This window comes from Coregonus clupeaformis, unplaced genomic scaffold (assembly GCF_020615455.1).
Source record: "Coregonus clupeaformis isolate EN_2021a unplaced genomic scaffold, ASM2061545v1 scaf0807, whole genome shotgun sequence".
Taxonomy (NCBI): domain Eukaryota; kingdom Metazoa; phylum Chordata; class Actinopteri; order Salmoniformes; family Salmonidae; genus Coregonus; species Coregonus clupeaformis.
The window spans coordinates 72,336-144,424 of NW_025534262.1; the positions used below are offsets into that span (position 1 = coordinate 72,336).

A 72,089-nucleotide genomic window follows, 5' to 3' on the forward strand; every position below is an offset into this window, starting at 1 on the left:
CAGAGCCTAAGAAGGGTGATGATCAGGACCAGGTGTGCAGATTGCTGATGGGATGCAGGTGCGGAAATCAAGAGAGCTCCCGCCTAGCAACGTTGCCCGGCAACCAGGCAGGAGCGTTCCAGAACCCTCGGGAAACTGGAGATCCCGAGCAGAAAAACTAATACCCAGACAGAAACCGACTCAGACTGCAGGGATCGTTACAGTACCCACCCTCCGACGAACGCCACCGGGCGGACTCCCGGAGCGCCAGGATGGAGGCGGTAGAAGTCACGAATGAGGTCAGCATCTAGGATCTGTCGCCGCGGAATCCAACTCCTCTCCTCAGGACCATACCCCTCCCAGTCCACGAGATACTGGAAACCCCGGCCCGCCGTCTGGAATCCATGATGCGTCGCACCGTGTAGGCAGGACCACCTCCGATCATCCGGGAGGAGGAGGAGGAGGCGGAGGAGGCAACAGAGGACTGAGGAGAACAGGCTTGAGGCAGGAGACATGAAAGGTGGGATGGACTCTGAGCGTCCTCGGTAGTTTGAGTCGAACTGCCACCGGATTGATCACCTTCTCCACCACAAACGGACCAATGAACTTCGGTAACAACTTCCTAGACTCAGTCCGTAAAGGAAGATCCCGTGTGGCCACCAGACCCTATCTCCGATGGTATAGGTGGGAGCGGGGATCCGGTTCGATTCGCCTGGAGCTGATACCGGTCCGAAACTCTAAGGAGTGCCTTTCTGGCCCGATGCCAGGTCGGTGGCAACGACGAATATGGGCCTGAACAGAGGGCACTGAGAGCTCCTTCTCCTGAGAAGGGAACAAGGGAGGTTGGTAGCCATACAGGCACTGGAAGGGAGACATCCCAGTGGCAGATGTAGGGAGAGTATTGTGGGCATACTCAACCCAAGGCAACTGAGAGACCCAGGAGGTGGGGTTGGAGGAGACAAGGCAGCGTAGCGTGGATTCCATCTTCTGGTTGGCTCTCTCCGCCTGACCATTAGATTGGGGGTGAAAACCAGATGTGAGGCTGACTGTAGCTCAATGGCCAAACAGAAGGACTTCCAGACAGCAGAGGTAAACTGAGGGCCACGGTCGGAAACGATATCACTGGGCAAACCGTGGACCCTGAAAACCTCCCCTAACCAGGATCTCGGACGTCTCCGAGGCAGAGGGAAGCTTGGCAATAGGCACAAAGTGGGCGAACTTGCTGAATCTGTCCACGATAGTCAGAACGACCGTGTTTCCCTCAGAAACGGGCAACCCAGTGACAAAGTCCAGGGCCAGATGCGACCATGGTCGCGGGAATAGGAAGGGGGTGAAGTAGTCCAGAGCTGGGCCGATTGGTACTCTTATTCTGCGCACACACTGGACAGGCAGCAACATAACCCCGAGTATCCTCGGCCATGGCAGGCCACCAAAACGTCTGCGAAGAAAACGCCATCGTCCGAGCCACGCCAGGGTGACAAGCCATCTTGCTGGCGTGGGACCATTTGAGGACAGCAGGACGAACCGACTCAGGCACAAACAACCGACCGGGTGGACCGTTACCGGGACCGGGCTGCGTCCGAAGGGGCCGCCATCACCTCCTCCTCAATCTTCCACCTAACAGCTCCCACGACGCAGTTCCGGGGGAGAATTGTCTCGGTCTTGGACCCACTCTCCTCCGTCTTGGAGAACATCCGGGACAAGGCGTCCGCCTTGCCGTTCTTAGATCCAGGTCGGAACGTCAGGGAAAAATTGAATCGTCCGAAAAACAACGCCCACCTGGCCTGACGGGAGTTGAGACGTCTAGCCGATTGCACGTAAGCAAGATTCTTGTGGTCAGTCCAGACAATAAACGGTTGCTCCGCCCCCCTCCAACCAGTGGCGCCACTCCTCCAAAGCGAAGTTTCACCGCGAAGCTCCCGGTTACCCACATCGTAATTCCTCTCCGCAGGCGAAAGGCGACAGAGTAGTAGGCGCAGGGATGGAGTTTACTGTCCGTGGAGCATCGCTGCGACAGGATGGCGCCAACTCCCACATCAGACGCGTCCACTTCAACGGCGAACTGCGACGGGCCGTGTCCGGCTGAGAGAGAATCGGTGCGTTGGTGAATCGCCTCTTCAAATCCAGAAACGCTCGATCCGCCTCCGGATTCCACTTGAAGGTCCTGATACTGGAAGTCAAGGCAGTTAACGGAGCGGCCACACGGCTGTAATCCCGGATGAATCTGCGGTAGAAATTCGCAAACCCCAAAAATCTCTGGAGCTGCAATCTCGTACCGGGCTGGGCCCATTCCAGAACCGCTCTAACCTTCTCCTGGTCCATCCTAATCTCTCCCCTGGAGATGATGTACCCGAGAAAGGATGTCGTGTGGGCGTGAAACTCGCACTTCTCGGCCTTCACGAACAGGCGATTCTCCAACAATCGCTGCAGAACCTGCCGGACATGCTGGACGTGGTCGGAAGGTTCCTTCGAGAAGATCAGAATGTCATCCAGGTAAACAAACACAAAGAGACCGATCATATCTCTCAGGACGTCGTTCACCATACTCTGGAATACCGCTGGAGCATTGGTCAGTCCAAACGGCATCACCTGATACTCGAAGTGACCCATCGGTGTGTGAAACCCGTCAACCACTGCGTCCCCCTCTCTGATCCGGACCATGTGATACGCATTGCGTAGGTCTAGCTTGGTGAACACCGTAGCACCCTGTAAGGAGTCGAAGGCAGAACTCATCAAGGGCAGGGGATACTTGTTCTTGACCGTGATGTCATTCAACCCCCGATAATCAATACACGGTCGAAGAGAGCCATCCTTCTTACCCACAAAGAAGAATCCTACCCCCAGGGGGGTGATGACGAGGGGACTGACGAGACCAGCAGCTAGGGACTCCTTGATGTAGGTCTCCAAAGCCTCACGTTCAGGTCGGGAGATACTGTATAACCTTCCCTTGGGGTAGACAGCTCCAGGGAACAGGTTGATGGCACAATCATATGGTCGGTGGGGGAGGGAGTGACAGAGCCTTCTGCTTACTGAACACTTCCCCCAAATCGTGATATGTCTCTCGGGAACCAGGGACAAATCTGGGGGTTTAGCCTCAATCACCTGACTGGGAACCGAATGGGGACAGGCAGTCTTGAGACAGTTAGCATGACAATCAAGGCTCCAACTCGTTACCTTGCCCGTCACCCAATCGAACTGGGATTGTGTTCCTTCAGCCAGGGGTATCCAAGGACCAGAGGAACATGGGAAGACGGCAGAATGAAGAATGAAATCATCTCGAATGATTCCCGACAACAGCATCTTAACCCGGTTCAGTCCTCATCGTGATACGTGCCAGACTACTGCCCGTTCAGGAGTGGTCGCTTAATGGCTTCCGGCAATTGCTCCTTGGAAAGCCCCAGCTGTTCCACCAACTGTGAAAACAGCGCCGGAGAAGATGGCTGCCGTTTTACAGCCCTCTAACCAATTGTACTATTATGTGTGTTTTTCCGCGTTATTTGTAATTTATTTTGTACATAATGTTTATGCCATCGTCTCTTATAACCAAAAAAGAGCTTCTGGATATCAGGACAGCGATTACTCACCTCGCATTGGACGAAGACTTTTTCTTCCAACGAGTCGGACGCGAGGATATTCTACAGACACCCGGCAAGGCCCAGATCCCCGTCATTCGCCTGAGGAAGAGACGGAGATATCGTGGGACGTAGGTCGGGGTGCCTTGTAAGGATCCGACGGCGAAGCGAGTAAACTGCCTCTCCCATCAATACTATTAGCCAACGTTCAATCTTTTGAGAATAAAATTGACGATTTAAGATTACGATTTATCCTACCAACGGGACATTAAAAACTGTAATATCTTATGTTTCACGGAGTCGTGGCTGAACGACAACAATGATACCATTCAGCTAGCAGGCTACACGCTACATCGGCAGGACAGAACGGCTGGCTCCGGTAAGACAAAGGGTGGCGGTCTCTGTATATTTGTAAACAACAGCTGGTGTACAAAATCAAATACTAAGGAAGTCTCGAGGTTTTGCTCGCCTGAGGTAGAGTATCTTATGATAAGCTGTAGACCACACTATTTACCAAGAGAGTTTTCAGCTATATTTTTCATAGCTGTCTATTTACCACCACAAACCAATGCTGGCATTAAGATTGCACTGAATGAGTTGTACAAGGCCATTAATCAACAGGAAAACGCTCATCCAGATGCAGCGCTCCTAGTGGCCGGGACTTTAATGCAGGAAACTTAAATCCGTTCTACCTAATTTCTACCAGCATGTCAAATGTGCAACCAGAGGGAAAAAAACTCCTAGACCACCTTTACTCCACACACAGAGACGCATACAAAGCTCTCCCTCGCCCTCCATTTGGCAAATCTGACCATAACTCTATCCTCCTGATTCTGCTTATAAGCAAAAACTGAAGCAGGAAGCACCAGTGATTCGGTTAATAAAAAGTGGTCAGATGACGCAGATGCCAAGCTACAGGACTGTTTTGCTAGCACAGACTGGAACATGTTCCGGGATTCTTCAGACAGCATTGAGGAGTACACCACATCAGTCACTGGCTTCATCAATAAGTGCATCGATGATGTCGTCCCCACAGTGACCGTACGTACATACCCCAACCAGAAGCCATGGATTACAGGCAACATCCGCACTGAGCTAAAGGGTAGAGCTGCCGCTTTCAAGGAACGGGACTCTAACCCGGAAGCTTATAAGAAATCCCGCTATGACCTCCGTCGAACCATCAAACAGGCAAAGAGTCAATACAGGTCTAAGATTGAATCATACTACACTGGCTCTGACGCTGCGGATGTGGCAGGGCTTGAAAACTATTACAGACTACAAAGAGAAGCACAGCCGCGAGCTGCCCAGTGACACAAGCCTACCAGACGAGCTAAACCACTTCTATGCTCGCTTCGAGGCAAGCAACACTGAAGCATGCATGAGAGCACCAGCTGTTCCGGGACGACTATGTGATCACGCTCTCCGTAGCCGATGTGAGTAAGACTTTAAGCAAGTCAACATTCACAAGGCCGCTGGGCCAGACGGATTACCAGGGCGTGTACTCCGAGCATGTGCTGACCAACTGGCAAGTGTCTTCACTGACATTTTCAACATGTCCCTGACCGAGTCTGTAATACCAACATGTTTCAAGCAGACCACCATAGTCCCCGTGCCCAAGAACTCTAAGATAACCTGCCTAAATGACTACCGACCCGTGGCACTGACGTCTGTAGCCATGAAGTGCTTTGAAAGACTGGTCATGGCTCACATCAACAGCATAATCCCAGAAACCCTAGACCCACTCCAATTTGCATACCGCCCAACAGATCCACAGGATGATGCAATCTCTATCGCACTCCACACTGCCCTTTCCCACCTGGACAAGAGGAACACCCACGTGAGAATGCTATTCATTGACTACAGCTCAGCATTCAACACCATAGTGCCCTCTAAGCTCATCACTAAGCTAAGGATCCTGGGACTAAACACCTCCCTCTGCAACTGGATCCTGGACTTCCTGACTGGGCCGCCCCAGGTGGTAAGGGTAGGTAACAACACATCTGCCACACTGATCCTCAACACGGGGGCCCCTCAGGGGTGCGTGCTCAGTCCCCCTCCTGTACTCTCTGTTCACCCACGACTGCATGGCCAGGCACGACTCCAACACCATCATTAAGTTTGCCGACGACTACAACAGTGGTAGGCCTGATCACCGACAACGATGAGACAGCCTATAGGAGGAGGTCAGAGATCTGGCCGTGTGGTGCCAGGACAACAACCTCTCCCTCAACGTGACCAAGACAAAGGAGATGATTGTGGACTACAGGAAAAAAAAGAGGACTGAGCACGCCCCCATTCTCATCGACGGGGCTGTAGTGGAACAGGTTGAGAGCTTCAAGTTCCTTGGTGTCCACATCACCAACGAACTATCATGGTCCAAGCACACCAAGACAGTCGTGAAGAGGGCACGACAAAGCCTATTCCCCTCAGGAGACTAAAAAGATTTGGCATGGGTCCTCAGATCCTCAAAAAATTCTACAGCTGCACCATCGAGAGCATCCTGACTGGTTGCATCACCGCCTGGTATGGCAACTGCTTGGCCTCTGACCGCAAGGCACTACAGAGGGTAGTGCGTACGGCCCAGTACATCACTGGGGCAAAGCTCCCTGCCATCCAAGACCTCTATACCAGGCGGTGTCAGAGGAAGGCCTCAAAATTGTCAAAGACTCCAGCCACCCTAGTCATAGACTGTTCTCTCTGCTACCGCACGGCAAGCGGTACCGGAGTGCCAAGTCTAGGTCCAAAAGACTTTTCAACAGCTTCTACCCACAAGCCATAAGACTCCTGAACAGCTAATCATGGCTACCCGGACTATTTGCACTGCCCCCACCCCATCCCTTTACGCTGCTGCTACTCTGTTAAGTATTTATGCATAGTCACTTTTAACTCTACCCACATGTACATATTACCTCAACTACCTCAACTAGCCGGTGCCCCGCACATTGACTCTGCACCGTTACCCCCCTGTATATATAGCCTCCCTACTGTCACTTTATTTTACTTCTGCTCTTTGTTTTTCTCAACACTTTTTTTTTGTTGTTGTTTTATTCTTACTTTTTTTGTTTAAAATAAACGCACTGTTGGTTAAGGGCTGTAAGTAAGCATTTCACTGTAATGTCTGCACTTGTTGTATTCGGCGCATGTGACCAATAAAATTTGATTTGATTTGATTTGAACTCGGCATCAAGAAAGCTTCCATCGGCACCTGAATCGATAAAAGCGTTAATCGCTAAGCTCTGATTCCTGTTCATAAGGGTAGCCGGGAAACGGGGTCTGACAGAGGTATTGAGAGGTCGAAACTGGCTCGCTAAAAGTCCTCCCAACTTTAGCGAGCCGCGCAGTTTGACGACCGCCGGGAACAGGTGGCGAGGTAATGTCCCGAACCACCACAGTAGAGGCAACAGTTAGTCCTACGTCTGAGTTGGCGTTCCTCCTTGGTTAACCCGTGCGCCCTACTTGCATTGGTTCAGAATCGGGAGACAGGACCTCTCCACTAATCCTTGTGGTGGACGATGATCGACGTATTCTGGTCAATCCCCGACCCGACTGGAACCTGAGAAGCTGATCGATTGGACGGAACCCATTGCTTCTCCCTCCTTCGCTCTCGGACTCGATTATCCACCCGAATAGACAAGGCTACCAAGCTGTCCAGGTCACTAGGCTCCGGATAGGAGATCAACTCATCCTTGAGCTGCTCCGACAGACCCTGGTAAAGGCCGCTTGCAGAGACTCCTCATTCCACCCACTCTCCACAGCCAATGTCTTGAACTCGATCACGAAGTCGGCCACGCTCGCGAGTTCCTTGGTGAAGCGAAAACAGGCGCCTAGCTGCGTCCCTCCCTCGGACGGAATGGTCGAAGAGCTTCCTCATCTCGGCCGTGAACCCCTGGTATGAAGCCATGCAGGGGTCTTGTCGTTCCCAAACGGCTGAAGCCCACTCCAGCGCTCGACCACGCAGCAACTCAATCACAAAGGCTATCCTAGCCTTGTCGTGGCATAAGAGTAGGGCTGTAGATCGAACACTAACCCACACTGCATAAGGAAAGACGGCATCTTCCCAGCTCCCCTCCTCATATTTATCCGGCGTCGGAACCTGGGCTCACGGAAGGACACAGCTCCAGAAGCGGCAGGCGAGATGGGTGAAACCGGTAGTGGATCCTCCACCGGAAACTTGCGCTGGTTCTGGACCTCCGTCAGACCGGTAGAAAGGTTCCGAACTGCCAACGCGATCTCCTGTAGCTCCGTGCTATGATGGCCCAACATCTTCTCCTGATGGGTAATGGCATGGCCGAACAGAGTCCAGGTCCGCTGGGTTCATTACTGGCCGGATCGTTCTGTCACGGTTTACTAAGCCAGAACCCAGAAGCAGACCAGGACAAGGTAAATTGAAACAAAGGTGAGTGTTTATTTAATAGATCCACGAGGAGGCTGAATAATCCAGGGAACAGAGCGGGTGGCGTGGATGGGTTGTTGAGGGTGCAGTGGTAGGTCCAGTAATGGCTCGGCAGCCGCGACCATCAGGCAGAGGTTGGGTGAAGGTTCGGGTGAGTGACTGCAGATAGAACAAAACGGAGGTAAGTATACAGCAAGTCAAAAAGGTGCAAAACAACAAAACTAACGCTAGAAGTTCCAAGGCTGATACACGGACAAACATACTGTTCATGGCTAGCGATCCGGCAGGGAATGGATGTTAGGACAGAGCCTAAGAAGGGTGATGATCAGGACCAGGTGTGCAGATTGCTGATGGGATGCAGGTGCGGGAATCAAGAGAGCTCCCGCCTAGCAACGTTGCCCGGCAACCAGGCAGGGAGCGTTCCAGAACCCTCGGGAAACTGGAGATCCCGAGCAGAAAAACTAATACCCAGACAGAAACCGACTCAGACTGCAGGGATCGTTACATACACAGCCGTCGGCAACACAGCCAAGGAGTACAAAACTAAACTTAATAATTGGAAACATGGTAATAGCTTACATAGAACAGATCTACCGCTTCTTAGACCTGCTTTCAATGAGAATGACAGCTCTATAACTCATATTTCTATGTGAATTTGGACGGGTCACCCAAAAAGTTACATATTGAAGCTTTAAATATTTTCTTCATTATTTATCATTACACACACATTTGTTTTAGTTAGTTATTCACACATTTATAAACAACTTTTGTAGTGTTCATACCCAGAATGTTGAGGTTGAAGTGTCAGCTGCGGTCTCCTGCGCTGTTGTGTTTTATCATTAATGCATATGGTAGTTATATATCAATGTGAAAATACCTAGCTTACTAACATTTAACAAATGTGGGAGTAATGATTAATAAATGGTGAGCAAACTGTAAATGCCTTACAAATGGTTTATTACTGAACACTATAAAGTGTTACCCATGATTGCATATTCTTGCATTTTACTTACACAATAGACCATTGAGATAGACTTGGACGTTATCTGATATCATGCATTATTGTACATTTCAACTTTACCACACTTGATGAAGGCATTGTGTCCCAATTGAGCCACTAGAGGGAGATGTTAAACAACATATAGAATGAATCTTGACGTCCTCGGAATGTACTATTAGAATACTTACTTTTTTATCATTAAATAACATGGAACAACCACAGACTTTGGTATTTGGAATTTACAACCCTAAATGACTACAATGTCTTTTATAAAACAAGCTTATGCCCTCTTATGCCTTCTCCAAGTCATTCCATTCCAATCCATCCAAATCATTCTGCATCAACACCACATGTATCTATGATGACAACACTGAGATGAATAATGTCAGTGTATTGTTACATGAAAGAAGCAATTACAACAAATTTATTACAAAACATATCAAACCTATGTGTGTCATATTTAGGAATAAAAGCATAGGAACTATGAACGTCTTAACTTCTGAGTTAAAATAAGTTTAGCTGTTACTTTGAACCATGGATAAAAGAAAGCATAAATTATTGGATTAATTAAGGAATTAGCAAGTGGCAGACAGCTGATGATAAATGATACAAATTGGTCAATTAAAAATAAAAGTGCATAAAAATAAAATGGAATCCAACAACTTAAATAGGTGAAAACAACAATAGCTAGAGTTTTTGCTGCTTTTCTCTCTGACTTATTTGCCTGTACAGTTTTAACACCAGACACACTGGCAGCCTCTTTTGAAAATACCTTTCTGGCCTGTGATCTGGCCACCACAAATATTTTCAAATAAAGTGTTATAATAATAGAGCACGGGAAAAACATTGTAATTACAAAGTCAATTCTATTACCCCAGACTGACCCTTCTACAGTAAAACATTCTTTCAAACACCTGCTGGGTACCTGTACATTTATAAAGATTTTTGCAATAGCAGCATTGTATATGATACAAAAACACCAGGTAATGGATATACAACACATCATTCTTGTTATTGTTATTTTAGAGTGGTACAATAAGGGATCACACACAGCAACATAACGGTCAATAGATATCAAGACCAAACTGCCCACAGATAAAGAAGAACACAAAAAACTGATATAGAAATAAAACCCACAGAAATATTCCCCAAAATCCCAGCATGGTTCCATTAATGCTACAGTCGTTACTGGTATCACAATCAGTCCCACCAGGAGATCTGCCACAGCCAGAGAGAGGATGAGCAGGTTGGTTGGAGTGTGGAGCTGCTTGAAGTGAGAGATGGAGATGATCACCAGTATGTTCAAAAATACTGTGACTACTGAAATCAATGCCAAGAAGATGTACAGTGTTATGTAGATAGATGTCGATAGCGAAGACTTTCTGCAAGAAGAGTTTCTGTCTTGAAAACAGTATTGAACATCTTCCTGTGTCTCCATTTGTAATAAAGGGTCCAAATGCTGAGGTCCTGCTCCTGCTTGGTCCTGTGTGTGACCCTGTCAGGTCAGCCTTCTGACAAACTCTGAGCTCTGCCTCTCTATTTATCTCCTGAATGACTGACACACACTCCCTCCCCAGCGTCTCTCTGCACACACACACACACACACACACACACACACACACACACACACACACACACACACACACACACACACACACACACACACACACACACACACACACACAAGTGAGCACAGAAATGAACAAATAATTTGTGAAAGCATGATGTAATGTAAAACAAGATTGTATGTTGCTATGGCCACCTAGCCTGTCATTCATTCTTACTGATACAGTGGGGAAAAAAGTATTTAGTCAGCCAACAATTGCTGCAAGTTCTCCCACTTAAAAAAGATGGAGAGGCCTGTAATTTTGATTTGTATAACAGTTTTCTGGTTACACATGATTCCAAATGTTTTCTTCCATAGTTTAGATGTCTTCACTATTATACTACAATGTAGAAATTAGTAAAAATAAAGAAAACCCTTGAATGAGTAGGTGTTCTAAAACATTTGACTGGTAGTATTTATGGGGCGGCAGGTAGCTTAGTGGTTAAGAGAATTGTGCCAGTAACCGAAAGGTCACTGGTTCTAATCCCCCGCCGACCAGGTGAAAAATCTGTCGATGTGCCCTTGCACTTAACCCTAATTGCTCCTTTAAGTCGCTCTGGATAAGAGTGTCTACTAAGTGACTAAAATGTCAACAAAAAAAAAAATCTATATATACAGTGGGGAAAAAAGTATTTAGTCAGCTGCCAATTGTGCAAGTTCTCCCACTTGAAAAAGATGGAGAGGCCTGTAATTTCCATCATAGGTACACGTCAACTATGACAGACAAAATGAGAAGAAAAAAATCAGAAAATCACATTGTATGATTTTATTTGCAAATTATGGTGGAAAATAAGTATTTGGTCAATAACAAAAGTTTCTCAATACTTTGTTATATACCCTTTGTTGGCAATGACACAGGTCAAACGTTTTTGTAAGTCTTCACAAGGTTTTCAAGCACATGTTGCTGGTATTTTTGGCCCATTCCTCCATGCAGATCTCCTCTAAAGCAGATGTTTTGGGGCTGTCGCTGGGCAACACGGACTTTCAACTCCCTCCAAAGATTGTCTATGGGGTTGAGATCTGGAGACTGGCTAGGCCACTCCAGGACCTTGAAATGCTTCTACGGCCACTCCTTTGTTGCCCGGGCGGTGTGTTTGGGATCATTGTCATGCTGAAAGACCCAGCCACATTTCATCTTCAATGCCCTTGCTGATGGAAGGAGGTTTTCACTCAAAATCTCACGATACATGGCCCCATTCATTCTTTCCTTTACACGGATCAGTCTTCCTGGTCCCTTTGCAGAAAAACAGCCCCAAAGCATGATGTTTCCACCCCCATGCTTCAAAAAGTTCTATTTTGGTTTCATCTGACCATATGACATTCTCCCAATCCTCTTCTGGATCATCCAAATGCACTCTAGCAAACTTCAGACGGGCCTGGACATGTACTGGCTTAAGCAGGGGGACACGTCTGGCACTGCAGGATTTGAGTCCCTAAGCGGCGTAGTGTGTTACTGATGGTAGGCTTTGTTACTTTGGTCCCAGCTCTCTGCAGGTCATTCACTAGGTCCCCCCGTGTGGTTCTGGGATTTTTGCTCACCGTTCTTGTGATCATTTTGACCCCACAGGGTGAGATCTTGCGTGGAGCCCCAGATCGAGGGAGATTATCAGTGGTCTTGTATGTCTTCCATTTCCTAATAATTGCTCCCACAGTTGATTTCTTCAAACCAAGCTGCTTACCTATTGCAGATTCAGTCTTCCCAGCCTGGTGCAGGTCTACACTTTTTGTTTCTGGTGTCCTTTGACAGCTCTTTGATCTTGGCCTAGTGAGTTTGACTGTTTGAGGTTGTGGACAGGTGTCTTTTATACTGATAACAAGTTCAAACAGGTGCCATTAATACAGGTAACGCGAGTGGAGGACAGAGGAGCCTCTTAAAGAAGAAGTTACAGGTCTGTGAGAGCCAGAAATCTTGCTTGTTTGTAGGTGACCAAATACTTATTTTCCACCATAATTTGAAATAAATTCATAAAAAATCCTACAATGTGATTTTCTGGATTTTTTCCCCTCAATTTGTCTGTCATAGTTGACGTGTACCTAGGATGAAAAATTACAGGCCTCTCTCATCTTTTTAAGTGGGAGAACTTGCACAATTGGTGGCTGACTAAATACTTTTTTCCCCCACTGTAGTTAGACATCAGAGAAAAGGTACATTTTCTCAACTGAGCATTTAAATGGAGAAAATATAGTATGGTTTATGTTTTGGTCACTCAAAGGCTATTTTACATGGGAAACAGGATAACTGTTCAAGACTAACTGTTTTGGGTGATGTCAGTGCTCAGATTGGACCATAATCCACAACCTCAGGAGACATAGCCTCGGAAGCCGAGACTCCAAACAGAGGTTGTGTTTCTGATAAATGTTCTGACTTGCAACAAGCTAGTTATCATAAGACACAAAACTAACGGTGAGTGTAAGCAGCCAGCCAGCACCTCCCCTTCAAACCCCATCCTTAAACTCCTCCATCCTTCCAGTCGAGAGAACGAAACAAGATTTGGAAGGAAGGCCTTGAGAAACTACAGGACAGATCACAACATATGTCATTTGGACAGTGCATAAGAAAATTGAAAGTCAGGCAGTTGATGAGATAAGTATTTAGGGACAATTCAAAATATTCTGGGAATATTTTCACATGACCCTCCCCTTGTACTGTAAAAAAGAAAGTACACACCCTTCCCCCTCATAGAATTAACTCTAAATAATGCTTATGACTATAAATAATAACTGTGTTTAAAAACGTGGGTATCGACTTTGCCACTGGCATGCTTTGTGGCACAGTCGATCCACGCAGGGCTACTGGGCCAGAAGGTTGAGGGCTCGCCGACCACCACGGATGAGCTCAATCTCCCTGCATGTTTCATTAGACCTACAATACGATCAGAGCCGGCTGCAGACAATGATCAGCTAGGGGATATCAGATTTCCAACATTTACATTTACATTTACATCATTTAGCAGATGCTCTTATCCAGAGCGACTTACAAATTGGTGCATTCAACTTATGATAGCCAGTGGGACGATGACCTTATTTTCTTTTTTTTTAATTTTTTATGGGGGTGGGGGAAGAAGGATTACTAAGAGCCTTCTAATGCTTGAAGTCTTGAGTTTTGAAAGGATCATACAGCACTAATCATTTTGTGTTTTCTTACGGATTGTTCCACTGTTTGGCATAAGTCTTGTTTCTCCAAAACAACGGATATACAAAGGGTGGATTCAAGTGTAAGTTTCCATCCAGAAATGTTGGGCCACTTGTAAAATACCAACTAATGCAACATTGTGGCTATACAATTCCATTGGTTCTATGTTTCTGCTAATATATGGCTTCAATTGTCTTGCCACTAATACCAGGAATCCAGTGGAGAAGAAACCTCGTACATCTGATGAGGAGTACGTGCTAGACTACACTAATGATATTGAAGACTCAGAAAATGTGATTTTTAAAGATCTGAATTTCGAATTTCTGATGAAGTTCAGGAATCAGATGAAGGTCAAGAAGACACAATACAAACAAAATAGTCTACAATTCAAGTAGACTGTGAACGTCGTAATCCCAGGCCTACCTAAATACAGAATCTTCACTGTCGAAAGAAAACAAGCACAACTTCTGTTTTGTTTGCGACAAGCCACAGCAAAAAATCACAAGGCATTTCAAAAAGCATGAAAAAAGACAACTCAGAAATAGAAATAGACCCCTCCAGGGTTCGAAGACAGCTTGAACAACTTCGGAATGAAGGAACGCTTTTCTTCACAACAATAAAGTTCTCAACGGTGGAACATGGGCCCTAAAGGTGAAAAGACTATTAAAGAAAGGGGAAACAGGAAAATATTAATATTTCCCTCATTGCAAAAGCATGGTTGTCTGCTTGGAGCTATGGAGGCATATGAAAGATGTATCACCAAATCAGATGGTCCATTAGGTGAGGAGCCATTTTGGAGGCAAAGAGCTTTGTCCATGGCTGATTTGGCTCATCTCCCAAAAAGAGACACCTGAAGGACTTGTCAAGATGTTCATCAAGCAATGAGACCTTGGAGTATGCAAAGTTCTCATTCAAGAGGCTTGGATACGATAAGACACAGCACCAATATATTTCACAAAAAATCTGGGAACTTTGGGGTGGTTGTTGGTCACCTTGAGAAAGTCAATGTCACTCATCACTGTATTAGAATCCATCAAGCCAGACAATTTTTATGAAGTTATTGAAGCTGTCAAAGAAACTGGTAAGTTCAACGAAAGTGAAAATACCTATGGATTTCCTACACTTGTTGTGAAGTTAGGCAGTTCCCTAAAAGACGAGGCAGAAATGTTGGAATGTCTGGCAATAATGGCTGATGATAATGAGTTGATAAAAGAATGCCAAGGGCTTTGTGAAGCTCTATACTAAGGCATGGTCTGGAAGTGTCTCACATGCTGCACGTTGCACAATCAGTGACCAAGCACAATAAACCAACAGCATTAGCCAAAAGAGAAGATGTGAACCTCCATGGGATCGGTATCCCGTCTACAGGACGGTTGAGCTAACGTGGCGCTAATGTGATTATTATGACTGTTGTGGGTAACAGCAAACTTTCCAGGACATAGACATGTTTTATATGTGCAGAAAGCTTAAAGTCTTGTTAATCTAACAAAACTCTCCAATTTACAGTAGCTATTACAGTGAAAGAGTACCATGCTATTGTTTGAGGAGAGTGCACAACAACAACAAAAACTTATCATGGCAAATGCTTTGATACATTCACCTCTGAAGGTAAATATTGTACATACATTCAGTAATCTTGCTCTGATTTGTAATCCTAAGGGTCCCAGAGATAAAATGTAGTATATTTTTGTTTGATAAAATCAGTTTGAACCCCTGCTGTCTCTGGCTCCACACCCACCCCACCCGGCCATCTAGATGAGTGAAAGTTAGTGTATAAGCTAATGATCCATCATGTATGACATTCTTGGGAGTGTGTAAACTTACATTTTGAATTACCATATCATTTTTGTATGTTCTCTATAGTTATGTACTTGAAAATGTAAAGTGCCTTGCAAAAGTATTCATCCCCCTTCGTGTTTTTCCTATTTTGTTGAATTACAATCTGTAATTTAAATTGATTTTTTATTTGGATTTCATGTAATGGACATACACAAAACAGTCCAAATTGGTGAATTCCCAAAAAAAAAATTGGTAATTTTTTTTCTCCAAAAAATCAATAAAGAAAAAGTGGTGTGTGCATATGTATTCACCCCCTTTTCTATGAAGCCCCTAAATAAGATCTGGTGCAACCAATTACCTTCAGAAGTCAAATAATTAGTTAAATAAAGTCCACCTGTGTGCAATCTAAGTGTCACATGATCTGTCACATGATCTCAGTATATACACACCTTTTCTGAAAGGCCCCAGAGTCTGCAACACCACTAAGCAAGGGGCACCACCAAGCAAGCGGCACCATGAAGACCAAGGAGCTCTGCAAACAGGTCAGGGACAAAGTTGTTGAGAAGTACAGATCAGGGTTGGGTTATAAAAAAATATCCGAAACTTTGAACATCCCACGGAGCATTATTTAAAAATTGAAAGAATATGGCAGCACAACAAACCTGCCAAGAGAGGGCCCCACCAAAACTCACGGACCAGGCAAGGAGGGCATTAATCAGAGAGGCAACAAAGGGACCAAAGATAACCCTGAAGGAGCTGCAAAAGCTCCACAGCGGAGAGATGGGAGTATCTGTCCATAAGACCACTTTAAGCTGTACACTCCACAGAGCTGGGCTTTACGGAAGAATGGCCATAAAAAAAGCCATTGCTTTCATTTTAAAAAAAGCAAACATGTTTGGTGTTTGCCAAAGGGCATGTGGGAGACTCCCCAAACATATGGAAGATGGTACTCTGGTCAGATGAGACTAAAATTGGGCTTTTGGCCATCAAGGAAAACGCTATGTCTGGCGCAAACCCAACACCTCTCATCACCCTGAGAACACCATCCCCCACAGTGAAGCATGGTGGTGTCCGCATCATGCTGTGGGGATGTTTTTCATCGGCAGGGACGGGAAACTGGTCAGAATTGAAGGAATGATGGATGGTGCTAAATACAGGGACATTCTTGAGGGAAACCTATTTCAGCCTTCCAAAGATTTGAGACTGGGAAAAAGGTTCACCTTCGAGCAGGATTGTTTTGATCACGCGGACTGGGATATGTTCCGGTATGTCAGCTAGTCATTCAATCAATCAATCAATCAATTTTATTTTATAGTAGCCCTTCATACATCAGCTGATATCTCGAAGTGCTGTACAGAAACCCAGCCTAAAACCCCAAACAGCTAGTAATGCAGGTGTAGAAGCACGGTGGCTAGGAAAAACTCCTAGAAAGGCCAAAACCTAGGGGAAGAAACCTAGAGAGGAACCAGGCTATGAGGGGTGGCCAGTCCTCTTCTGGCTGTGCCGGGTGGAGATTATAACAGAACCATGCCAAGATGTTCAAAAATGTTCATAAGTGACAAGCATGGTCAAATAATAATCAGGAATAAATCTCAGTTGGCTTTTCTAGCCGATCATTGAAGAGTTGAAAACAGCAGGTCTGGGACAGGTAGGGGTTCCATAACCACAGGCAGAACAGTTGAAACTGGAATAGCAGCAAGGCCAGGCGGACTGGGGACAGCAAGGAGTCACCACGGCCGGTAGTCCCGACGTATGGTCCTAGGGCTCAGGTCTCTCAGTTGGCAATTCATATCCGATCATTAAGAGTTGAAAACAGCAGGTCTGGGACAGGTAGGGGTTTCGTAACCGCAGGCAGAACAGTTGAAACTGGAATAGCAGCAAGGCCAGGCGGACTGGGGACAGCAAGGTGTCAGCATGCCCGGTAGTCCTGACGTATGGTCCTAGGGCTCAGGTTCTCAGAGAGAAAGAGAGAACGAGAGAATTAGAGAGAGCATACTTAAATTCACACAGGACACTGGATAAGACAGGAGAAGTACTCCAGGTATAACCAACTGACCCCAGCCCCCGACACATAAACTACTGCAGCATAAATACTGGGAGGCTGAGACAGGAGCGGTCCGGAGACACTGTGGCCCCATCCGAAGAAACCCCGGACAGGGCCAAACAGGAAGGATATAACCCCACCCACTTTGCCAAAGCACAGCCCCCGCACCACTAGAGGGATATCCTCAACCACCAACTTACAATCCTGAGACAAGGCCGAGTATAGCCCACAAAGGTCTCCACCACAGCACAAACCAAGGGGGGGCGCCAACCCAGACAGGAAGATCACGTCAGTAACTCAACCCACTCAAGTGACGCACCCCCTCCCAGGGACGGCATGAAAGAGCACCAGCAAGCCAGTGACTCGGCCCCTGTAACAGGGTTAGAGGCAGAGAATCCCAGTGGAGAGAGGGAACCGGCCTGGCAGAGACAGCAAGGGCGGTTCGTTGCTCCAGAGCCTTTCCGTTCACCTTCACACTCCTGGGCCAGACTACACTCCAATCATATGACCTACTGAAGAGATAAGTCTTCAGTAAAGACTTAAAGGTCGAGACCGAGTCTGCGTCTCTCACATGGGTAGGCAGACTGTTCCATAAAAATGGAGATCTATAGGAGAAAGCCCTGCCTCCCGCTGTTTGCTTAGGAAATTCTAGGGACAATTAGGAGGCCTGCGTCTTGTGACCGTAGCGTACGTATTGGTATGTACGGCAGGACCAACTTCGGAAAGATAGGTAGGAGCAAGCCCATGTAACGCTTTATAGGTTAACAGTAAAACCTTGAAATCAGCCCTTGCCTTAACAGGAAGCCAGTGTAGGGAAGCTAGCACTGGAGTAATATGATCAAATTTCTTGGTTCTAGTCAGGATTCTAGCAGCCGTATTTAGCACTAACTGAAGTTTATTTAGTGCTTTATCCGGGTAGCGCGGAAAAGTAGAGCATTGCAGTAGTCTAACCTAGAAGTAACAAATGCATGGATTAATTTTTCTGCATCATTTTTGGACAGAAAATTTCTGATTTTTGCAATGTTACGTAGATGGAAAAAAGCTGTCCTTGAAACAGTCTTGATATGTTCGTCAAAAGAGAGATCAGGGTCAAGAGTAACGCCGAGGTCCTTCACAGTTTTATTTGAGACGACTTTACAACCATCAAGATGAATTGTCAGATTGTGGAGGAAAGCTGACAGTAAGGAAGTTGATGAGAGGGTATAACTTCATGGTGTACCCGCTTATAGCACATGCAATCAAAATGAATTGTGCCATTCCATAGGAACATCCCGTAGACTTGTAAAAATGTCCATCTGAACTGAATTATGAACCATACTTCTTCAAATTGAGGGAGACTTTGTCTCAGTTACATCATGGGGACAAATACTATTTGTCAGACATCAGAACAACCACACTGTATTCTGACCCAATCACCCCTGATGTATTTATTCAATTTCTGGTGTTCTCTTGTTTTCTCTGATAAAAAAAAAAGGTGACTACGAAATGTGATTTCCAGTTCAGTTGAGTTGTATCGATCAATGATCTCAAAAGCACTTTAAGTAATTAGGGACAATTCAAAATATTCTGGGAATATTTTCACATGACCCTCCCCTTGTACTGTAAAAAAGAAAGTACACACCCTTCCCCCTCATAGAATTAACTCTAAATAATGCTTATGACCATAAATAGTAACTGTGTTTAAAAACGTGGATATCGACTTTGCCACGTCGGCATGCTTTTGTGGCACAGTCGATGCCCACGCAGGGCTCACGGGCCAGAAGGTTGAGGGCTCGCCGACCACCACGGATGACCTCAATCTCCCTGCATGTTTCATTAGACCTACAATACGATCAGAGCCGGCTGCAGACAATGATCAGCTAGGGGATATCAGATTTCCAACATTTACATTTACATTTACGTCATTTAGCAGATGCTCTTATCCAGAGCGACTTACAAATTGGTGCATTCAACTTATGATAGCCAGTGGGACAATGACCTTATTTTCTTTTTTTAAACATTTTTTTATGGGGGGTGGGGGAAGAAGGATTACTAAGAGCCTTCTAATGCTTCGAAGTCTTGAGTTTTGAAAGGATCATACAGCACTAATCATTTTGTGTTTTCTTACGGATTGTTCCACTGTTTGGCATAAGTCTTGTTTCTCCAAAACAACTGATATACAAAGGGTGGATTCAAGTGTAAGTTTCCATCTAGAAATGTTGGGCCACTTGTAAAATACCAACTAATGCAACATTGTGGCTATACAATTCCATTGGTTCTATGTTTCTGCTAATATATGGCTTCAATTGTCTTGCCACTAATACCAGGAATCCAGTGGAGAAGAAACCTGTACATCTGATGAGGAGTACGTGCTAGACTACACTAATGATATTGAAGACTCAGAAAATGTGATTTTTTAAAGATCTGAATTTTGAATTTCTGATGAAGTTCAGGAATCAGATGAAGGTCAAGAAGACACAATACAAACAAAATAGTCTACAATTCAAGTAGACTGTGAACCGTCGCAATCCCAGGCCTACCTAAATACAGAATCTTCACTGTCGAAAGAAAACAAGCACAACTTCTGTTTTGTTTGCGACAAGCCACAGCAAAAAATCACAAGGCATTTCAAAAAGCATGAAAAAGACAACTCAGAAATAGAAATAGACCCCTCCAGGTTCGAAGACAGCTTGAACAACTTCGGAATAAAGGAAAGTTTCTTCACAACAATAAAGTTCTCAACGGTGGAACATGGGCCCTAAAGGTGAAAAGACTATTAAAGAAAGGGGAAACAGGAAAATATTAATATTTCCCTCATTGCAAAAGCATGGTTGTCTGCTTGGAGCTATGGAGGCATATGAAAAGATGTATCACCAAATCAGATGGTCCATTAGGTGAGGAGCCATTTTGGAGGCAAAGAGCTTTGTCCATGGCTGATTTGGCTCATCTCCCAAAAGAGACACCTGAAGGACTTGTCAAGATGTTCATCACAATGAGACCTTGGAGTATGCAAAGTTCTCATTCAAGAGGCTTGGATACGATAAGACACAGCACCAATATATTTCACAAAAAATCTGGGAACTTGGGGTGGTTGTTGGTCACCTTGAGAAAGTCAATGTCACTCATCACTGTATTAGAATCCATCAAGCCAGACAATTTTTATGAAGTTATTGAAGCTGTCAAAGAAACTGGTAAGTTCAACGAAAGTGAAAATACCTATGGATTTCCTACACTTGTTGTGAAGTTAGGCAGTTCCCTAAAAGACAAGGCAGAAATGTTGGAATGTCTGGCAATAATGGCTGATGATAATGAGTTGATAAAGAATGCCAAGGGCTTTGTGAAGCTCTATACTAAGGCATGGTCTGGAAGTGTCTCACATGCTGCACGTTGCACAATCAGTGATGCCAAGCACAATAAACCAACAGCATTAGCCAAAAGAGAAGATGTGAACCTCCATGGGATCGGTATCCCGCGTCTACAGGACGGTTGAGCTAACGTGCGCTAATGTGATTATTATGACTGTTGTAAGTAACAGCAAACTTTCCAGGACATAGACATGTTTTATATGTGCAGAAAGCTTAAAGTCTTGTTAATCTAACAAAACTCTCCAATTTACAGTAGCTATTACAGTGAAAGAGTACCATGCTATTGTTTGAGGAGAGTGCACAACAACAACAAAAACTTATCATGGCAAATGCTTTGATACATTCACCTCTGAAGGTAAATATTGTACATACATTCAGTAATCTTGCTCTGATTTGTAATCCTAAGGGTCCCAGAGATAAAATGTAGTATATTTTTGTTTGATAAAATCAGTTTGAACCCCTGCTGTCTCTGGCTCCACACCCACCCCACCCGGCCATCTAGATGAGTGAAAGTTAGTGTATAAGCTAATGATCCATCATGTATGACATTCTTGGGAGTGTGTAAACTTACATTTTGAATTACCATATCATTTTTGTATGTTCTCTATAGTTATGTACTTGAAAATGTAAAGTGCCTTGCAAAAGTATTCATCCCCCTTCGTGTTTTTCCTATTTTGTTGAATTACAATCTGTAATTTAAATTGATTTTTTATTTGGATTTCATGTAATGGACATACACAAAACAGTCCAAATTGGTGAAGTCCCAAAAAAAAATTGTTAATTTTTTTTCTCCAAAAAAATCAATAAAGAAAAAGTGGTGTGTGCATATGTATTCACCCCCTTTTCTATGAAGCCCCTAAATAAGATCTGGTGCAACCAATTACCTTCAGAAGTCAAATAATTAGTTAAATAAAGTCCACCTGTGTGCAATCTAAGTGTCACATGATCTGTCACATGATCTCAGTATATACACACCTTTTCTGAAAGGCCCCAGAGTCTGCAACACCACTAAGCAAGGGGCACCACCAAGCAAGCGGCACCATGAAGACCAAGGAGCTCTGCAAACAGGTCAGGGACAAAGTTGTTGAGAAGTACAGATCAGGGTTGGGTTATAAAAAAATATCCGAAACTTTGAACATCCCACGGAGCATTATTTAAAAATTGAAAGAATATGGCAGCACAACAAACCTGCCAAGAGAGGGCCGCCCACCAAAACTCACGGACCAGGCAAGGAGGGCATTAATCAGAGAGGCAACAAAGGGACCAAAGATAACCCTGAAGGAGCTGCAAAGCTCCACAGCGGAGATGGGAGTATCTGTCCATAAGACCACTTTAAGCTGTACACTCCACAGAGCTGGGCTTTACGGAAGAATGGCCATAAAAAAAGCCATTGCTTTCATTTTAAAAAAGCAAACATGTTTGGTGTTTGCCAAAGGGCATGTGGGAGACTCCCCAAACATATGGAAGATGGTACTCTGGTCAGATGAGACTAAAATTGGGCTTTTTGGCCATCAAGGAAAACGCTATGTCTGGCGCAAACCCAACACCTCTCATCACCCTGAGAACACCATCCCCACAGTGAAGCATGGTGGTGTCCGCATCATGCTGTGGGGATGTTTTTCATCGGCAGGGACGGGGAAACTGGTCAGAATTGAAGGAATGATGGATGGTGCTAAATACAGGGACATTCTTGAGGGAAACCTATTTCAGCCTTCCAAAGATTTGAGACTGGGAAAAAGGTTCACCTTCGAGCAGGATTGTTTTGATCACGCGGACTGGGATATGTTCCGGGTATGTCAGCTAGTCATTCAATCAATCAATCAATCAATTTTATTTTATATAGCCCTTCATACATCAGCTGATATCTCGAAGTGCTGTACAGAAACCCAGCCTAAAACCCCAAACAGCTAGTAATGCAGGTGTAGAAGCACGGTGGCTAGGAAAAACTCCCTAGAAAGGCCAAAACCTAGGAAGAAACCTAGAGAGGAACCAGGCTATGAGGGGTGGCCAGTCCTCTTTTGGGTGTGCCGGGTGGAGATTATAACAGAACCATGCCAAGATGTTCAAAAATGTTCATAAGTGACAAGCATGGTCAAATAATAATCAGGAATAAATCTCAGTTGGCTTTTCATAGCCGATCATTAAGAGTTGAAAACAGCAGGTCTGGGACAGGTAGGGGTTCCATAACCGCAGGCAGAACAGTTGAAACTGGAATAGCAGCAAGGCCAGGCGGACTGGGGACAGCAAGGAGTCACCACGGCCGGTAGTCCCGACGTATGGTCCTAGGGCTCAGGTCTCTCAGTTGGCAATTCATATCCGATCATTAAGAGTTGAAAACAGCAGGTCTGGGACAGGTAGGGGTTTCGTAACCGCAGGCAGAACAGTTGAAACTGGAATAGCAGCAAGGCCAGGCGGACTGGGGACAGCAAGGTGTCAGCATGCCCGGTAGTCCTGACGTATGGTCCTAGGGCTCAGGTTCTCAGAGAGAAAGAGAGAACGAGAGAATTAGAGAGAGCATACTTAAATTCACACAGGACACTGGATAAGACAGGAGAAGTACTCCAGGTATAACCAACTGACCCCAGCCCCCCGACACATAAACTACTGCAGCATAAATACTGGAGGCTGAGACAGGAGCGGTCCGGAGACACTGTGGCCCCATCCGAAGAAACCCCCGGACAGGGCCAAACAGGAAGGATATAACCCCACCCACTTTGCCAAAGCACAGCCCCCGCACCACTAGAGGGATATCCTCAACCACCAACTTACAATCCTGAGACAAGGCCGAGTATAGCCCACAAAGGTCTCCACCACAGCACAAACCAAGGGGGGCGCCAACCCAGACAGGAAGATCACGTCAGTAACTCAACCCACTCAAGTGACGCACCCCCTCCCAGGGACGGCATGAAAGAGCACCAGCAAGCCAGTGACTCAGCCCCTGTAACAGGGTTAGAGGCAGAGAATCCCAGTGGAGAGAGGGGAACCGGCCTGGCAGAGACAGCAAGGGCGGTTCGTTGCTCCAGAGCCTTTCCGTTCACCTTCACACTCCTGGGCCAGACTACACTCAATCATATGACCTACTGAAGAGATAAGTCTTCAGTAAAGACTTAAAGGTCGAGACCGAGTCTGCGTCTCTCACATGGGTAGGCAGACTGTTCCATAAAAATGGAGATCTATAGGAGAAAGCCCTGCCTCCCGCTGTTTGCTTAGAAATTCTAGGGACAATTAGGAGGCCTGCGTCTTGTGACCGTAGCGTACGTATTGGTATGTACGGCAGGACCAACTCGGAAAGATAGGTAGGAGCAAGCCCATGTAACGCTTTATAGGTTAACAGTAAAACCTTGAAATCAGCCCTTGCCTTAACAGGAAGCCAGTGTAGGGAAGCTAGCACTGGAGTAATATGATCAAATTTCTTGGTTCTAGTCAGGATTCTAGCAGCCGTATTTAGCACTAACTGAAGTTTATTTAGTGCTTTATCCGGGTAGCCGGAAAGTAGAGCATTGCAGTAGTCTAACCTAGAAGTAACAAATGCATGGATTAATTTTTCTGCATCATTTTTGGACAGAACATTTCTGATTTTTGCAATGTTACGTAGATGGAAAAAAGCTGTCCTTGAAACAGTCTTGATATGTTCGTCAAAAGAGAGATCAGGGTCAAGAGTAACGCCGAGGTCCTTCACAGTTTTATTTGAGACGACTTTACAACCATCAAGATGAATTGTCAGATTGTGGAGGAAAGCTGACAGTAAGGAAGTTGATGAGAGGGTATAACTTCATGGTGTACCCGCTTATAGCACATGCAATCAAAATGAATTGTGCCATTCCATAGGAACATCCCGTAGACTTGTAAAAATGTCCATCTGAACTGAATTATGAAACATACTTCTTCAAATTGAGGGAGACTTTGTCTCAGTTACATCATGGGGACAAATACTATTTGTCAGACATCAGAACAACCACACTGTATTCTGACCCAATCACCCCTAATTAATTCAATTTCTGGTGTTCTCTTGTTTTCTCTGATAAAAAAAAAGGTGACTAAGAAATGTGATTTCCAGTTCAGTTGAGTTGTATCGATCAATGATCTCAAAAGCACTTTAAGTAATTAGGGACAATTCAGAATATTCTGGGAATATTTTCACATGACCCTCCCCTTGTACTGTAAAAAGAAAGTACACACCCTTCCCCCTCATAGAATTAACTCTAAATAATGCTTATGACCATAAATAGTAACTGTGTTTAAAAACGTGGATATCGACTTTGCCACGTCGGCATGCTTTTGTGGCACAGTCGATGCCACGCAGGGCTACGGGCCAGAAGGTTGAGGGCTCGCCGACCACCACGGATGACCTCAATCTCCCTGCATGTTTCATTAGACCTACAATACGATCAGAGCCGGCTGCAGACAATGATCAGCTAGGGGATATCAGATTTCCAACATTTACATTTACATTTACATCATTTAGCAGATGCTCTTATCCAGAGCGACTTACAAATTGGTGCATTCAACTTATGATAGCCAGTGGGACAATGACCTTATTTTCTTTTTTTAAACATTTTTTTATGGGGGGTGGGGGAAGAAGGATTACTAAGAGCCTTCTAATGCTTCGAAGTCTTGAGTTTTGAAAGGATCATACAGCACTAATCATTTTGTGTTTTCTTACGGATTGTTCCACTGTTTGGCATAAGTCTTGTTTCTCCAAAACAACTGATATACAAAGGGTGGATTCAAGTGTAAGTTTCCATCTAGAAATGTTGGGCCACTTGTAAAATACCAACTAATGCAACATTGTGGCTATACAATTCCATTGGTTCTATGTTTCTGCTAATATATGGCTTCAATTGTCTTGCCACTAATACCAGGAATCCAGTGGAGAAGAAACCTGTACATCTGATGAGGAGTACGTGCTAGACTACACTAATGATATTGAAGACTCAGAAAATGTGATTTTTTAAAGATCTGAATTTTGAATTTCTGATGAAGTTCAGGAATCAGATGAAGGTCAAGAAGACACAATACAAACAAAATAGTCAAGTAGACTGTGAACCGTCGCAATCCCAGGCCTACCTAAATACAGAATCTTCACTGTCGAAAGAAAACAAGCACAACTTCTGTTTTGTTTGCGACAAGCCACAGCAAAAAATCACAAGGCATTTCAAAAAGCATGAAAAAGACAACTCAGAAATAGAAATAGACCCCTCCAGGTTCGAAGACAGCTTGAACAACTTCGGAATGAAGGAACGTTTCTTCACAACAATAAAGTTCTCAACGGTGGAACATGGGCCCTAAAGGTGAAAAGACTATTAAAGAAAGGGGAAACAGGAAAATATTAATATTTCCCTCATTGCAAAAGCATGGTTGTCTGCTTGGAGCTATGGAGGCATATGAAAAGATGTATCACCAAATCAGATGGTCCATTAGGTGAGGAGCCATTTTGGAGGCAAAGAGCTTTGTCCATGGCTGATTTGGCTCATCTCCCAAAAGAGACACCTGAAGGACTTGTCAAGATGTTCATCACAATGAGACCTTGGAGTATGCAAAGTTCTCATTCAAGAGGCTTGGATACGATAAGACACAGCACCAATATATTTCACAAAAAAATCTGGGAACTTGGGGTGGTTGTTGGTCACCTTGAGAAAGTCAATGTCACTCATCACTGTATTAGAATCCATCAAGCCAGACAATTTTTATGAAGTTATTGAAGCTGTCAAAGAAACTGGTAAGTTCAACGAAAGTGAAAATACCTATGGATTTCCTACACTTGTTGTGAAGTTAGGCAGTTCCCTAAAAGACGAGGCAGAAATGTTGGAATGTCTGGCAATAATGGCTGATGATAATGAGTTGATAAAGAATGCCAAGGGCTTTGTGAAGCTCTATACTAAGGCATGGTCTGGAAGTGTCTCACATGCTGCACGTTGCACAATCAGTGATGCCAAGCACAATAAACCAACAGCATTAGCCAAAAGAGAAGATGTGAACCTCCATGGGATCGGTATCCCGTCTACAGGACGGTTGAGCTAACGTGCGCTAATGTGATTATTATGACTGTTGTAAGTAACAGCAAACTTTCCAGGACATAGACATGTTTTATATGTGCAGAAAGCTTAAAGTCTTGTTAATCTAACAAAACTCTCCAATTTACAGTAGCTATTACAGTGAAAGAGTACCATGCTATTGTTTGAGGAGAGTGCACAACAACAACAAAAACTTATCATGGCAAATGCTTTGATACATTCACCTCTGAAGGTAAATATTGTACATACATTCAGTAATCTTGCTCTGATTTGTAATCCTAAGGGTCCCAGAGATAAAATGTAGTATATTTTTGTTTGATAAAATCAGTTTGAACCCCTGCTGTCTCTGGCTCCACACACACCCCACCCGGCCATCTAGATGTGTGAAAGTTAGTGTATAAGCTAATGATCCATCATGTATGACATTCTTGGGAGTGTGTAAACTTACATTTTGAATTACCATATCATTTTTGTATGTTCTCTATAGTTATGTACTTGAAAATGTAAAGTGCCTTGCAAAAGTATTCATCCCCCTTCGTGTTTTTCCAATTTTGTTGAATTACAATCTGTAATTTAAATTGATTTTTTATTTGGATTTCATGTAATGGACATACACAAAACAGTTCAAATTGGTGAAGTCAAATGAAAAAAATCAATAAAGAAAAAGTGGTGTGTATTCACCCCCTTTTCTCTGAAGCCCCTAAATAAGTTCTGGTGCAACCAATTACCTTCAGAAGTCAAATAATTAGTTAAATAAAGTCCACCTGTGTGCAATCTAAGTGTCACATGATCTGTCACATGATCTCAGTATATATACACCTGTTCTGAATGGCCCCAGAGTCTGCAACACCACTAAGCAAGGGGCACCACCAAGCAAGCGGCACCATGAAGACCAAGGAGCTCTCCAAACAGGTCAGGGACAAGTTGTTGAGAAGTACAGATCAGGGTTGGGTTATAAAAAAATATCCGAAACTTTGAACATCCCACGGAGCATTATTTAAAAAATTGAAAAGAATATGGCAGCACAACAAACCTGCCAAGAGAGGGCCGCCCACCAAAACTCACGGACCAGGCAAGGAGGGCATTAATCAGAGAGGCAACAAAGGGACCAAAGATAACCCTGAAGGAGCTGCAAAGCTCCACAGCGGAGATGGGAGTATCTGTCCATAAGACCACTTTAAGCTGTACACTCCACAGAGCTGGGCTTTACGGAAGAATGGCCATAAAAAAAGCCATTGCTTTCATTTTAAAAAAGCAAACATGTTTGGTGTTTGCCAAAGGGCATGTGGGAGACTCCCCAAACATATGGAAGATGGTACTCTGGTCAGATGAGACTAAAATTGGGCTTTTTGGCCATCAAGGAAAACGCTATGTCTGGCGCAAACCCAACACCTCTCATCACCCTGAGAACACCATCCCCACAATGAAGCATGGTGGTGTCCGCATCATGCTGTGGGGATGTTTTTCATCGGCAGGGACGGGGAAACTGGTCAGAATTGAAGGAATGATGGATGGTGCTAAATACAGGGACATTCTTGAGGGAAACCTATTTCAGCCTTCCAAAGATTTGAGACTGGGAAAAAGGTTCACCTTCGAGCAGGATTGTTTTGATCACGCGGACTGGGATATGTTCCGGGTATGTCAGCTAGTCATTCAATCAATCAATCAATCAATTTTATTTTATATAGCCCTTCATACATCAGCTGATATCTCGAAGTGCTGTACAGAAACCCAGCCTAAAACCCCAAACAGCTAGTAATGCAGGTGTAGAAGCACGGTGGCTAGGAAAAACTCCCTAGAAAGGCCAAAACCTAGGAAGAAACCTAGAGAGGAACCAGGCTATGAGGGGTGGCCAGTCCTCTTTTGGGTGTGCCGGGTGGAGATTATAACAGAACCATGCCAAGATGTTCAAAAATGTTCATAAGTGACAAGCATGGTCAAATAATAATCAGGAATAAATCTCAGTTGGCTTTTCATAGCCGATCATTAAGAGTTGAAAACAGCAGGTCTGGGACAGGTAGGGGTTCCATAACCGCAGGCAGAACAGTTGAAACTGGAATAGCAGCAAGGCCAGGCGGACTGGGGACAGCAAGGAGTCACCACGGCCGGTAGTCCCGACGTATGGTCCTAGGGCTCAGGTCTCTCAGTTGGCAATTCATATCCGATCATTAAGAGTTGAAAACAGCAGGTCTGGGACAGGTAGGAAGTTGAGAAACATCCCCACAGCATGATGCGGCCACCACCATGCTTCACTGTGGGGATGTTTCTCATCGGCAGGGACGGGAAACTGGTCAGAATTGAAGGAATGATGGATGGTGCTAAATACATGGAAATTCTTGAAGGAAACCTATTTCAGCCTTCCAGAGATTTGAGACTGGGACGGAGGTTCACCTTCGAGCAGGATTGTTTTGATCACGCGGACTGGGATATGTTCCGGGTAGCTTCTGAAAATAATTGAGACGAATACACTGAAACAGTGACTGAGTTTAGCAGGAAGTGAATAGGTGATGTTGTGCCCACTGTGACTATTAAAACCTACCGTAACCAGAAACCGTGGATAGACGGCAGCATTCGCGCAAATCTAAAAGCGCGAACCACCGCATTCAACCATGGCAAGATGACTGGGAATATGGCAGAATACAAACAGTGTAGCTACTCACTCCGCAAGGCAATTAAACTGGCAAAACATCAGTATAGAGACAAAGTGGAGTGGCAATTCAACGGCTCAGACACGAGACATATGTGGCAGGGTCTACAGACAATCACGGACTACAAAAAGAAAACCAGCCAACACCGACGTCTCGCTTCCAGACAAGCGAAACACCTTCTTGCCCACTTTGAGGATAACACAGTGCCACTGACGGGGCCCACTACCAAGGACTGTGGCCTCTCCTTCTCCATGACCGACGTGATTAAGACATTGAAGCATGTTAACCCCCGCAAGGCTGCCGGCCCAGACGGCATCCCTAGCCGCGTCCTCAGAGCATGCATATTCAATCTCTCCCTTTCCCAGTGTGCTGTTCCCACATTCTTCAAGATGGCCACCATTGTTCCTGTACCCAAGAAAGCAAAGGTAACTGAACTAAATGACTCGCCCTGTAGCACTCACCTCTGTCATCATGAAGTGCTTTGAGAGACTAGTCAAGTATCATATCACCTCTACCTTACCTGTCACCCTAGACCCACTTCAATTTGCTTACCGCCCAAATAGATCCACAGACGATGCAATCGCCATCACACTGCACACTGCCCTATCCCATCTGGACAAGAGGAATACCTATGTAAGAATATTGTTCATTGATTATAGCTCAGCATGCAACAACATAGTATCCTCCAAGCTCATCATTAAGCTCGAGGCCCTGGGTCTGAACCCCGACCTGTGCAACTGATTCCTGGACTTCCTGACGGGCCGCCCCAGGTGGTGAAGGTAGGAAACAACATCTCCACTTCGGCTGATCCTCAACACTGGGGGCCCCCACAAGGGTGCGTGCTCCAGCCCTCCTGTACTCCCTGTTCACCCATGACTGCGTGGCCAAGCACGCCTCCAACTCAATCATCAAGTTTGCTTACGACACAACAGTAGTAGGCTTGATTACCAACAATGACGAGACCGCCTACAGGGAGGAGGTGAGGGCTCTGGGAGTGTAGTTCCAGGAAAATAACCTCTCACTCAACGTCAACAAAACAAAGGAGATGATCGTGGACTTCAGGAAACAGCAGAGGGTGCACCCACCCTATCCACATTAAAGGGACCGTAGTGGAGAAGGTGGAAAGCTTCAAGTTCCTTGGCGTACACATCACAGACAAACTGAAATGGTGCACCCACGCAGACAGTGTGGTGAAGAATGCGCAACAGAGCCTCTTCAACCTCAGGAGGCTGAAGAAATTCGGCGTAACACCTAAAACGCTCACAAACTTTTACAGATGCAAAATTGAGAGCATTTCGCTACACCCGCTAAAACATCTGCTAAACACATGTATGTGACAGATAACATTTGATTTGATTTGACAATGACCCTAAGCATACTGCTAAAGCAACACTTGAGTGGTTTAAGGGGAAACATTTAAATGTCTTGGAATGGCCTAGTCAAAGCCCAGACCTCAATCCAATTGAGAATGTGTGGTATGACTTTAAGATTGCTGTGCACCAGCGGAACCCAACCAACTTGAAGGAGCTGGAGCAGTTTTGCCTTGAAGAATGGGCAACAATCCCAGTGGCTAGATGTGCCAATCTTATAGAGATATGCCCCAAGATATTTACATTTTAGTCATTTAGCAGACGCTCTTATCCAGAGCGACTTACAGTTAATGAGTGCATACATCATTTTTAAAAATTGTCATACCCCCTGTGGGAATCGAACCCACAACCCTGGCATTGCAAACGCCATGCTCTACATCCCTTGCAGCTGTAATTGCTGCAAAACATGGCTCTACAAAGTATTGACTTTGGGGGGGTGAATAGTTATGCTACCTCAAGTTTTCTGTTTTTTTGTCTTATTTCTTGTTTGTTTCACAAGACAAAATATTTTGCATCTTCAAAGTGGTAGGCATGTTGTGTAAATCAAATGATACAAACCCCCCCAAAATCCATTTTTATTCCATGTTGTAAGGCAACGAAATGGGAAAAATGCCAAGGGGGGTGAATTCTTACGCAAGCCACTGTAAGTGGATGGGTCATGTTCATGAAATACAATAGATGACCATAATCACCCCCAGACACACCTGGCTACCTTAAAGGGTCATGTAATCATCTGGCGAAGTGGAATCTTTTGTTTAGACATGTAACTAGTTAGCTAGCTAAACAATGAACCTAATGGTGCTTTCAAGACAACTGAGAACTTGGAAAATACTGAGGTCAAATCATGACGTCAGTGATCTTCAGGTCGGAAAGTTGGGGCTCTAGAAATAGGCCCGAGTTCCCGAGTTGAAATTACAAGTTGGATGACCGTTCAAATCGATTTTTCCCTGTTGGAACTCGTTGTTTTATGAGTTCCCAGTTTTCTTGAACACACTGAAGTCGGCGATTTCATAGTTCCCAGTTCCCAGTTGTTTTGAATGCAGCAATAATCCCAACCCATACTACTAGCAATACAAACTGATTGTCATAGCTAGCCACCATGCATGACTCTGCAGGAAGCTAAAGCTAACCAAATCATATTATTATTATATTATTATTACTATGAAGGTTGTAACATCTCAAAAAGCTAATTAATGGCTACTTTGAGTTCACAGCTTGGGAAGGCCTTATCAGATGCCTGATTCAAGTCGTGAAATCAGTGCTTCATTTGTGAAAGAAGCATTTAGCATGTAAGATGTGTCTATATTGATCCTGGATCATATTATATCTGTGCTTATCCTTGATCATTATTTAGTTGTGTTAACACTGGATCATATTATATCTGTGCTGATCCTTGATCGTTATTTAGTTGTGTTAACAGGGTTTAATGCCTGTGCCATTAAACCCCTACAACTTATCCAGAACGCTGCAGCCCGTCTGGTGTTCAACCTTCCCAAGTTCTCTCATGTCACCCCGCTCCTCCGCACACTCCACTGGCTTCCAGTTGAGGCTTGAATCTACTACAAGACCATGGTGCTTGCCTACAGAGCTGTGAGGGGAACTGCACATCCTTACCTTCAGGCTCTGATCAGACCCTACACCCAAACGAGGGCACTACGTTCATCCAACTATGGCCTGCTAGCTCCCTTACCTCTACGGAAGCACAGTTCCCGCTCAGCCCAGTCAAAGCTATTCGCTGCTCTGGCACCCCAATGGTGGAACAAGCTCCCCCACGACGCCAGGACAGCGGAGTCACTGACCACCTTCCGGAGACACTTGAAACCCTACCTCTTTAAGGAATACCTGGAATAGTATAAAGTAATCCCTCTTCCCCACCCCCCATAAACAAAAAAAGATAAAAAAAGGTGGTTGTCCCACTGGCTATCATGAATTGAATGTACCAATTTGTAAGTCGCTCTGGATAAGAGCATCTGCTAAATGATGTAAATGTAAATGTTAACACTGGATCGTCATATACAGTATCTGTGTTCATCCTTGATAATATTACAACAGTGTTGATCCTGGATTGTTGTTTAGATGTATTAATCCTGGATCATGCCCCATGAAATCAGGATGTTCCACTGAGTCCATATAAAAAATTGTATTTGTAGAATTGTTTGTTATTTGTCTAAAACACTATAGAGAGGGGTGTAGCATTGAGACTTGAGTGAGGTTAGGGGGAGGTGTAGTCTGAAAACCTACTTCTTCTTGAGTGTCTTGATTAATTATTCCAGAGCCTTGCATATAGGTGATAACAGGACCCTCTGATGTGAGAAACTTTAAAAAAGTCAAACTAACATCATTCAAGAGTTGTTCACTTACCCAGTAGAGACACTATAGTCCCAGTGACATCAGTCACAAAGCACAGGTTGAGTTTTGCTGATGTAATATGCTTTTTGAGAATCGTGTGTGTGTGTGTGTGTGTGTGTGTGTGTGTGTGTGTGTGTGTGTGTGTGTGTGTTTGTGTGACTGACTGTGTGTGTGTGTGTTGTTTGACTGACTGACTGTGTGTGTGTGTGTGTGTGTGTGTGTGTTTGTGTGAATGACTGACTGTGTGTGTGTGTGTGTATTGTGTGTGTGTGTGTGTGTGTGTGTGTGTGTGTGTGTGTGTGTGTGTGTGTGTGTGTGTGTGTGTGTTGTTTGACACCTTTAATTGGTAGAGTGATGTATGTGTTGTTATTCCAGAGCCTTGCATGTTAGTGCTAACAGGTCCCTCTGGAATCTGAGAGCACAACAAACCAGACAAAAAATATCATTGGGTCAGAATACTGCAGGGTCATGTCTGGCAAATATGTTTCCCAATGATGTAACTGTCTCCCTCAACTTGAATAATTATTTCATAATTCAGTTCAGATGGAAATTTTTACAAGTCTATGTAATGTTCCTATGGAATGCCATTAGTGCATCCACCATAAAGATATGCCATCTCATCAACTACCTGACTTTCAATTTTCTTATGCACTGGCCAAATGACACATGCTGTGATCTGTCCTGTAGTTTCTCAAGGCCTTCCTTCCAAATCCAATTTAATTGTCTTGAGTATTGGAAGTCTAAAGAACTTCAGTATGAGATTTTGCATTTGAATCGCAGGGCTGGCATCTAACGCTCACCGGTAGTTTTGGATCTTATGATAACTAGCTTATTGCTGAATATTTTCAGAAACACAACCTCTGTTTGGAGCTCCATCTATGCAAAATATTTGATGGGTTTGATAAGTGGCAACCTGTCACTAGTTCCCAGGACCTTTATAGAAACTTAGGAAAGGGTTCTTTAAAGCACCATAAAGGTTTCAATTAGAACCTTACGATCATGGTTCTTTATCTCTTTAACTGTCTCTTCTAGAAAAACATGTAGAAACAATGACTTCATCTTAAATTCCTGTTACTAACAACTCAAACAGGAATTTCCAATAGTGTTTTTCTTTAACTTGCTGTTTACTCTACCAGGCAGTTGAGAAGTCAAGAGGGTCGTACCAGCGATACCATATTAGAATGGCAATTTGCATAGCATTTTTACTCATCTCAACAATATTGCAAAAATTACTTTAGGTCTGCTTCAATGGCTTTTATACTGTATGCAGGTAGGTATTTAATAAATGACGTTGATTGCATATATATGTATTAAATGAATGCGTTTTCAGGTGGTGTTGGTTTTCTTAAATTTCAATTAATCCAGGTCCTTCCACAATGTTTCCCACATGTTCAGACTACATGTTGAGATAATATATGACAAAGTGCAGTTTTTATTACTATTATAGGTATTATTTTATAGGCGACCTTAAGTCTGAATATTGATTAATTAACCCCATGGGTCATGAAATGTTGTTGAACCAATGTATGTTGCCTAATGTAGTGTCTTGTCAACAATGAAATCATAGTTTTCACCAAAATAAGTATTATTTTATAAAAAATAGATGCACACTATTCTTATTCCACCGTACTTTATACTGAGTGCATTCTGAAAATATTCAGACCCCTTGACTTTTTCCACATTTTGTTACGTTACAAATGGTTTAAATTAAACAATTTCCTCATCAATCGACACACAATACCCCATAATGACAAAGCAAAAACAAGCTTGGCACACCTGTATTTGGGAAGTTTCTCCCATTCTTCTCCGCAGATCCTCTCAAGCGCTGTCAGGATGGATGGGGAGCGTCGCTGCACAGCTATTTTCAGGTCTCTCCAGAGATGTTCGATCATGTTCAAGTCAGGGCTCTGGCTGGGCTACTCAGAGACTTGTCCCGAAGCCACTCCTGCGTTGTTTTTGGCTGTGGGCTTAGGTTCGTTGTCCTGTTGGAAGGTGAACCTTCACCCCACTTTGAGGTCGTGAGAGCTCTGGAGCAGGTTTTCATCCTTCTGTACTTTGCTCCGTTCATCTTTCCCTCGATCCTGAATAGTCTCCTAGTGGCTGCCGCTTAAAAACATCCCCACAGCATGATGCTGCCACCACCATGTTTCACCTTAGGGATGGTGCCAGGTTTCCTCCAGACGTGACGCTTCGCATTCAGGCCAAAGAGTTCAATCTTGGTTTCATCAGACCAGAGAATTTTGTTTCTCATGGTCTGAGAGTCCTTTTGGTGCCATTTGGCAAACTCCATGCGGGCTGTCATGTGCCTTTTACTGAGGAGTGGCTTCCGTCTGGCCACTCTACCATAAAAGCCTGATTGGTGGAGTGCTGCAGAGATGGTTGTCCTTCTGGAAGTTCTCCCATCTCCACAACGGAACTCTAGAGCTCTGTCAGAGTGACCATCGGGTTCTTGGTCACCTCCCTGACAAGGCCCTTCTCCCCCGATTGCTCAGTTGGCCTCGGCGGCAAGCTTTAGGAAGAGTGTTGGTGGTTCCAAACTTCTTCCATTTAAGAATGATGGAGGCCACTGTGTTCTTGGGGACCTTCAATGCAGCAGACATTTTCTGGTACCCTTCCCCAGATCTGTGCCTCGACGCAATAATGCCTCGGAGCTCTACGGACAATTCCTTGCAAAAAACTGTTTTCGCTTTGTCATTATGGGATATTGTGTGTAGACTGACGAGGAAAAACATGTATTTAATCCATTTGAGAATAAGGCTGTAACGTAACAAAATGTGGAAAAAGTCAACGGGTCTGAATAATTTCCCAATGCACTGTATCAACCACCTGGTTAAGCACATTTTTACGGAATTCTTGCTTTTGAACCTTTTTATATTGAAACTTTTTTATTTACATATTCCTACTACATACTACATACTACGGGTCTCTACTGACAGGAATGGTGCTATATTAATCCCTCACTAATTGAATTCCTGACTTTTGTACAACAACTTTGGTGACTGATGTTGAGTTTTCTTCCAGCCCTCTGAATGGGCAAAGTTAGAGTGCCACAACACTGATCTGCAGCAACCCAAAATCATACATATTATGTTAATTGAGCAGGAGGGCTGGGGGAGTTGACCAATCAGGTTCAAGTGCTGTTTTTTTTCATATCCACTTCTAAATCTATTGTCAAAACATGCCCTACAAGCTGGTTGAGAACAGGGTTCACTACATATTCGTCGCCAAACCCACTGGCTCCAGGTCAAAAAAAATTTCCATATTCAAAAATGGTTCCATATAGCACCAAAAAGGGATCCGCTATGGTTACAAGACAAAGAACCCTTAACTGGCACCATGTAGAACCATTTGTTTTTAGTGTGCATATACACACTTCAGCTGATCACATACTACAGTATCTCTTCTACATCTGAAGAGACAGCTGGAAATGCAGGTATGGGCAACTTCAGAATAGCTGCCCTGTCTGTTTTCTGGAACTCAGCTGTCTGAGCTGATCATCGAGGGGATAGAGGGCCCTCTTTGCCCAAAGCCTGTTTTAGCATGGGCAGCACCATTGAGGGCTTTCACCATTTTTTATAAGTCTGTCGCCAATTAGATGGAAAACCTAGCTATAGACACCCTAAAGACTCTGGCAAGTGCTCTAGCCTAGTGTCCCTTTGATTATGCCTGCACATAATAGCTCAGCAGCCCCAAACATCTAAAGAATTAGCTACAGACCAGCCAAAAATCTTGTAAGAATATAACTTAAACCCCCCCATCATACTCATCTGGTTTGCGCTTAGTGGGACTATCATTTGTTTTTCAACAGGACAATTACCCAAAACACACCTCCAGTCTGTGTAAGGGCTATTTGACCAAGAAGGAGAGTGATGGAGTGCTGCATCAAATGACCTGGCCTCCACAATCAACCGACCTCAACCCAAATGAGATGGTTTGGGATGAGTTGGACTGCAGAGTAAAGGAAAAGCAGCCAACAAGTGCTCAGCATCTGTGTGAACTTCTTCAAGACTGTTGGAAAAGCATTCCCCATGAAGCTGGTTGAGAGAATGCAAAGCTGTCATCAAGGCAACTGGTGGCTACTTTGAAGAATCTAAAATCTAAAATATATTTTGATTTGTAGAACAGTTTTCTGGTTACTACATGATTCCAAATGTTTTCTTCCATAGTTTAGATGTCTTCACTATTATACTACAATGTAGAAAATAGTAAAAATAAAGAAAACCCTTGAATGAGTAGGTGTTGACTGGTGGTATTGTCGTATATGATGAATGGTGGCAATTATTGCTGTCAACAAAGAGTCCGTTATGCTGCATCATGTTAGAAGTTTTATTCATACCACGAGGTTACAGCATAAATTACAGACACGCGTTGTCCGGAGAACGGCTCGTCAGATTGCTATGGCCGTTCTAACGTCTCATCGTTTAACCCCTATTTATAAACACTGATGCCCCCTCTTCTGGCCAATCACCAGTCTCCCCTGTCTACAACCCACCTCCTGTCTGTGATATGTGGTATTACACCTAAAACATTCCCTCTTGATACCACAACTCAACATTCCTTCAGTTCCATTTAAAAACATTTAACACCATCGTATTGTCAATACACTACATTCCCCCCTTCGAGACAACCTAAACGTCTCAAAACCAAACAGAATAGGATTATGACTAGTAACAACTTATCTTATTGAGTATCTTTAACCTTAAACCAAAACATTCTCCTCTAGAGTGTAAATACCTTTCTTATGAAATATGAATAACTGTTGATGAAGTGTGAACACATTACTATGAATTATGAATAAATCTTTATGGAGTGTGAGAGCGAAAAACCTGTCCGGCAACCTTTGTTCCAAATCCATCCATCCATCAATCAAGACAGTAAAATTCTCTCACGGTCCCTCTGCCCCAGGCAACTACCGCGGTACTCCAGATAAACTCATAAATCATGTAAAGACATTTGAAACTATGATGCCATTAAATACACATGTTTCCCCTGCAAACAAAATCCTATCCAGAAACATCCACTCTCAAGCTGGTCAACCCATAGGACTTGAAAAGGAATCTCTCCCTGCCTAAACGTCCTTTCCCTAACCCCATCGAAATAAACAAAAGCATCTAAGATCCTCATCTGCATTCACTAACATCAAACATCATTCTACTAAAATCAATACCTAAGAATATGACACAATTATGTATTACACATCAAATATGTCTATATTTCATTGCAGACACTGGAATGTAGTCCACTACACTTCATCTCCTCCGTAGTCTCCTCCTCCAATGGACTTGTTGATGATGGAATCAGCCACACCCTCCTTGTTTCATCTCCTCCAGTCATATTGTCCCTTCATATTGTCTTTGTTTCACATGTTCCCCCAAATGCTTCTGGAATGAAAAGAAACGACCAAACAGTATCCTTTGCAAAACAACATTTTCAAATTAAACCTCCACATCAATTTAAAAGAATATAAAAATGACATATCAATGATGTATGAATCACATTATCCATTCCCCCCTTTATTCATAAAATCATTCTAAAATCATATTAAAATCAGCCTACAAAATGTTTTCCTTGAAACAATAAAAATAAAATGATCAAATAATCAAAAAGGATATTTATCCATCAGTTCCACTTGTCAATCTTTATCCAGATCAGGAACAGTCAACACCGGCCTCTGAGTGTTGTCTCCAGGCACCACTTCTCCAACCTATCTCAATCTCATAACTTTCTCAAAAGTCAGTACAAACATCACACAGTGTTATCAAAGCTGAAACTAAAATCTGACCCATCACTGCCCCTACTGGCCTAACTGATCTTGCAACCAAATCCTATCAAATCTCCATAGTTACATTGTCAGTCAAAAGCTAATCGTTTAACCATCAAAGTCCTGCTTTTCTACTACCTGGTACATAAAAAATAACCTATTATTTGTCATTACTACCCTTAAAGTCATACTTATCTAAAGTTATACTATACTCATCACCCTCTGATATTCCCATAAACATACCCCTTACCTCATATGTTTTATTATAACAACAATAACTTTTAGCCCTCAATGTTTCACCTGAATACTTCAGGTTTCCACTGTTACCTGACCTTACTTTCCATCTAACAATTCCCATAGGGTAATCCCTTTACCCCAGAACACTTAAACCCTACTGTTCTGACAACTACATTATTTTATCTGTCAATGACTGTTGCCGATACCACAGTCATGACAAAGCATAACCCTGACCCAGACCCACTAGAGGCTGCGCAACCGTCCAACAGGTCTTGGGCTGGCATCCCCAACAGACATCAACCCTCAAGATTCCTCACTGATTCTTACAGAATGAGTTAATCTATCTCTAATTTTCACAACAGAGGAACGAGCAGCACTGATCAGATGCCCCCCCACTGTCATCAAAAACAAAAGACCTCATCCTGCAGCTTCCATGATGAATCTCTCTTCTCCATTTCAGATTAATCTATATTGCTCTCTACTACTATCTGCTCTACTTTTTTAACCCTATTCGTAGTAACCTAAACCCCTGAGTCTCTCTTGCTGCCTCCTTTAATTTCAGAAAAGTTGTTGTCATCCTTCCTACATTTGCTATTACCATCGTATCATTAATCCCTTCCCCAAAGTTACCATTAACGCGTTGTTGATTTAGTTGATGAATTAAAACCCTTAATTCCCTCTAGTGGGAAACTACCAACATCCTATTCGATTATTCCCTGTTGGAGTGACTACTGTAATAAACTTATCCTTAACTCCCTCTGTGACTGTGAAAAGTTTTACAGACTTCAAATCTTCCCTTATAAGCATCACCTTACAAATTGCATAGCCCTTTAACCAATAATTCTTAACCGGAACAAATTTCTATGCTTTCACTAGATAAGTACACATATTCTCCCTGATCTTTATCTGTAACCTTACGCAAAATAATCCCTTATTTGACTAAGTGCAACAGCTTCTACTTCTGATCCTGCTAACAATACTTATTCTCCTAATTACTCTCTCTCTCTCTGTGAAAGAAACGTTATCATCCTAAATGGCATATTATTATTACTATTATCCTAACTCTAATAACAGTATTTTCCCCCTATAATTGGTGCTGAACCCTTATAATCAAATGCGCTATATTTATGGCTTTAGTAACTATCAATGTTGAAAGAGTTAAATTACTTCTCACTGTTGTTTTAATAGACTCACGTGGTGATGTCGTTATTGTTACTACCTCATCCCAAAGCTCTGAACTCTTTACTTGTACTTCCATCCATCACCACTAGTGTCACTTTTTCCCCCTTTCAGTTCTACCTCTAAACTTTAAACCTTTTGATTATAACAAAAAGTACCCACAATTACCTTGATCTTCCTATTCTAAAGTGTCATTCATTACTGTTCTCTCTCTCTCTACTACTAACTTTGAACTTAGCTCACTGTCTCAGAGTTCCTTCACCCCTAGTTCTCCTAACTTATTTTAATCTAATCTTCTCCTAACCTTTAAACAAACCTTTTCCACTGATTTATTGACAAAATTCCTTCCCACCAATTTTTAGAATACGTGATTGGGAATTCCACCTGCTCCTGACTCCTTTACACAGACTTGGCAAAACCGACTAAACACCTTTTAGCCTAACCTCAAATCTCTTAGTGTAAGAATGTAACCCAAAATAACAGTCACTCTATTAAGTTTATTTTCCCAGACAGATTGTCTAACAGGCAATCTAATACATTATCATCCTTCCTATGATATTATCTTCTAAGCAAATGATTCCCAAAAACCCTACTTCTTAAAATATTCTACCAGACAGTCAGTCGTCTATTGTGCCTCTGATTGAACCCTTCAATTTACACCATGCATCTCTTCCCACAATATCATTGATATATTGTCCTAATATTAGTATGTCTATTTTAATTCCTATTTGACTTCTATAACAGAGCTCAATTGATTCCCGAAGAGTAAACTGTTTTACTACTTCCAATCCCTATCCTAACCTAATTAGTTTATTTTACAGAGTGATATGTTTAACCTCTTTAGGCTGAACCCAGATAAGTTTTTCCCCTATTCACTATCACTTCTAATGGTCGGTTGTTTCAACTGTTAGCTATTTTCTCTTCTTCTCTAATCGATGCTATCAGCTGATACCCCCCTTCCGGATATTCTAGGCACTAACAGGTGATCTTCCTTGCTCTTCCTCGTTTCTTCTTACTGTTGTTTCTTCCTCCTCCTTCTTCCAAGCCTTCTCTTCCTCTTCCTCTCCAATTCTGTGTCTTTCCAGACCTTGACTGTGGATATAACACCTGGTACCCCCTTGACTGGTACAAGTGCACTTGACATTCTTCAGCTGAAGCTGCAACAGCGATTGCCGACCCGGTCCACTCTGACTCCCCATAACCAAAACTTATTTTCTCCTTCTCCAACTCTTGGGATTATTTTCTCAGCAGGTTTTCTTGGTCCTGTTCCTTCTCGTCGTTGACATATCAGTATTCTTCAACCTTAGTTCTAAGTTCTGTCCTTGAAATATCATCTTCCATCATCTTCTTACTTTTCTTCTGTGCCAGTCCTTGTAGGACAAACTCCTCTTGAAAATAAAGCACCTTTAATCTCCAAATCTTCATCGCTTTCTTCATCTTCAACTTCCATCAGAGATCAAATCTCTAGTATCCATTTCTTCTTTCCTCTCTTGCCACTTCCCTCTGATCACAGAGTCACCTCCACCCATGACCTCTCATCAATCACTCTCATCTCCATTATCCTCTTCTCCTTCATATTTCTGAACCTCCTTCTCTTCGTTTCCTGAATTCATCTTCATCGTTGTTTCTGCGGGTACCCTATTATTACTCTATATCTCTGATGCAACAATCACTCCTGGATGATTATTGTAAGCTGAGAATAAACCTCCCTAAGCTCTACTTTTTAAACCTATCTTATCGCTGACATATTTTATCAATTTCTGTTTGAGAATGAAGGGCAACTTTTGTTTCACTTGCCAGATACCCTAACAACACTTTAATTAAAGGATTACCACTATTCACTATATCAACCGGTGTACTGACTTTCATAGTCCTGATATTTTTTACCCCATTGTAACAAGCCTTTCTATTCCTTTATTGTGAACTATCCTATTTTAAACTATATAGGTTATGTAGCCTTCTTCCCTGTAATTCTTAATATAACCTAACAACTCCAAATAAATCCCAATAAGTCAATTAAAAATCATGAATAATTAAAACCAATTTTTATTCCTATATCCTATGTCCCCAATTTATCCATTAGTGTTGACTATATTACCACAACCCATCAAATGCAAGTAAATTAGTCAACTTCAAAGCAATCCCAACACAAAGCTTCTAACCCTTCAATAAATGATACCATTCCCATCAAATGCCAGTGATACACAGAGCATCCAAAATGCAATTTTTAATGAAATAGTATTTGCCAAGCCTATGCAAAATCGTCATAAGCTCACATATCTTGTAACAGTAACCTGTTTGATGACTTGATCCCTCCACCGCGTCACGTGATCACTTCCTGTATCTCCTCTCGCCTCTCGCTTAACGTTCCTCTCATATGACAGAAGAACATACACAGAAAAAGACTTTAGTAGTTAATGCAATCACTGATTATTTCCAACCATTCAATATTCGTTTGTTCTACATTATTCACTCTAAGACTAAACTCAAAACTAAATAGCTCGCCCAAAAACCTTGATTTTAATCCATCATTTAATTATTTAACTCACTCTATTATAACTGCTACATATATTTAATTTATAAATTCAATAGGTACCCAAACAAGTTTCATCTTAACCCACCGGTGTAAACTTCGTGTTAAACTCTCCTTGTGCCTATTTGTTCCGTGTGTCTGTGTTCCTCTGTCTCCCCCTGCAGTTTAACCCATGTGTTGTTTTGCAGAATCCACGCATGCGCAAATATCATTTATTACATAGATCGCTCCAAAACATTTCATTTAATTTTAATCGTCTTTTAATTTAATTAATTATACTCCGTCAACATATATTTGATTTATAACTTTACTACATATCGCCAAATAGTTTCCCGTTCTAACAACAGCCGTTTAACATCTAAGAGATTTTTTCCCCAAAACCCCCACATGGGACCTATGACCCTTACCCATAATGCCGTGCTTTGTAGGCTTAGCACATAACCACATGTTGTAGTTTTTAGCCCCGTGAAATCACGCATGCGCAAATATCATTTTAACCTCACTTGAGTCTCAGCATCCCCCTCATGGTGCCGTAAAACAAAACGTTCCCTAATCTCGTGCCATAAACTCCAACTCCCACGTTTGGTACTGTAGTGTCGCAAAATTAAACGCATGCGCAAATATCATTCCTCACTACACTTTCACCGTGAAAGGAAGATTCTCTACTCTCTCTTCAAACAGAATACCAGTCCAGCTGTAATTCCCCATTTCCCCCTTATAGTCAAACAACATTTAACAGCGCTCACAAAACATATAACCTGACTTACAAACACATAAACAAGTTTAAGAGACTTTCACCCGTCGCAACGGAATCTCTAAGGATACGTTAGCATGTAGCACGCAACACAATTAGCATGTAGCATTAGCATTTAGCTTAGCCTAAGGTACACTATAGCATGATTCACACTCTAGCCTTACAAAAATTAGCCTGAGCAACGATGTACCACGTGGCCCAAAACAATCCAGCCTTAGCTTCAGCCTCTAGCCAACTGCAGCCTACTACACAAATCAATATCCTGCACCGTTTGGCCCAATCATCATCACAATTATCAATATCTCCACCTAACTTTTTGTTGCCTTGAAAGATGAATCTCATATCAAGAGGTTACCCCCAACCAATTTCCCGTCGACCAGAGGCGGAGTATAACATAGCTACAACCATTCACTTCATAATTCCCGCTTAAGGAATCAACCTGACTCAGTCTAACTAAGACCTGGATTTCTGGCCCACTCCTGTGAGTCGCCCCATTTTGAGGTCTTTCCAGATTAACGGTGCCCTAAAAATGCATACGTATTCCAACATTAATCACCAATCCATTGTCACCCGTTACCAATGAAATATAAAGTTCTACCGTTCATCATTGTCCATAGTTACCAATGATCATTGTCCATAGTTACCAATGAAATATAAAGTTCTACCGTTCCTTTTGCTCTAAATTTGTCATTGTCACCCGTTACCAATGAGATAAATTTTAGCAGACTCTAGTCGACCAGCAACAACGCCACCTGAGGCCAGGTTATAATGGAACATCTCCTCAATGTACACAAGTCATATCCAATCCAACAAACTCCGAAGCGGTAAGACCACTCACCCTTTTTCCCATGCCTCAGAGAGAGTTAGCTCGGCGATTGACTGAAACACAGAGGAGACGCAAGCCAGCCCCACGTTGGGCGCCATTATGTCGTATATGATGAATGGTGGCAATTATTGCTGTCAACAAAGAGTCCGTTATGCTGCATCATGTTAGAAGTTTTATTCATACCACGAGGTTACAGCATAAATTACAGACACGCGTTGTCCGGAGAACGGCTCGTCAGATTGCTATGGCCGTTCTAACGTCTCATCGTTTAACCCCTATTTATAAACACTGATGCCCCCTCTTCTGGCCAATCACCAGTCTCCCCTGTCTACAACCCACCTCCTGTCTGTGATATGTGGTATTACACCTAAAACATTCCCTCTTGATACCACAACTCAACATTCCTTCAGTTCCATTTAAAAACATTTAACACCATCGTATTGTCAATACACTACAGTATATATGGGGAGGCAGGTATCTTAGTGGTTAAGAGCGTTGTGCCAGTAACCGAAAGGTTGCTGGTTCTAATCCCCAAGCCAACCAGGTGAAAAATCTGTCGATGTGTCCTTGCACTTAACCCTAATTGCTCCTGTAAATCGCTCTGGATAAGAGTGACTAAAATGTCAAAAAAATAATATATACAGTGGGGAAAACAATTATTTAGTCAGCCGCCAATAGTGCAAGTTCTCCCACTTAAAAAGATGAGTGAGGCCTGTAATTTCCATCATAGGTACACTTAATACTGTATTCATCTTTTATATGAGTGGTCAGTGAAAATCCGACTCATTTCCTGGGGCACTGCTCTCATTCATTGCTGTCTCTATCCCCCTGTGATTACTCTACTGATTCGTCACGATCTCAGCTTTCATTTAATTCTAATATAAAGTTTGTCACTCAGTGATTAACAAAAAGTGGTTTTGTATCACATCTTCATATTGTATCCGATGTATTTATTTTTATTAAATTCGATGTTAATCGATGTGTTTTTGTCATAGAACGATGGGACTACTTCCTCTCGCTGCAGTAGACTCTTAGCTTTGCAGCCAAATTCAGCTTGTGTGCCTTTAATATACCGTTCCACCACAAATTGACGGACAGTCTGATCAGCGAATGAGCGTTAAGACGAGACTCCAGAGCCTCCAATGGCTGTGGATATCATTGGAGGGCAGTTGATTTGAAGCTGGGAAGCGGGGCTGTCAGTCAGAACTGTCGTGAAGCGATTTGGCTTTTTATAACTTGATATGCCTTGATAAAACTGTTACATTAAAACAAAAGTCCCCTATATGGGGGAATTAACATTTAAGAGGTTTTAATATGAGATCATTTCAGTATCACATATTAATGTGATAATTATTTCGTATTTAGGTGATAAAATAACATGGTTTTTTGTGTGTGTGTATGGCTGCGCTGCACCACCATACTTTGAAGACCCAACAGTTGAAATGTTTCCTACCTGCCAAATGTTTCAGATACAAATTGTGTCTAGTACACATAAAATATGAACTTCAATTGACAGCACAATTAGGGACAGTTACTGGGGGGAGTGTAACTGCTGGGGGGAGTGTAACTGCTGGGGGGAGTGTAAGTTTTCTTTGTCACTTGGGGGAGGGTAGTGTGGATTGATTTGCAGCAGAGGTAACTCTGGGTCTTCCATTCCTGTGGCGGTCCTCACGAGAGCCAGTGTAGTGTATTGAAATTATGATGGTGTTAAATGTTTTTTAAGTGGAACTGAAAGAATGTTCATTTTGGTACCAAGAGGGAATGTTTTAGCGTAACGTCACATACAACAGACCGGAAGTGTGGTGTAGACACGGGGATTGGACAGTAGAGGGAGACACCCACATCTTGGAAGGTTATATATACTGGGGGAATAACGACAGAGGTCCAGAAAACATTGGGATTCATTTGGGACTGCTTCTCCAGATCTTCGCGTGTCTGTAACTTATGTTGTAACCTCGTGGTTTTAATAAAGGCCTTTGAACACGGTGCAACTTAAGCAGACTTTTTGGTTAGCAGCAAATAGCCACCAGCAGCCGACGCGACACGACAAATGGTGGCCAGTACGGGTAGTGATTGCATCGTTCTTTGTTCCTTTTCTGAGTGTCGAGTTGACTACTGCTCAAGCCGGCTAAGGTGAGATTTCTCCCAATTTGGGCATTAGTTGTGTCGATTGCTCATAGAGGGAATGGGAGGGTATGTACAGTGTGACTTTTTGGCTGTGGTGGTGTGATTGCTGTTGACTAAGAGGCTGAAATAAATATTCTAAATTGGGTTGATGGGTAAACGGGAAATAATAGAAGGTCTAGAACAATGGATTAGTAGTGAATAAAAGCTGGAATGTATACATATTTAGAGCATTGTGAATCTGTTAAAGACCTCGAAACGGGGCGACTCGCAGGAGTGGGCCACAAATCCTGTGCGGAATATTAGATTTCGTCGGGTTGGTTCTTTAAGCGGAAATCATGAAGTGAACGATTGTATTTATGTTATACTCCTTCTATAGCCGACGGGAGATATGTTGGGGATAACCTCTCGATATGATATTCATTATTCAAGGCAGCATAAAGTTAGACGGAGATATGGATAATGATGGATAATTTGGGCACAATGCAGGATATTTATTGGCGTAGTAGGCCGCAGTTAGCTAAAGGCTAAGGCTAATTCTAAATACTTGATTGTGGTTCAGGCCACGTGGTACATAGCGGCTAAGGCTAATTCTAAATACTTGATTGTGGTTCAGGCCACGTGGTACATAGCGTCTAAGGCTAATTCTAAATGCTTGAGTGTGGGTCATGCTACATGATACATAGCTGCTAATGATAATGCTAATGCTAAAGGCTAATTGTGTTGAGTGCTACATGCTAACGGATGTCCTTAGAGGCCCCGTTGCGACGGGTGAAAGTCTCTTAAATTTGTCTCGGTGTGTAAGTCAGGTTATATGTTTTGTGAGCTCTGTTATGTGTAATTGTGTGAGTATAAGGTATAAAATGGTGAAGCTGTAGCGTAATGCTATCGTTCTATGGTCTGGTGTGGCAAGCATGGCTTTAACATTGGATGTGCGCATGCGCATGATTTTACGGCGTTAAAACTACGACATGTGGGTATGTGCTAAAACTACAAAACACGGCATTTTGGGTAAGGGTCATAGGGCTCTGGGGTTACCTTGCAAGGGAAAATAGTCACATATAAGTAACAGTTAAAGTAACTGTTATTCGAACGTGAAACTATTTGTCGAGATGTAGTGAATTTATAAATTAGATATGGTAACGGAGTATGATAAATTGAATTAAATAATTAAAAGATGACTAAAATTAAATAAAATGTTTTTGAGCGATCTATTTAGTCCTGAGTTCAATCTTTATAGCAAATATGAGTGGGGGAATATTGAATGTGGATGACTTGGTTAAGTGTATAAACTTTGAATGCTTGTCTGTACTGTTTTCTTCCCTTGTCATATGGGAGGCGATAGGACGAGGGCAACGGAGAGAGAGAGGAAGGGCTGACGTGGGGGTGACGTGGCAAGGTGTGACGCAGGCAGAGGATCATTCAAAATCAGGCCAGTGCTTTTTTGTCTACAAGTCTCCCCCTACAGGTTATTTGATGCTATGACAATTGCGCAGACGCTTGGCAACGGACTGATCATTTGAATAAATTTGCATTTTTGGAGTCTCTGTGCATTACTGGGCTTGATTGGGGGTTCGGTTGGAAAGCAGGTACTGACATTATTCTGTGATATTAAAATACTTGGGTGCATATTAAACAATGGCATTTATTGGTGTGGTAGTGTTGTAGATTGGAAGTCCTTGTTTTTGTGATTGCTGTGAAGTTGACTACTGGTATTCACTTTCCGGAGGGGTTAAGGTAAGTGGGCAACGAATTGATAAATTGGTAAAATAGGGGTAGAAATAAAAAAAGATTGGTGTTAATTATTCATAAATTGTAATTGATTTTTAAATGATAGTTTTGATTTTTTAATTGAAGATAATTTTTGAATAAAAAATTTTAAATTTAATTTTTTTATGGTTTTTGTTTTAAATTAAATTTTTAGTAAATTTTTTTAATTAAATATTTTATAAAATTTTTTAATTAAAATTGTAGTAAATTTTTTTGATTAAATTTTTGATACTTTTTTTGATTAATTTTTTAATTGTTTTTTTGATTGCGTTTTTGATAATTTTTTTGATTAAATTTTTAATAAAAAATTGTTTTTGATTACATTTTTAATATTCATATTTTTGTTGATTTAAAAAAAAAAAAAAAAAAAATTCTGTTTTTGTATAATTTTTTTCTGTTTTTCTCTCGGGTTGCTTAGGTTATATTAATAATTAAAGGGGGGTAAGCCATAGGCTATAATAGGCTAAAATAAAATAGTTCACAATAAAGGAATATAAAAGAGTAGTTACAATGGGGAGAAGATTTTAGTCACTCCTGAGTGGCGCAGTGGTCTAAGGCTCTGCATCGCAGTGCTAACTGTGCCACTAGATCCTGGTTCGAATCCAGGCTCTGTCGCAGCCGGCTGTGACCGGGAGACTCATGGGCGGCGCACAATTGGCCCAGCGTCGTCCAGGGTAGGGGAGGGAATGGCCGGCAGGGATGTAGCTCAGTTGATAGAGCATGGCGTTTGCAATGCCAGGGTTGTGGGTTCGATTCCCATGGGGGGCCAGTATAAAAAAAATAAAAAAATAAATAGTCTTCACTAACTGTAAGTCGCTCTGGATAAGAGCGTCTGCTAAATGACTAAAATGTAAATGAGAAAGGATAGCAAGGCTATGAAAGTTATTACACCGGTTGATATAGTGGAACATAGTAATCCTTTAGTTAAGGGTATTGCGAGATTATCCGGCAAATGGAACAAACGTTGGCATGACATTGAACAACCATGGCCAGTGGAAGGGACTCTTAACCCTGACATCATCAACATCATGAAAGTGCTTCTGTCAATTTACAAGGCAGATCAGAAGAAGGGAAGAACAGGAAGAGGGAGAGATTGTCAATGTTGGGGTTAACGTTGATAATGGTGACACTTCTGATGATACCAGAAATGACTATGCAGGGGATGGAAAGGAAAGGGGATTTGGGGAAATTGATTTCCAATACGTCCCAGAAGCAAGAGGGAATATTTCAGTGGGATGTGAAGCAGCAGAGACCACCAAGGGCAACTCTGTTACAGGAGAAGCTAGTGATTCAGTTAGACAAAGTAGGCCTAGACCAGTTAGGAGAAAAGTCAGACCAAAACGTTACGAAAACTAGGGATGAAGTTACAGCGATAAGTCCAACAGTGGGAAGCAATTTAACTCTTTCAACATTGATAGTTATTAAAGTCATAAATATATCGCATTCAATTACAAGGGAACCAATAGTGCCAGCACCAATTTTAGAACAAAAGACTGTTATTAAGGTTAATACATCAACTACTTTAATGGTAACTTTGGAAGGATTTAATGGTACGACGCCAATAACAAATGTAGGAGGTATGATACCGACACCGACAACAACTTTTCTAAAAGTAAACGATGTAACAGGAATGACTCAGCAAATAGTGGTAGAGAACAATATAGGTTCATCTGAAATAGTACAGGATAATATAATGGAAGTACAGGATGAGTTCTTTGGGGTCAACCTAACATCAGAAGATACATCTGATCAATACCGCTCGTTAGGGAGAAGAGACGCTAAATGGAAAGCATTTGGATTTGATTCATCTGTTTTGAAGATTAAAGATCAATGGGCAGGGAGAAATCTTTGGTTCCAGCAGTTAACTCATGCTGTAAGATCAGTGAGGAATCTTGACGGTCCATGTCTGTTGAGAATTCCAGCACCAGAGACATGGGGTTCGATTTTAGAGACAGTCGCTCAACCGTTATCACCTACGTGTCAGGCTTATGCGTTGAAATGGCTGTTGTATCATCAACGAGCATTGACAGATAAAGAAATGTCGTTGTCACAACATTTGTTTAAGCCTAGGTATAAGTGTTCTTGGTTAAATGAATTTCCCTATGTGAATATGTTGGATGGTAAAGAAAATCAGGTAACAGCGATCCCTGAAGCATTTGAGGTGAAAGCAGTGAGGGCTAAAAGTTGTTTTTGTTCTAATAAAACAGATGATGTAGAGGGTATGTTCATGGGAATATCAGATTGTGATGATTATATGATGACTTTGGATAAGCACGGACAAAAGGTTAGAGCGGACAAATATAATGTAACTTTTTATGTACCAGGTAGTAGGAAGAGCAGGACTTGGATGGTGAGAGATCAGCTTTTGCCTGTCAATGTAACTATTGGGAATTTTAGAGATATTTGGTGGGTTTGTGGTGATAAAGCATATATATTCTTACCCTATGGATGGAAAGGATGTTGTTACATGTCAACGTTAAAGCTTCCATATGAGGTTTTTACAATTAGAAGAGGAGTAGCACCGAACACGGTTCAATCTGAAACTACTGTTGAAAATAGGGTGAAAAGAGACATGGCTACATTTAATAATCTTGAAGCCTACCATTGGAGAATAAGTCTGGGAGAGAAGTGGGGACTTGGTCTTTTTCCATGGTATGGTGTAACATTTTTAGCAGGTCATATTGATAATATTACGTATACGTTGCAGGGGTTTGCGAATGAAACAATAAGAGGGTTTCACCTTTTGTCAAATACTCAAAGAAGTCACAGACTGACGTTGTTGAAACATGACATGGCTCTTGATTATATTTTGGCAAAACCAGGGGGCTTATGTTTGGCTATGAATCTGACGGGGGATGATTGTTATACTTTGATCCCAGATAGTTCCGATAATATCACGAGTGTTATAGATGCGTTGAAGAATATAAGGGATGCATTTGGGAGATCTGAGGGAGCTGGATGGTCAGCAAAGTCTTGGTTGCAAGATCAGTTAGGCCCAATAGGAGCAGTGATGGTTCAGATTTTAGTTGCAGCTCTGATAGCGTTGTGTGTCATGTTTTGCTTTTGTACTTTGTTACTGACCTTTGCAAAAGCTATGATATTAAGATGGGTTGGTGTTGTGATGCCTGGAGACAACACTCAGATGCCGTTGTTGATTGTTCCTGATCTGGACGAGGGGGTCTAGATGGACTACTGATGGATAAATATCATTTTTGATTATTTGATCATTTTTCAATGTTTTCAATATTAGTGTGATTCTTAGTATGATTTTATGAATCAAGGGGGGAAGATGTTCATGTGATTCATATATCATTTTTATATTCTTAGTTGATATCATTTATATATCATTTTTATATTCTTAGTGGATATTGATGTTTAATTTGAAAATGTTGTTTTGCAAAATATACTGTTGGGTTTTTTCTTTTCTTACAGGAGAAGCATTTGGGGGAACAGGGGAAGGGACAATATGACTGGAGGAGATGAAACAAGGAGGGTGTGGCCGATTCCATCAACAAATCCATTGGAAGTCGAGACTACGGGGAGATGAAGTGTAGTGGACTACATTCCAGTGTCTGCAATGAAATATAGACATGTGTAATACATAATTGTGTCATATTCTTAGGTATTAATTTTTGTAGAATGATGTTTGATGTTAGTGAATACATGTGAGGATTTTAGATGTTTTTGTTTATTTCGGTGGTGTTTAGGGACAGGAGTTTAGGCAGGGAGAGGTTCACTGTAGGGTCCAATGGGTTGACCAGATTTATACATAATTCATAGTAATGTGTTCACACTTCATAAACAGTTGTTCATATTTCATAGAAAGATATTTACACTCTAGAGGAGAATGTTTTTGGTTTAATGTTAAAGATACTCAATAAGATAAATTGTTACTTGTCATAATCCTATTCTGTTTGGTTTCGAGACTTTTAGTTTGTCTCGAAAGGGGGGAATGTAGTGTATTGAAATTATGATGGTGTTAAATGTTTTTTAAGTGGAACTGAAAGAATGTTCATTTTGGTATCAAGAGGGAATGTTTTAGCGTAACGTCACATACAACGGACCGGAAGTGTGGTGTAGACATGGGGATTGGACAGTAGAGGGAGACACCCACATCTTGGGAGGTTATATATACTGGGGGAATAACGACAGAGGTCCAGAAAGCATTGGGATTCATTTGGGACTGCTTCTCCAGATCTTCGCGTGTCTGTAACTTATGTTGTAACCTCGTGGTTTTAATAAAGGCCTTTGAACACGGTGCAACTTAAGCAGACTTTTTGGTTAGCAGCAAATAGCCACCAGCAGCCGACGCGACACGACACCAGTTTCATCATTGCGCTTGATGGTTTCTGCGACTGCACTTGAAGAAACGTTCAATGTTCTTGAAATGTTCCGTATTGACTGACCTTCATGTCTTAAAGTAATGATGGACTGTCGTTTCTCTTTGCTTATTTGAGCTGTTCATGCCATAATATGGACTTGGTCTTTTACCAAATAGGGCTATCTTCTGTATACCCACCTACCTTGTCACAACACAACTGATTGGCTCAAACGTATTAAGAAATACAGAAATTCCACAAATTAACTTTAAAGAAGGCACCACTGTTAATTTAAATGCATTCCAGGTGTCTACCTCATTAAGCTGGTTGAGAGAATGCCAAGAGTGTATAAATATGTCATCAAGGCAAAGGGCGGCTATTTGAAGAATCTCAAATATAAAATATATTTTGATTTGTTTAACACTTTTTTGGTTACTACATTATTCCATGTGTGTTATTTCATAATTTTGATGTCTTCACTATTACTCTACAATGTAAAAAATTCTATACAATTAAGAAAAACCCTTGAACGAGTAGGTGTGTCCAAACCTTTGACTGGTGGTGTATATATATATAGATCTATATATAGATCTAAAAATATTTTCACCAAAAAATACATAGGGGATCGAAAATGATGCAGACAATTACATTGATGGAAGCTGCAATCTATCTGCAATATTAAAGCTGATCTACCAATTTTTATTGATGTTTTATTGCAACAATTCTTATTATTTTTTAAATAATTACGAGACAGCCTAGAGGAAGGAGGTAGGCACTCTGACGGCCTGGTGCCTGGTAAACAACCTCTCCCTCAATGTTAGCAAAACAAAGGAGCTGATTGTGGACTTCAGGAGGAACCAGGCTGGACACGCCCTCATCCCTCATCAACGAGGCCGCCGTGGAGACGGTCAATAACTTCAAATTCCTCTGCACACACATCTCAGAGAAGCTGAAATTGTCCAACTACAGACACTGTCGTGAAGAAAGCACGACAGCGACTCTTCAACCTCAGGATGCTGAAGAAATGTGGCCTTTTCATGAGGGCCCTCACAGTGTTCTACAGGAGCACACCCTGGAGCCACCACTAGTCAGCTATCCACCACCCCCCACCCTGGAGCCACCACTAGTCAGCTACCCTCCCCCCCCTTCCCCTGGAGCCACCACTAGACAGCTACCTGCCCCCCCCCCCCTGGAGCCACCACTAGTCAGTTACTGCTCCCCCCTCCCCCCTGGAGCCACTACTAGTAAGCTAACTGCTCCCCCTCACCCCTGGAGCCACCACTAGTCAGCTAACTGCTCCCCCTCACCCCTGGAGCCATCACTAGTCAGGTACTGCTCCCCCTCCTCCTGGAGACACCATTGTCATCTACCTCCTCCCCCTTCCCCCTGGATACACTACTAGTCAGCATCCTACTCCCCCTTCCCCCTTGGAGCCACCACTAGTCAGTTACCTACTCCCCCTCCCCCTCCCCCTTGGAGCCACCACTGGTCAGCTACCTTCTCCCCCCCCCTGGAGCCACCACTAGTCAGCTAACTACTCCCCCCTCCCCCCTCCCCCCTGGAGCCACCACTAGTCAGCTACCTGCTACCCACTCCCCCCTGCTACTCACCCAATAGGGGAGGAGGGTGTAACTTTTGTTTTGCTTGGGGGAGGTTTGTGTGGATATTTAGTGGGCACAGGGGAGGGTGGTACGTTTTTACCCTGGTTTACATTCGCGTTTGCAGGTTTTCCTATATAATTTATTCCATCCTAAACAACTTTCCCCATCTGCTTATCGTCCCCTATCAAGGGGTTTTTGTAGGCTACTCTCCTTATACACTAGCCTACGCCATAGTACCCACATGGGTTGCCACCGTCTGCTCTGGGCTCATTTTCATAACACTCACACCTTTGATGTTTGCCTCTACAAAGGCCAAGAAACAACATGTTTCATTGCCCATGATGAGGCTTTTTTATCAGCATTATTGACTTCACAATAAGCCAGATTTTAGTAACCGTGACAACTTTGTGGTGCTGAAACGTGACGACGCAGCCACGGCATAATCAAACGGGAGGTGGACAACACATAGTGCTGAAACTAGGCTAAGTCGAGTAATTCATTTCAACAGTCTTTATTTTAATTTAAATTAACTAACAACAGGAGGTCTTTGTTTCGGAGCCTATTTCTTCCCTTTTAAGAAATAAGAGGTAGGCCTACCTGTTTGACAGATGAAATTATACACTATCAATAGATTTGTCGGTCAATTCCTCCAATAGTGTCACCACTCCTTAAATACCTCTGTTGTCCATGAAGGTCTTGGTGTGTGAAGTTAAAACCAGGGTTCTAATGAGGGGGTAGGTCTATGTGAGGGTATGCCATAGCCTACGTTTTGATAAAGAAAATGTCAAAAAGCATACCTCTTGTTAGCTTAAGGTTTTGAAGAAACTAAAACGGGTTCTGATTATATAAAGTGATCTATAACGACGATTTTCCTCCGCGATGCCTAATGCTAGAAATTAGCTGCAAAATGCACAAGAAAGACGTGACTCCGATGCTCATTAGTATATCTCTATCTGGTTCATCTCTATTACATTCAGAGGCTGAACAAATTACCTATATTGGCAAGTAATCTAATAGGTCTACAATGTGTAACTCTGTCGCTATCAATTGAGCTATTCACTTTCTGTAAAAGAGATGATCTTTAAACCCAGGCAGCTTTTAGGGACGCACTTGTGACCTCCTCTGTAACGATCCCTGCAGTCTGAGTCGGTTTCTGTCTGGGTACTAGTTTTTCTGCTCGGGATCTCCAGTTTCCCGAGGGTTCTGGAACGCTCCCTGCCTGGTTGCCGGGCAACGTTGCTAGGCGGGAGCTCTCTTGATTTCCGCACCTGCATCCCATCAGCAATCTGCACACCTGGTCCTGATCATCACCCTTCTTAGGCTCTGTCCTAACATCCATTCCCTGCCGGATCGTTAGCCACGAACAGTATGTTTATCAGCGGATCAGTCTTAGAGCTTAGAGCATTAGTTTTGTTGTTTTGCACCTTGTTTGCTTGTTGTATGCTTACCTCCGTTTTGTTCTCCCTGCAGTCACTCGTCCGGAACCTTCACCCAACCTCTGCCTGATGGTCGGCGGCCGCCGAGCCATCATTGGACCAACTACTGCACCCTCAACAACTCATCCACGCCGCCCCGCTCTGTTCCCTGGATTATTCAGCAGCACTCGTGGATCAGTTAAATAAACACTCACCTTTGACACCACTTACCTTGTCCTGGTCTGCTTCTGGGTTCTGGCTTAGTAAACCGTGACAGAACGATCCGGCCAGTAATGAACCCAGCGGACCTGGACTCTGTTCGCCATGCCATTACCCATCAGGAGAAGATGTTGGGCCATCATAGCACGGTACTACAGGAGATCGCGTTGTCAGTTCCGGAACCTTTCTACGGTCTGACGGAGGTCCAGAACCAGCGCAAGTTTCCGGTGGAGGATCCACTACCGGTTTCACCCATCTCGCCTGCCGCTTCTGGAGCTGTGTCCTTCCGTGAGCCCAAGGTTCCGACGCCGGATAAATATGAGGGGGAGCTGGGAAGATGCTGCCTTCCTTATGCAGTGTGGGTTAGTGTTCGATCTACAGCCCTACTCTTATGCCACAGACAAGGCTAGGATAGCCTTTGTGATTGAGTTGCTGCGTGGTCGAGCGCTGGAGTGGGCTTCAGCCGCTTTGGGAACGACAGGATCCCTGCATGGCTTCATACCAGGGGTTCACGGCCGAGATGAGGAAGCTCTTCGACCATTCCGTCCGAGGGAGGGGACGCAGCTAGGCGCCTGTTTTCGCGCCAAGAACTCGGAGCGTGGCCGACTTGTGATCGAGTTCAAGACGTTGGCTGTGGAGAGTGGGTGGAATGAGGAGTCTCTGCAAGCGGCCTTTTACCAGGGTCTGTCGGAGCAGCTCAAGGATGAGTTGATCTCCTATCCGGAGCCTAGTGACCTGGACAGCTTGGTAGCCTTGTCTATTCGGGTGGATAATCGAGTCCGAGAGCGAAGGAGGGAGAAGCAATGGGTCCCGATCCAACCGATCAGCTTCTCAGGTTCCAGTCGGGTCGGGATTGGACCAGAATACGTCGATCATCGTCCACCACACAGGATTAGTGGAGAGGTCCTGTCTTCCGATTCTGAACCCATGCAAGTGGGCGGCACGGGTTAACCAAGGAGGAGCGCCAACACAGACGTAGGGACTAACTGTTGCCTCTACTGTGGTGGTTCGGGACATTACCTCGCCACTTGTTCCCGGCGGTCGTCAAACTGCTGCGGCTCGCCAAAGTTGGGAGGACTTTAGCGAGCCAGTTTCGACCTCTCAATACCTCTGTCAGACCCGTTCCGGCTACCCTTATGAACAGGAATCAGAGCTTAGCGATTAACGCTTTATCGATTCGGGTGCCGGTGGAATCTTTCTTGATGCCGAGTTGGTGGAACAGCTGGGGCTTTCCAAGGAGCAATTGCCGGAAGCCATTGAAGCTACCACTCTGGACGGCAGTAGTCTGGCACGTATCACGATGAGGACTGAACCGGTTAAGATGCTGTTGTCGGGGAATCATTCTGAGATGATTTCATTCTTCATTCTGCCGTCTTCCCATGTTCCTCTGGTCCTTGGATACCCCTGGCTGAAGGAACACAATCCAACGTTCGATTGGGTGACGGGCAAGGTAACGAGTTGGAGCCTTGATTGTCATGCTAACTGCCTCAAGACTCGCCTGTCCCCATTCGGTTCCCAGTCAGGTGATTGAGGCTAAACCCCCAGATTTGTCCCTGGTTCCCGAGACATATCACGATTTGGGGGAAGTGTTCAGTAAGCAGAAGGCTCTGTCACTCCCTCCCCACCGACCATATGATTGTGCCATCAACCTGTTCCCTGGAGCTGTCTACCCCAAGGGGAAGGTTATACAGTATCTCCCGACCTGAACGTGAGGCTTTGGAGACCTACATCAAGGAGTCCCTAGCTGCTGGTCTCGTTCGGCCCTCGCTCATCACCCCCTGGGGCAGGATTCTTCTCTGTGGGTAAGAAGGATGGCTCTCTTCGACCGTGTATTGATTATCGGGGGTTGAATGACATCACGGTCAAGAACAAGTATCCCCTGCCCTTGATGAGTTCTGCCTTCGACTCCTTACAGGGTGCTACGGTGTTCACAAAGCTAGACCCACGCAATGCGTATCACATGGTCCCGGATCAGAGAGGGGGACGAGTGGTTGACGGGTTTCAATACACCGATGGGTCACTTCGAGTATCAGGTGATGCCGCTTTGACTGACCAATGCTCCAGCGGTATTCCAGAGTATGGTGAACGACGTCCTGAGAGATAGTGATCGGTCTCTTTGTGTTTGTTTACCTGGATGACATTCTGATCTTCTCGAAGGAACCTTCCGACCACGTCCCAGCATGTCCGGCAGGTTCTGCAGCGATTGTTGGAGAATCGCCTGTTCGTGAAGGCCGAGAAGTGCGAGTTTCACGCCCACACGACATCCTTCCCCGGGTACATCATCTCCAGGGGAGAGATTAGGATGGACCAGGAGAAGGTTAGAGCGGTTCTGGAATGGGCCCAGCCCGGTGCGAGATTGCAGCTCCAGAGATTTTTGGGGTTTGCGAATTTCTACCGCAGATTCATCCGGGATTACAGCCGTGTGGCCGCTCCGTTAACTGCCTTGACTTCCAGTATCAGGACCTTCAAGTGGAACCGAGGCGGATCGAGCGTTTCTGGGATTTGAAGAGGCGATTCACCAACGCACCGATTCTCTCTCAACCGGACACGGCCCGTCAGTTCGTCGTTGAAGTGGACGCGCCTGATGTGGGAGTTGGCGCCATCCTGTCGCAGCGACGCTCCACGGACAGTAAACTCCATCCCTGCGCCTACTACTCGTCGCCTTTCGCCTGCGGAGAGGAACTACGATGTGGGTAACCGGGAGCTTCTCGCGGTGAAACTTGCCTTGGAGGAGTGGCGCCACTGGTTGGAGGGGGCGGAGCAACCGTTTATTGTCTGGACTGACCACAAGAATCTTGCTTACGTGCAATCGGCTAGACGTCGCAACTCCCCGTCAGGCCAGGTGGGCGTTGTTTTCGGACGATTCAATTTTTCCCTGACGCTCCGACCTGGATCTAAGAACGGCAGGCGGACGCCTTGTCCCGGATGTTCTCCAAGACGGAGGAGAGTGGGTCCAAGACCGAGAGACAATTCTCCCCCGGAACTGCGTCGTGGGAGCAGTTATGTGGAAGATTGAGGAGGAGGTGATGGCGGCCCTTCGACGAGCCCGGTCCCGTAACGGTCCACCCGGTCGGTTGTTTGTGCCTGAGTCGGTTCGTCCTGCTGTCCTCAAATGGTCCCACGCCAGCAAGATGGCTTGTCACCTGGCGTGGCTCGGACGATGGCGTTTCTTCGCAGACGTTTTTGGTGGCCTGCCATGGCCGAGGATACTCGGGGTTTTGTTGCTGCCTGTCCAGTGTGTGCGCAGAATAAGAGTACCAATCGGCCCAGCTCTGGACTACTTCACCCCCTTCCTATTCCCCGGCGACCATGGTCGCATCTGGCCCTGGACTTTGTCACTGGGTTGCCCGCTTCTGAGGGGAACACGGTTGTTCTGACTATCGTGGACAGATTCAGCAAGTTCGCCCACTTTGTGCCAATTGCCAAGCTTCCCTCTGCCTCGGAGACGTCCGAGATCCTGGTCAGGGAGGTTTTCAGGGTCCACGGTTTGCCCAGTGATATCGTTTCCGACCGTGGCCCTCAGTTTACCTCTGCTGTCTGGAAGTCCTTCTGTTTGGCCATTGAGCTACAGTCAGTCTCACATCTGGTTTTCACCCCCAATCTAATGGTCAGGCGGAGAGAGCCAACCAGAAGATGGAATCCACGCCACGCTGCCTTGTCTCTTCCAACCCCACCTCCTGGGTCTCTCAGTTGCCTTGGGTTGAGTATGCCCACTACTCTCCCTACATCTGCCACTGGGATGTCTCCCTTCCAGTGCCTGTATGGCTACCAACCTCCCTTGTTCCCTTCTCAGGAGAAGGAGCTCTCAGTGCCTTCTGTTCAGGCCCATATTCGCTGCTGCACCGGACCTGGCATCGGGCCAGAAAGGCACTCTTAGAGTTTCGGACCGGTATCAGCTCCAGGCGAATCGTCGCCGGATCCCCGCCTCCCACCTATACCATCGGAGATAGGGTCTGGTTGGCCACACGGGATCTTCGCTACGGACTGAGTCTAGGAAGTTGTTACCGAAGTTCATTGGTCCGTTTGTGGTGGAGAAGGTGATCAATCCAGTGGCAGTTCGACTCAAACTACCGAGGACGCTCAGAGTCCATCCCACCTTTCATGTCTCCTGCCTCAAGCCTGTTTTCCTCAGTCCTCTGTTGCCTCCTCCGCCTCCTCCTCCTCCTCCTCGGATGATCGGAGGTGGTCCTGCCTACACGGTGCGACGCATCATGGATTCCAGACGGCGGGGCCGGGGTTTCCAGTGCATCTCGTGGACTGGGAGGGGTATGGTCCTGAAGAGAGGAGTTGATTCCGCGGCGACAGATCCTAGATGCTGACCTCATTCGTGACTTCTACCGCCTCCATCCTGGCGCTCCGGGAGTCCGCCCGGTGGCGTTCGTGGAGGGGGTACTGTAACGATCCCTGCAGTCTGAGTGGTTTCTGTCTGGGTACTAGTTTTTCTGCTCGGGATCTCCAGTTTCCCGAGGGTTCTGGAACGCTCCCTGCCTGGTTGCCGGGCAACGCTGCTAGGCGGGGAGCTCTCTTGATTTCCCCGCACCTGCATCCCATCAGCAATCTGCACACCTGGTCCTGATCATCACCCTTCTTAGGCTCTGTCCTAACATCCATTCCCTGCCGGATCGTTAGCCATGAACAGTATGTTTATCAGCGGATCAGTCTTAGAGCTTAGAGCATTAGTTTTGTTGTTTTGCACCTTGTTTGCTTGTTGTATGCTTACCTCCGTTTTGTTCTCCCTGCAGTCACTCGTCCGGAACCTTCACCCAACCTCTGCCTGATGGTCGGCGGCTGCCGAGCCATCATTGGACCAACTACTGCACCCTCAACAACTCATCCACGCCGCCCGCTCTGTTCCCTGGATTATTCAGCAGCACTCGTGGATCAGTTAAATAAACACTCACCTTTGACACCACTTACCTTGTCCTGGTCTGCTTCTGGGTTCTGGCTTAGTAAACCGTGACATCCTCTTGTTGGGTTAAGCCACAGAAGAGTAGCCATCAGTTAAGTTTAAATTGTTCTGCGTCAGGCCTCTGTCTATGGTGGAAAGCATGGGCGGTGTGTTCATTAGGGCGATATGGGCGACGCACTGCCAAACGGGAAAAGGAAGGGATTTTTTTTCTAATCAATTATATCACGGCAACAGTAGTTATCAGTGTTCTAATCTAGACGTCTGATCTGCCACTAAATGTCCAATCAGGCTAAAGTCGTACTTCAAATGGCCCCGCCCGTTTTTGGGCGATTTCAGTCAGGTTGAAAATCGCCCCAGAAGTATCTCATAGACTCTCATGTTAAATCTATTTTTTTCAAATATCAGAGCTTTCAATACAATCTCTATGGGTTTCTGAGGGCTTGCACTTACGCGCTTTCGTCATACGTAACATAACCATGAACGTAACTAAGAAAAGAGCGGGTAGCAGCGTCAATCAATTAATGTACTACTATCAAAGATGGCTAGCGTTCAGTGCAACTCGATTGTCTCTTTAAAAGAAGTTCACATCAAAGACCATTCAAAACGAGCTACTGGAGTGTATGCTAGCGGTCATGAGGGAACATATTGTGGAGGAGGTGAAGTCGACGAACTTCGTAGCTATCCAAGCTGACGAGACCACGGACGTTCTACACTTTCAATGAGAAAGTCATTGACCGCTTTGCTGCATTGAAAGAGAGAAGAGAACAGTTTCAGTACAAGTAATGTAGCCTCTCTCTCTTTGTCCCTCCCTGTCTGTCTCTTTAACACACACACGCCCAAATCAGTTCACAGTTGATGTTGTTTAAAATAGTTATTTTTCATTTAAAAAAAGTAAAAAAAATAAAAGAATCTGTTCATGTTCATTTTTACAAATCTATACAATTGGCCAGAATATGGTTGTTCATATTTACAAATCTATACAATTGGCCAGAATATGGTTGTTCATATTTACGAAATCTATACAATTGGCCGAGAATATGGTTGTTCATATTTACAAATCTATACAATTGGCCAGAATATGGTTGTTCATTTTTACAAAGCCATACAGATAGCTGTGTTTACCTTTTCTAGAAATTATTTTCAAATTCTGTTTTCAGGCAAAATGTATATCACTGTTCATTTCACAAATCTATACAAGAGGGCAGAATATGGAAGTCTATAAAAATGTCTTATTACCAATAACTTGCATCAATGTTTTCAGTAGCCTCTATCAAAAGCTCCTGCTTGCTTGTTGTGAATTATGTTCAGGTGCACATATTTCCAATTCAACCATGAGGTAAAAAATGTGGTAAAAGCTCTTGTTGATCCTGCAATCTGAACAAATACCAAGATGCTGTATTTTCAGCTGATATTTTATTTGTTTATGGAAATGCATATTGTTTATGCAGTGTTGAGGAATGTGAAAGAACACCCTTGATTATTTTTACTGTGATAACTTATTTTGCTTTTGTAAGCCAACACTTTTGAGATCAGTCAATAAATGCTTCTGGCATTGACTTATATGCTGCCCCTGTCTTCATGTTGTTGCTGGACATATCTTTTTTAAAATGTGTGTAGGTCACCTAAATCATCTGAAAAATTGCCCCCCCTGAGAATTTTTTCAGGAGCCGCCACTGGTGGAAAGGTAATGTGTCTCTGTCCATTCGTCCCTCAAACTTCTATTTTCTAAATCGGCCATTCTTTTGGGTCTTTTTGTGAGCGCCATTTTCTCTTGCAAACAAGCTGATTGTTTTGAGCTAATAAAAAGTAGGATAAGGTCCCTGTTTTTACCCAATCAACACACAATAGACATAGGCTACAAAACCCATTTACTAGAGACATTGTGATTTTATATACATTATTATGTAATTGTCATTGAATTGATTATGTATTATCCAGATGTGTTAAAAATGGTGTTCAAAACAGTTTAGATCTATGAATTGCACTGCTATCATATTATGTTCTGGCATGCCGACTACTAGCTCAGAAAAACTGTGGTATTAAAAAATATATTGTTCTAATGTCTTCAGAATTCGATTAAATGTCACGAATTCCGCCAAGGCTGCTCCTCCTCCTTGTTCGGGCAGGCTTCGGCGTTCGTCGTCCCCGGAGTACTAGCTGCTACCGTTTGATGTTATCTATGTTTGTTTGGTTTTGTCTGATTAGTGCACCTGTTCCATATCACGTATTGATTATGTCACCTATAAGTTTCCTTTGGTTTTGTTTGTAGTTGTGTGTTGTTGTCCGCCTGTCCATTGGTGATGTGTATTTGCTCTCGTGTATTTAGTGTATTGACGCACTGTATGCGTAATCGCTCGCCTCCGTTGTGTTGAGGCCCGTTATTTTGTATTGTCGTGTTTTGACAAGTAAAGTCTGTTGGACTAAGCTTCTGTGTCCTGCGCCTGACTCCAACACCACATCCACATCAGCCCTTGACATTAAATCTGTTTAGAAAAGGCCTTTTTTCCGGGACCCACAAATACGATGATAGATGGATGCAATGCGGTATTATAAAAGTGATTTTATTTTTTCACCCCCTGATCATAGTAAGGAGGTAGGCCTACTTTCTCACTGTTACTGGTCATAATCATGATTGAGTTAATTGAATGAAGGTGGAGGGTATTGTAACTTTTCTTCAAGTAAAAGGGGAGGGTCATGTGAAAATATGTTTTAATCTGGGGAGGGGTGTGCATCTCGAGTTGTACCCACCCTCCCCCCAGTAATTTTTGGAAGGTGGTTTAAAACTATGATTTTGATTTCATGGATGGTCAGTCCTTGCATAGCCCATTTTATGAATTTGAGAATGGTTATATTTCCCCAGCCCCATTCTTAAGCTATTTACCTAAAAAGGTGGCGGTGTACCTGCTTTGTTGTTGTTTAAACTGCAGATTGCCCCTTTAAGATCAGTGGATGACAGAGGAATATCTGGATTTTAAATATTCTCAAAATTACAATTTGAGATCAAGTCATTATTGAGCTACATAGGCATACACAATCCATTTTTGAACATGTATGACATTTAAGAGATTCCATTTGGTTGTTGAAAACAATTGCATTTGGAGTTCATTCACTCCCATTGTTTTTGGGCCAAAAATTGTTTGGGCCTATATTGACTGTGACATTCCAAATACCGTTATTTGAAATCTAGGTCCTAGTTCTAGAGTCCAAAGCTCATATGTCTTGTTTTGTCTGTCCCCTGCAGGTAGACTGGTGTCAGGATGAAGTGGCAGCTGCCACGGCTGTGTGGACCGTAACCCTCCCAGAGTTCCAGGCCTCACTGGTGGCTGTATCCCTGAACCCTCTGCAGTGCCGCTCTTGGCGGAAGAGGAGCGCCGTCTACCTCCCGGTGAGGCCCAGCAATGTGTGTAAACCCAGCCGCCTCTACATCGACTTCAAGGGCTGGCAGGACTGGACCATCGCTCCGCAGAGCTACTGGCCAACTACTGCCACGCCGAGAGCCTGAACTGCACCAACCACGCCGTCCTGCAGACACTGGTACAGTCCCTGGACCCCCGCAGCACGCCCCAGCCCTGCAGTGTACCCATCCACCTGTCACCTGTCTCCATGCTCTACTACGACAACAACAACAACATAGAACCTACACCACTACCAGGACATGGAGGTGGATGAATGTGGCTGCAGATGAAATACATTAGGAGGTGTGAAAAGGGGATTTATATTAAATTTAAGAAAGTGGCTTGTTGGTGGAGTGGATTTTAGGAATGTTTCATTTGCCATGTTTTTTTTTTCATCACTCATAAATAAAACCGATATATTCAGGGAGTCTCCTGCATTATTTAGACAGATGGTCTCTTCTCAGTTTAATACAGACACACCTTTCAGCTAACACAGAAAGTTCCGCTAGAAATTGACTTTATAGAACAGACATACAAGTTATCCCACTCTGTCCTCTCTGTTTCACTCTGCAGTAAAAAAAAAAAAAATTTACCCCCTAAGGTCGATGTCCTTGCCCCCGTGGAAATCGAATTAGCATTGTTTTTAAATCCCCTTAAAAATCTGTCCGTTTAAGCTAGAGATTTTTTCATACACATCTGTTTTACCGTTTAGAAATGAAAACACCTTATGTATTTGGACAACTTCACTTGTAGTGTATTAATGGTAGTAACCCGTTACTTCTTTCAGCATACTACTACAACAGTGTGACTGTTTTGGAATAAAATGTTCACTATATTTCCTTTAACATCCTCTGTGTTGTGTGCTTATTGTTTAACCATTGATATGTTCTAGGTCATTTTGAGACCTTAAGGAGCATCAGGTACTGCTGGAATGTCTACCAATGGCATGTCCATCTTTTTGTGAGAAATTACACTGGTCACTCAAACATTTATATAGCATTAAGAAAGTATGAATAGTCTTCAATTTAGATTAGGAACTGCAAAAATACTTTACTAATGATTTGTAAATAGTTTATAAGGACATTTATTAAACATCTTATGAATAATTTTATAAATCATTAATACATAAGTTATTTAGAAATGTGAGAATACCTAGATTACTAAATTTAACAAATGTGGGAGTAATGATTAATAAATGGTGAGCAAATTGTAAATGCCTTACAAATGGTTTATTACTGAACACTATAATGTGTTACCCATGATTGCATATTCTTGCATTTTACCCTCAACTACTTACACAATACACCATTGAGATAGACTTGGACGTTATCTGATAGCATGCATTATTGTACATTTCAACTTTACCACACTTGATGAAGGCATTGTGTCCCAATTGAGCCACTAGAGGGTGATGTTAAACAACATATAGAATGAATCTTGACGTCCTCGGAATGTACTATTAGAATACTTACTTTTTATCATTAAATAACATGGAACAACCACAGACTTTGGTATTTGGAATTTAAAACCCTAAATTACTACAATGTCTTTTATAAAACAAGCTTATGTCTTCTTATGCCTTCTCCAAGTCATTCCATTCCAATCCAGCTGAATCATTCTGTATCACCACCACATGTATCTATGATGACAACACTGAGATGAATAATGTCAGTGTATTGTTACATGAATGAAACAATTACAACAAATGTATTACAAAACATATCAAACCTATGTGTGTCATATTTAGGAATAAAAAAATAGGAACTATGAACATCTTAACTTCAGAGTTAAAATAAGTTTAGCTGTTACTTTGAACCATGGATAAAAGAAAGCATAAATTATTGGATTAATTAAGGAATTAACAAGTGGCAGACAGCTGATGATAAATGATAAAAAAAATTCAATTAAAAAAAAAAGTAAATAAAAATAAAATGGAATCCAACAACTTAGATAGGTGAAAACAACAATAGCTAGAGTTTTTGATGCTTTTCTCTCTGACTTATTTGCCTGTACAGTTTTAACACCAGACACACTGGCAGCCTCTTTTGAAAATACCTTTCTGGCCTGTGATATGGCCACCACAAATATTTTCAAATAAAGTGTAATAATTATAGAGCATGGGACAACCATTGTAATTACAAAGTCAATTCTATTACCCAAGACTGACCCTTCTACAGTAAAACATTATTTCAAACACCTACTGGGTACCTGTACATTTACAACTATTTTTGCAATTGCAGCATCGTATATGATACAACAACACCAGGTAATGGATATACAACACATAATTCTTGTTATTGTTATTTTAGAGTGGTACAATAAGGGATCACACACAGCAACATAACGGTCAATAGATATCAAGACCAAACTGCCCACTGATAAAGAAGAACACAAACAAGTGATGTAGAAATAAAATCCACAGAAATATTTCCCAAAATCCCAGCATGGTTCCATTAATGCTACAGTCGTCAATGGTATCACAATCAGTCCCACCAGGAAATCTGCCACAGCCAGAGAGAGGATGAGCAGGTTGGTTGGAGTGTGGAGCTGCTTGAAGTGAGAGATGGAGATGATCACCAGTATGTTCAAAAATACTGTGACTACTGAAATCAATGCCAAGAAGATGTACAGTGTTATGTAGATAGATGTCGATAGCAAAGCCTTTCTGCAAGAAGAGTTTCTGTCTTGAAAACAGTATTGAACATCTTCATGTGTCTCCATTTGTAATAAAGGGTCCAAATGCTGAGGTCCTGCTCCTGCTTGGTCCTGTGTGTGACCCTGTCAGGTCAGCCTTCTGACAAACTCTGAGCTCTGCCTCTCTATTTATCTCTGAATGACTGACACACACTCCCCTCCCCAGTGTCTCTCTGCACACTCACACGCGCGCACACACACACACACACACACACACACACACACACACACACACACACACACACACACACACACACACACACACACACACACACACAAGCCCACAAATGAACAAATGGTTGGATGAACGAATTTTTTGTCAAAACATGATGTAATGTATTACAAGTTTGTATGTTGCTATGGCCACCTAGCCTGTCCTTCACTCTTACTGATAGTTAGAGATGAGAGAAAAAGGTACGTTTTATCAACTGAGGATTTAAATGGGGAAAATATAGTATGGGTGATGATTTGGTCACCCAAAGGCTAATTTACATGGGAAATAGGATAATTGTTCAAGACTAACTGTTTTGATTGATGTCAGTGCTCAGATTGGACCATAATCCACAACCTCAGGAGACATAGACTCGGAAGCCGAGACTCCAAACAGAGGTTGTGTTTCTGATAAATGTTCTGACTTGCAACAAGCTAGCTATCATAAGACACAAAACTAACGGTGAGTGTAAGCAGCCAGCCAGCACCTCCCCTTCAAACCCCATCCTTAAACTCCTCCATCCTTCCAGTCGAGAGAACGAAACAAGATTTGGAAGGAAGGCCTTGAGAAACTACAGGACAGATCACAGCATATGTCATTTGGACAGTGCATAAGAAAATTGATAGTCAGGCAGTTAATGAGATGGCATATCTTTAAGGTGGATGCACTAATGGCATTCCATAGGAACATTACATAGACTTGTAAAAATGTCCATCTAAATTGAATTATGAAGTAATTATTCAGGTTGATGGAGCCAGTCACATTGTAGGGGACACATAATATTTGGCAGACATCACGCTACAGTATTCTGACCCAGTCATCCCCCTTGATGTTTTTCAGCCAGCCTGCTACCTTGAGAGTAATGCCCCATGTAACCTCTCACCATTACCAATAATAGGGGAGGTTAGCAGTTTTGGGGAGGTATGATCTTTGACCCTCTGTAACTTTCTCACTCATCACCCTGAGGACCAACCTGTATAGTCTACCACACCCTCTCTCATTAGCACCACCAGCTGTAGAGAGTTTTCTCTCTGTCTAATTGTGTTTCCCGTACCCTGTGTGAACTTGTCCATTCCCTTTGTGTGATTATTCTGATGAAGGCCATTGAAGGCTGAAACGTTTACCTCTTAACCTTGCTTAAATAAAACAAATCATTTTTAATGGCGAGGAAGTGTTGTGCCTTTTCCTTTGCAATGATGATTAAATTTTTTGCACCTCGACTCACGCTGGTTGAGCACCCTCCTCTTCTTTCGATACAGTCATTATTTCTCAGCTTCATCAAGGTTGTCAATCATTTGATTATATTTTTATTTTAATAAATTTAGTTAGATGTTGTTCTGTCAGATTCCAGAGGGTCCTGTTTGCGCTACAATACCATATACTTTATTGTCCATTTACATGGAAATTCATTTAGAGACGTCAGCATAGAAATACACAAACACAACCCAATATATTACATGACGTACGGAAAACTGGAACGTTAGTACACAAGTCACACATTAACATATTCACATATTGGAAACATGCAGGGCTCTGTCATAATGACACTTATATCACTCTACCAATGAGAGGTGTCAACCACACACTCAAATACATCTACTACATTTAGATGATTTTTTTTTTTTTACTTTTATTTCTACAGGGTGGGTCAACATTGAGACCAGGGTCTCATTTGCAAGGAAGCCCTGTGAACATGAACATACAATAAATACAACAATATTAATCAAAACAAACACAATTCTCAAACACCGGCGACAGGTAACCTAGCGGTTAAGATGTTGGGCCAATAATCGAAAGGTTGCTTGTTCGAATCCACGAGCCAACTAGGTGAAAAATCTGTTAATGTGCCCTGGAGCAAGGCACTTAACCCTAGTTGCTCTGGATAAGAGCGTCTGTTAAATGACAGACCAAAAAAATATGATTCCACCTCTGCATGATTCCTAAAGAGCATATTACATCAGCAAAACTCAACCTGTTACTGGGACTATATTGTCTCTACTGTGTAAGTGAACAACTCTTCAATGATATTAGTTTGACTTGTTTAAGTTTCTCACGTCGAGGGTCCTGTTATTAGTTGTAGTAATCAAGGTCAATTTACCAACAGGGGTACCCCATTGATTTTGTTAGGCACTCTAACTCAGATATCATATTCAAAACTGCAAACATTTCTCTTCACCCTAAGACAAAATTAGTAGAATTGCAGGAAATTAGCTCTAAAACTGCAAAAAAATATTCTCAGCCCCATGGCAAAATGAGTAGAATTGCAGGAAACTTGCTTTAAAACTGCAACATTTTCTTTACTTCCCATGGCAAAATGTGTAGAATTGCAAGAATTTACAGAGCATTCGGAAAGTATTCAGACCCCTTGACTTTTTTCACATTTTGTTACGTTACAGCCTTATTTTAAAATTGATTAAATTGTTTTTTCCTCCTCATCAATCTACACACAATACCCCATAATGACAAAGCAAAAACAGGATTTTATTTTATTTTTTTTAATGTATAAAAATATAGAAATAGAAATATCACATTTACATAAGTATTCAGACTCTTTACTCAGTACTTTGTTGAAGCACCTTTGGCAGCGATTACAGCCTCGAGTCTTCTTGGGTATGACGCTACAAGCTTGGCACACCTGTATTTGGGGAGTTTCTCCCATTCTTCTCTGCAGATCCTCTCAAGCTCTGTCAGGTTGGATAGGGAGAATCGCTGCACAGCTATTTTCAAGTCTCTCCAGAGATGTTAGATCGGGTTCAAGTCTGGGGTCTGGCTGGGCCACTCAAGGACATTCAGAGACTTGTCCCAAAGCCACTCCTGCATTGTCTTGGCTGTGTGCTTAGGTTCGTTATCCTGTTGGTAGGTTATTATTCGCCCCCAGTCTGAGGTCCTGAGCGCTCTGGAGCAGGTTTTCATCAAGGATCGCTCTGTACTTTGCTCCGTTCATCTTTCCCTTGATCCTGACAGCTGAGTTCCAGAAAACAGACAGGGCAGCTATTCTGAAGTTGCCCATACCTGCATTTCCAGCTGTCTCTTCAGATGTAGAAGAGATACTGTAGTATGTGATCAGCTGAAGTGTGTATATACACTAAAAACAAATGGTTCTACAGGGGTGCCAGATAAGGGGTCTTTGTCTTGTAACCATAGCGGATCCCTTTTTTGGTGCTATATGGAACCATTTTTGAATATGGAATTTTTTAAAAATATTTTTTTGACCTGGAGCCAGTGGGTTTGGCGAAGAAAATGTAGTGAACCCTGTTCTCAACCAGCTTGTAGGGCATGTTTTGACAATAGATTTAGAAGTGGATATGAAAAAAACAGCACTTGAACCTGATTGGTCAACTCCCCAGCCCTCCTGCCCAATTAACATAATATGTATGATTTTGGGTTGCTGCAGATCAGTGTTGTGGCACTCTAACTTTGCCCATTCAGAGGGCTGGAAGAAAACTCAAAATCAGTCACCAAAGTTGTTGTACAAAAGTCAGGGAATTCAATTAGTGAGGGATTAATATAGCACTATTCCTGTCAGTAGAGTCCCTTGAATATTAGGAATATGTAAATACAAAAGTTTCAATGTAAAAAGGTTCAAAAGCAGAATTTCGTAAAAATGTGCTTAACCAGGCGGTTGATACAGTGCTTTGGGAAATTATTCAGACCCGTTGACTTTTTCCACATTTTGTTAGGTTACAGCCTTATTCTCAAATGGATTAAATAAATGTTTTTCCTCATCAGTCTACAAACAATACCCCATAATGACAAAGCGAAAACAGTTTTTTGCAAATTTTGGCAGATAAAAAAACAAGAACCTTATTTAGATAAGTATTCAGACACTTTGCTATTAGACTCGAAATTGAGCTCAGGTGCATCCTTTTTCCATTGATCATCCTTGAGATGTTTCTACAACTTGATTGGTGTCCACCTGTGGTAATTTCAATTGATTGAACATGATTTGGAAAGGTCCCAAGAACACAGTGGAACCACCAAGACTCTTCCTAGAGCTGGCCGCCCGGGCCAAACTCAGCAATCGGGGGAGATTTGCCTTGGTCAGGGAGGTGATGGTCACAGAGCACCATAATTCCCTGTGGAGATGGAAGAACCTTCCAGAAGGACAACCATCTCTGCAGCACTCCACCAATCAGGCCTTTATGGTAGAGTGGCCAGACGGAAGCCACTCCTCAGTAAAAGGCACCTAAAGGACTCTCAGACCATGAGAAACAAGATTCTCTGGTCTGATGAAACCAAAATTGAACTCTTTGGCCTGAATGCGAAGAGTCACATCTGGAGGAAACCTGGCACCATCCCTACGGTAAAACATGGTGGTGGCATCATCATGTGTGGGGATGTTTTTCAGTGGCAGGCACTAGCAGACTATTCAGGATTGAGGGAAAGTTGAACAGAGCAAAGTACAGAGAGATGAAAACCTGCTCAAGAGCTCTCAGGACCTCAGACTGGGGTAAAGGTTCACCTTCCAACAGGACAACGACCCTAATCACACAGCCAAGACAATGCAGGGAGTGGCTTCCAGGACAAGTCTATGAGTAGCCCAGGCAGAGCCCTGACTTGAACCTGATCGAACATCTCTGGAGAGACCTAGAAAATAGCTGTGCAGCGACGCTCCCCATCCAACCTGACAGCACTTGAGAGGATCTGCAGAGAAGAATGGGAGAAACTTCCCAAATACAGGTGTGTCACACCCAAGAAGACTTGAGGCTGTAATCGCTGCCAAATGTGCTTTAACAAAGTACTGAGTAAAGAGTCTGAATATTTTTTAATTTACATTTTTGTCATTTAGCAGACGCTCTTATCTAGAGCGACTTACAGTTATTGAGTGCATACATTTTTCATACTGGCCCCCCGTGGGATTTGCTAACATTGCTAAAAACCTGTTTTTGCTTTGTCATTATGGGGTATTGT

General features: G+C 43.3%; 1 protein-coding gene across 1 annotated transcript; it reads right to left on the reverse strand.

Moving 5' to 3' along the window:
• Positions 1–9,425: 9,425 nt before the first annotated feature.
• Positions 9,426–44,619, reverse strand: LOC121554901 (trace amine-associated receptor 13c-like). Its single transcript, XM_045216810.1, has 2 exons — positions 44,608–44,619; positions 9,426–10,439 (listed from the first exon to the last, which is right to left on the reverse strand). Exons 1-2 carry the CDS (start codon positions 44,617–44,619, stop codon positions 9,426–9,428), a joined length of 1,026 nt encoding a protein of 341 aa, XP_045072745.1.
• Between the last annotated feature and the right edge of the window lie 27,470 nt (positions 44,620–72,089).